Source organism: Cetorhinus maximus, chromosome 17 (assembly GCF_964194155.1).
Source record: "Cetorhinus maximus chromosome 17, sCetMax3.hap1.1, whole genome shotgun sequence".
Taxonomy (NCBI): domain Eukaryota; kingdom Metazoa; phylum Chordata; class Chondrichthyes; order Lamniformes; family Cetorhinidae; genus Cetorhinus; species Cetorhinus maximus.
Window position 1 is genome coordinate 7,166,634 of NC_135895.1, and position 60,605 is coordinate 7,227,238.

The 60,605-nt window shown below is 47.6% G+C and overlaps 1 protein-coding gene across 1 annotated transcript; it reads right to left on the reverse strand.

The window, feature by feature from the left end:
- Window positions 1–3,186: 3,186 nt before the first annotated feature.
- On the reverse strand, window positions 3,187–59,971 carry samd13 (sterile alpha motif domain containing 13). The gene is made up of 8 exons (XM_078561807.1): window positions 59,285–59,971; window positions 43,305–43,440; window positions 34,515–34,618; window positions 33,502–33,583; window positions 21,562–21,699; window positions 15,659–15,746; window positions 9,474–9,585; window positions 3,187–3,403 (listed from the first exon to the last, which is right to left on the reverse strand). The coding sequence occupies exons 1-8, from the start codon at window positions 59,960–59,962 to the stop codon at window positions 3,260–3,262; spliced, it is 1,482 nt and encodes a 493-aa protein (XP_078417933.1). The 5' UTR covers window positions 59,963–59,971; the 3' UTR covers window positions 3,187–3,259.
- Between the last annotated feature and the right edge of the window lie 634 nt (window positions 59,972–60,605).

Below are 60,605 nucleotides of genomic sequence, written 5' to 3' on the forward strand. Positions count from 1 at the left end.
CAGCGTTAGTGGTCTACGCTTCTCGTTACCATCTCTTAGCCTATCTGACTTCCTTATCTGCCATCGTTCATGACTTACATTCACGAATCAGTACGTTTGTGCTGATCAGCCAAGGAAAGAAAACAGGCGAAATAATAAATGACCTAAACCAACTCTGATCATCTCAAATCGAGGAGTGTAAACCATATGTAGTGTGTAAATAATGAACCCAAGACAGTGCCCCCGACTCCCATCTCTCTAACAGGTCAGAAATAAACAGTCAGCCAATGCAATATTGAATGAGGATGTGATAAATAAGGATTCAGTTTATAAAACAGTGAGAATTAATATGGGAGCCATATAACCTCACCAAAATTCAGAACCACAGATACTCTGTCTCTGCAAAAGCTGCCAACACCTTTGTTTGCAAATAGCAAAGTCAACAACTGCTTTAGCAAAACATTAATTGGTGCTATTGTCAACTAAACAGGAGGATTATCAACTCTTTGAATTAAATAGGCAAGACTCCATCTAGGGCAAAGTATGTGTGAGGTGCCAGTAATGAGGCATTAACTTCTTAGAAGGCAGAGGTTCCATTAAAATTGCCGTTTACTTCAAATTAAAATGAAACGAGGTCCAAGGCATAAATGATAGTTTTGGCTTCTGGATGTTATTTCTGGTCAGGACATTCAAAGTCTTTGGGCAAAATGGCTTCACTTACTGATCAAGATATACTGTTTACTGGGAAGCATATGGGGGGGGTCTCACCACAATCACCATCCATCCCTATAAAAGGCACAAAACATTATTTGAGAGTCTACCTAGGAGGCTAGTTTTCAAAGAAATTCCTGTTGCTACAAATCCTCCTTCCTCGAGAGAGAATAATTATCCCCCTGTAATTGTGAGGATTTCTTATTTTTATACATATATATATATATATATATATATAAATAATAAAAAAAAAAAAATTTAAATCATGGGGTTTTAGTGCCTTGCCGACACTTTTGGTTTTTGTGTATTACTAAACTGTAAATAAATCTGACCATTTAGAATTAGCCTGCTCTAGGTTTGATGGCATGTTGCTTTGCGCCTTTTAAAAAGGTTGGGAGAACGTGGCAGATAGGTGACATTTTGCAGCGAATATAATCAAGATCATGGGGTTGATGCTGGGCATGTGATCCCACGCACCGTCTCGCCTCATGGTGACACAGGTTTCACTTGATTGGACATTCCAGCTGTTTATGCAAATTGCCCTTTGGTTTGTGAACCTGGACAGGGTGGGGGAAATCCCTGAACTGTTAACATCTTGTTTTCTTGATATGCCTCATCACATGATGAGTTTCCAATCTCAGCTAGTTGTCAAAGAGAGAGTGGTATTTAGTGGAGACAAGCTGCTTTCCTGGAGGGAGCACTGAATAAACCAGATTTTACTTTTGTTTGCATAAGCATCTGCTTGAAAAGGAGTGTTGATAGAAGCCCTGGAGCCTGGTCTCCATGCCTACCCTCAACCCCCCACCACCCCACCCACCCTGGGAAAGAGGCGCTGGGGGGGAAAAAAAAATGGACCTAATAAAGTAAAGATTGATCCATTCAAAATCTACTATTTTGTATGATGAGTGAGAGTCCAGGCCAGTGTGAATCACTGGTAACAGAATAAGAATAACAATCGAGGAGATGACTATCACGTCAGCTTCTGTGCAAATACATATTAACAGAAGGAAACGCTAGCCTAGAATACCGCCATGTCTCAGCACTTACATTTTGCAAAACTTATCACAGCGTCATTGCTTTTCTCAATCTGGGTACATCAAATAGGGGCACCGCCATCTCAGCGCTTAGCTTAGCTTCTGGTATTGGGATGATGAGAGGCCAAGTTAGCTCAGTTGACTAGATGGCTAGTGTATGGTTCAGAATTATGGCAACAGTGCAGGTTCCATTCCCATTCCCACCGAGGCAGACTTGGGACCTGCCTCCTCACCCTGCCCCCAAGAGCAGAAGGCAATGGCAAACCACCATTGACAAAAGCTGCCAGGAAAAATGGCTCAGGATGAAACATCAGCTCGCAGACGATGAGCCAAGGACCTGCGTTTGGGCAGAGCAGACATGGGATGGAATTGGGGTGATAAATGAAACCGTTCACTGGTGATGCTCATTGTACACACAGTTTAGGCTACGTGCTCAAATCCTGGAGTAAGATTGAATCCACATCTACCTGACTCTGAAGTCAGAGTGCTAGTGATTCTACCAAGCTGATTCTATAGATAGTCCCTACTCAAATTATACAGAACTCACTTCACAAATGACACAGCTCAATGCTTTGAGCTGCAAGTGGGTTGTGAATGGAGTAAATTCTTTCTTTCTTTCCCCAACCATCTCTACCCCTTCCCACAAAGCCTACCTGAGTTTGATGTTTAAATCTCTCTTGTGCAGTGCAGATTTTGTGTGGACATATCTTCCAATTATTAACACAGAGGAAAGAGTGTGATTTTGACTACATCTGGGAGGTTCATGTGGAGTTCCCCAGCGTGTGGGGAAAGGCTGCTCAAAGCGGCAGAGCGCGATCCAAAAATCTTAAAGCGTGCGCAAATACCTTAGAATAGATGACCCCACCCCCTTTACTTAAAAAAGATGCACAGAAGCAAGTGGACCCCTCGCTGCACAACCAAAGCCACATTCCAACACACACCTTCCAATGCTACCACTGAGAACACAAGCATCAGACACATGGGGAAACAGCTAAGCACAAAACAGTGACGCCAGAAAAACTCTTCGAAAGACTCGGTTGCACCAGCTACAACATAATATAAAATGGGGTATTTTACAAACCCGGCATAGCGTCTCTTGGAAAAGCACCCAGGGCAAAATCCACAGGTCAGCAACATGTTATTGCTGGAGTTCCATTATCGTGTACAGTCACGGGTTCACATGACCTGAATGACCATCGGATCACTGACATGTACCTAAAGTAAACACGTATCGGCAACAGTTAATGGAAAAACACAACTGCTCACAAAATTGAGTAGCGGTTCCAAGTCACTGTAAATGGCCACTTTATCTCAAGGGAGGTCAAGCTCCCTCTGAGTTTCGAAAAGCACCCAACTTTCTACAACACAAAATTTCTGCAACCCACACTAATGAACAGGCAATATCGTACATGCAATCGTCAGGAGGTGGGGTGGGGGGGGGTGGGGGAGGAGAAGCGGGGTGGGGTGGCAGTGGGAAAACAGTAGGCGGATTTCAACAGTGTCCCCTGCAGAGAGTTCACAGGCGACCGTTAACACTATGAGGAGCTGCCTTTTAGATGACGCATCTGTAATGCTTTCACGTGGTATTCGTAAATCTTGAGCGCTGGGCCCAGCTTGATTGACAGTCCCGTCAGCACATCACTCCTCTTCATCAGAAGCAAAGACTTGCCATCAATTTCCTGCCGCAGAATCAAAAGCAAACAGTGCCAATCATGGTCATGTTTTGACAGTCATATTTATAGAAAAGCACACGGAGAAACAACTTACATTTATAACGATGAGAAGCTATTTACAGCACCAAAAGAGCCCATTCGCCCATTTCAGATCTTTAAAAAAATGTATTCTTTCACGGGGACGCGGGCAAGTCCAGCATTTGTTGCCCATCCCAATGGCCCGTGAACTGAGTGTCTTGCTAGCCCATTGCAGAGGGTAGTTAAGAGCCAACCACACTGCTGTGGGTCTGGAGTCACATGTTGGCAAGGACGGCAGATTTCCTTCCCTAAAGGGCATTAGTGAACCAGATGGGTTTTTACAACCATTGAAGATAGCTATTGTGGTCACTGCAGTATAAGGTGTTAATGTTAAATATGTAAATATATAATCTACATCATCCATGATGTAAGAATGTTATGATCCCAGCTGAGGTTACTACTGGGCAAGCCAGGTCCAAGGGTGGAACCCGGCTTGATAGATCTTAACTTTTATTTTTTGTTTAGAAATGTGGAGGGCGGCCACTGAACGGAGTCACAGGAGTCAGCTAATGAACTTTTAACAAAAGAATAAAACATTTATTAAACAAGAAAAAATGAACTATATTACAATTCTCCTTCCCCCACAACTATACCTTTACAGATATATACAGATTCATAAGCATAACACAAGTTACAAAAACTATCTTATACTCTAATGCTCACAGTAAGTATACAGTCCATGCAAACCTGTGGTCAGACACCCTACACTCTGAAACCAAGTGACAGATGTCACCTCAAACAGACACTATGGATCTCTCCTCAACTTCCCCAGACACTTGTCACACTGTGAGCCAACCGGTCTCGCTGAACTCCGTTGTTCACATGAGGGTTTCCAATCTCCACTCTCGAAGAACTTGCTTTGGAATCTTCTCCCAAACAATGCTTTCTCTCAGATGCCTTTCACTTCCAGGGTTTCGAACTCTTCTTCCAATGTTCCTCTCCCCTGGATCATCACGTGCATGCAAGCTTCCTTCCACACACTCTCGCTCTCGATACTTAGCTGTGCCAACGCAACACCACGGCTTCACATGCCCACAGTAGAATTACAGACCTTCAGCTGTCTCCTTGGATCTTCTGGTTTCTCGCAAGCCTATTTTGCTTTAAGTCTGCGTCCTGCAGTTTTTTGCCCTTTAAGCTTGGAGCCTTTCTCTGCTCCTCACTGTTAACTTCATTCAACAGGACCTTCCCAGATTCCTGTTCTTTCCCTTTGACTAGAAGGCCTTCTTCTGTTCTTCGGGAAAACCTGCTTCGTACAGCTCCCTCTCCTAGTAGGCTGCTGACAACTTGGTATCTCCCTTGAAATCCAGGGCTCACCTGACATTCACTGTTATTTTAAATTTGGAGCAACTCATCTAAGATTTTTAGACTTATCTTCCTCAGCCGTCTGCTAGTTTGTCAGCTAGAGAGAGACTTAAACCGCTCCCTTCACCTTACAGCAGGATGACCAGCTGAACTCAAACTGCTTTTGGTTTCTCTGCGTCTGTGTGGGGCCCCTCTGTCTGGCCCCCTGTTGCTAGGTAACAGCAGTTTTTTTTTCAACTTTGTTTGTTTTAACCCCCCTCCAAGAGTTATAAAATCTCATTAGAATGTAGGCATCTTTTAAAGGGAAACTAAAATGCAAGTCTCCCCTTTTTCCTATCACGCCAATACAGAAACACTTTTAAACTTAATTCCTAACACCCAAAAATACAAATAAAGCTGACTTAAGCTCTCTAGTTCCTAACAGGATCACATGTAGATTTCCATGTAGAGCAGTGTGCTGAGCCTACCTCATTAATAGTTAGCATAATGCTCAATAAAAGATAGAGTTTGCTAACAGTACTGCCTCCAGCCTTATCTACAAGTCCAGGACCACGACTACCACATACCAGGTCAAAAATAAATTACCTTTACTAATTCTCAATTCCAGATTTATTAGCTGAATTTAAATTCCAAAGCTGCTGTGGTGGGACCTGAACCCATGTTTTCAGAGGATTAGCCCAGGCCTCTGGATTACTGGTGCAGTGACATTGCCACTACACCGCCATCTCTCCCTTATGCCAGCGTGCAATACTCCACACAAGCCGCTTCCAACCTACTCCGTCTCACTCAATAAACACATCCTTCTATTCCTTTCTCCTTTAGGTATTTATCGGGTTTCCCCTTAAATGTATTCATAGTGTCATGAAGCTACTAATGTATATATTTTGAAGAATATTTTTCTTTTAAAAGAGGTTTAATCTGCGGGTGTGTCTTAATTGGATTAAAGTCAGCTAGCCTGGGTGTCTTAATATGTACTAGTTTGGATATGGAAGAAAGATCGAGGCATTTGCGTTTTTTGAATAGAGCATTCAAGAAGTGAGGTGAAAATTGACCCCTTTCTAGCAGGTACCAAGCAATATGTTTATATTACTAATAAAATTGGTATTATGAAAGGGATTTCATTGTTAAAAGGTGAAGTTCAAAGGGGTTGTTGATACAATGAGAATTAAAATTCATTGGGGCTGGTAGGTATAACTTCAGTAGTTTTCGGGTGTGCAGAGCAGAGTCAATGTGAGATCAAAAGGCAGCTACAAGCCTCCAACTGGCTCCAGTGAAAACAACCGCATTTTGAATTTGTAAGGTTAAAATGCTTTGCCTGGTGTGTGGTTAAGTCTATGGGTTGCTGTTGCCTTAATGGAGATTAGTTGGGGAATTCATTAAAAGTTATGGTAGTCGTAATTTGTAACCATGTTTACATATATTTTAACCAGTGTAAATTAATAAAATGCTTAATTTTAACCTCGAGAACTAGTGGTCTGATCCCTGAGTTTAGAGTTGCATCGCAAACATAACACTTAAAATTACAGGTTAGGACAGTTGTTTGAAGTTTCCCTCTGGGATTTTTAAATAACTCAACTTTACCAACTGCATCGGTCATAACAATAGAAAGAAGGAAACAGAGAGTCTCCATGTGAACACAAGGGGCAGAATTTTACATTCGGCGTGCAGGGGCGGGCCCGAAACGCCGGAAGGTAAAACGATGCAGGGTGACGTCAGGCATGCGTCCCGACATCATCACAAATTCATGCGATATTTCGTTCGGCGGGCGCACGCTGGCCAATAATTGAAAGGCCTATTAAAGGCCATTAACCTGGCGGGCAGGCTAAAAGGGCCAAGCGGCCTTTACGTTTTTTTAGAAACCTCATCCACGAGCGGGATGAGGTTTCCTAAAGCGATTACAAATTAAATAAAAACTTTCCTTTGAAATTAAAAACATGTCCCAACTCATGTGACACAGTCACACGAGGGGACATGTTTCATTGACTTTTTAAAAATTGTATTTAATAATTTTTTCAAAAAGCGCCGTGCCTCAAGGAGATTGAAGTGCTCTTTTGTGCGCGTGCGCAAACTGCGCGCTAGGCCCGACTCTCCCTCCTGCCCCCTGCCCACACAGGTAGCGCTTAGCGCTACCGCTCGCGATCCACGTAGGGTGGGCCTTAATTGGCCCTCCCGTGTGAAATCGCGGTGCGGGGCCGATCGGATCTACGATCACCCCGGGCCACTCCCACCGATGGAAAATCCTGGCCAAGGAGTAAAGTAGGGATGAACTCTGTGTCAAAACGCATGTTGATGTTAACTGTAGTCCCAAAATCAGCTCCTTGGTGGTTCTATTTCTGTTGTGTCTGCGCCCTCTTTACCTGGGTTTTTCACATGCCTCTCATCGCAGCATTCCTTCATTTGCTGTGTGTGTCCTTCAGATTCCCTGCCCAATTCCCTAACATTACCGGATTTTGTCCCTTTTCTTGCCCAATATTTCTGGCTGTTGTCTTTTCCTCCTTTCATCAGTCAGTGTTTTTCCTTATTTACCATTACTTCCCACACTTGCTTTCTTCTGTTCATGTATTTGCTCCACACACCTACTCTCTCCCTCACCCAGCCCTCACCTCCCCCAGTTTGTTAGTATTTTCTGTCTGAATCGTTGCTGTGGAGGCTGACAGATTATACACTGGGCGCCATCTACTGTACAAACAGAGAGCAGAAGAAGAGATGGGTTTTCACAAGGGCAACTCAAACTGCTAATAAATTGGCTGTACTTCTGCATGAAGCACAATTTCCAAACCCAAACAAAGGGATCTATTAACCTTTGCTGTGCTGAATCCCCACTTGAATACAATAAAACCAATGGCAGCCATATCAAATGCAAAAATAGACAGCACACAAAATTATATTTTAAATAAATGGAACAGGTTAGTCCAATTAGCACCTTTAAAGCAGTAAAATATCCCCAAGGTACTTTACAGTCGCGTTAACAAACAAAATTTGACACCAAACCATATAAGGAGATATTAGGACAGAGGATGGGTCAAAGGGAGAATTCTTAAAAGGGTGAGAAATTTAGGGAGGGAATTCCAGAGATTAGGGCCCAGGCAGCTGAAGGCACGGCCACCAATAGTGGAGCGATGGAAATTAGGGGGTTCCTTGTGGGGCCAGGACTTTGAGAGCGCAAAGATCTGAAGGTTGAGCAGGTTACAGAAATGAGGAGGAAGGCGGACACGGAGGGATTTAAAGCAAGGGAGAGAATTTTACAATTGAGGCATCGCCAGCCTGGAAGTCAAGGTTGGTCAGCGAGCAGAGTGAGGGTGATGAGTGAATGGGACGCAGGCTCAAGTTAAAATACAGGCCGCTGAGGTTTGGATGAGCTCATGTTTTCAGAGAGAGTGCAAGATGGAAGGAAAATCAGGACAGCACTGGAGTAGTCGAGTCTTGAAGTAGATGCCTTGAAGAATCAAAAAAAGCAGCATTTTATTTAAACCGGGAGAGCTTGCAGAACTGAGGTACAGAGGGATCAGGGTGTCCTGGTACATGAATCACAAAATGTTAGTATTCAGATACAGTAAGTGATTAGGAAGCCAAATGTAATGTCATTTATTGCAAGGGGAATGGAATATATAAGTAGGGAAGTGTTGCTACAGTTGTGTAGGGTATTGGTGAGACCACATCTCGAGTACTGTGTACAGTTTTCGTCTCCTTATTTAAGAAAGGACATCACTGCATTAGAAGCAGTTCAGAGTTTCTGGAAATGAGGGAGGTTATCCTATGAGGGAAGGTTGGGCCTTTATGCATTGGAGTTTAGAAGAATGAGAGGTGATCTTATTGAAACATGATGTTTCCACTTGTGGGAGAGACTAGAACTAGGGAACACAGCTTAAAGGTAAGGGGTCTCCCATTTAAGACGGAGATGAGGGGAATTCTTTTTCTCTCAGAGGGTCATGAGTCTGTGGAACTCTCCCAGAGAGCGGTGGAGACACGGTCATTGAATAACCTTAGGGCTGAGTTAGACAGGTTCTTGAATGGCAAGGGAGTCAAAGATCATCAAAGGCAGGCAGAACGTGGAGTTGAGGCCACAATCAGATCAGCCATGACTTTATCAAATGGCAGAGCAGACTTGAGGGGCTGAATGGCCAACTCCTGCTCCTAATGTCCATCTGAGGCAGAGGTGAAGACAAGCAATGTTACGGAGGTGGAAACAATGAAAAATGTTGTTGCTGGTCAATGTGTGCGAATAGATCACAATGACCAATGTTGCTCAATATCCGATTTAATTCCTTTGGAATCTGACTACTGACACACACCTCCCAGTGTCTATCTATCTCTGAAACCATCTGTTTCAATCTGTTTAATTAAATAGATCCAATAACAGGATTGGAGCTAACTGCTGACACACACCTTTATAGTGTAAACCAAGTCTATGCTGCAGGAACCTAGAGTCTATAACTATGCTGCATTTTGGGATATGATCACTAGTTTCAATTGTGTAAATGGGGGCGGAGAGGAAGTCCTGCTCATTTACTCTCAGCGGAAGAGTGGAAAGCCATTGCGTATGGAGACGTAATTCCCGAGGAGGCACAGGAATGCATGGAGGTCACCTTCTGGATGTAGGATGAACGGCTGAATGCAAAGTAAGAAACTCCAGAGAACACGGACTGAGAATTCGCCCACTGTGATTCGTGAAAAGTGGACAACACCATCAACCCACCTGTTCCTGAAAAGCCACAGCCTGATCTTCAAAGCCAGCTTTCTTAAAATAATTGAAGACATCTAAAATCGTCCACTCGGCAGGATCCAACAGCTTGCTGTTTTCTGTCGGGCTATGGAGATAGAAACATTAGACTAAATAATTAGCAATGAACTGCGGACAGACCGTAACAGGTTATAAAACCAACATTCAGGTGAATTGGAATCAGAGGATGAAGAAGAACTAGGGCAAACGGCTGTTATCACTCAGATAAGTGTTTCCAGTGACGAGAGGGTCAGGAACCAGAGGACAACGCTTTAGTGTCGCTGATTAAGAATCAGAGGGGAAATGAGGAGGGGTTTGTGCAATCTAGAATGGACTGTCTGAAAGGATGGTGGAAGCAGGTTCAATAGGAACTTTTTAAGGGGAATTGTGAGATATATTTGAAAGGGGATATTTTCAGGGCTATGAGGAGAGAGGAGAGAGAAATTGGATTGCTCTTTCAAAGACGCAGCAGAGGCACAACGACCTCCTTTGGTGCTGTAAAATCCCACGATTCTAAGATAAAAACAAATTTACTGCCTCGCTGAACGCTTATACAAAACTGTAGTTCTTGGACAGTAAACACATACAAAATAGGAGCAGAAGTAGGCCATTCGGCCCCTTGAGCCTGCTCTTTCCCTTCATCAAGATCATGGCTGATCTGTTTGCGTTTTGAATTCTAAATTCCCATCTACCCCGATAACCTTTGATTCACTTGCCCAGCAAGAATCTATCTACCTCTGCTTCTAGCTTCTGCTCGGGTGACATTCGCCAAGAACTTCCATGACAAATCATTTGTCCCACAGATAAGAAGAGTTCTATTAGTTAACCCCCACCACCCAATGATGCAATAGCACAGTTATTATAACACGAGAAATAGGAGAAGGAGGATCCGTAAGGATCCTCGAGACTGCTTCACCATTTCATAAGATCAAGACTGATCTTTGGTCTCAACCTCCCTTTCCTGCCCTATCCCCATACCCTTGATTTTCCTAGAGTCAAAAGGGAATCTATCGATCTCTATCTTTAACATATTCAACCACTGAGCATCCACAGCTCTCTGGGATACAGAGTTCCAAAGATTCACAATCCGGTGAGTGAAGAAATTTCTCATATAGACATATGCATTAGGAGCAGAGTAGGCCACTCGGCCCCTCGAGCCTGCTCTGTCATTCGATAAGATCATGGCTGATCTGATTGTGGCCCAAACTCCACATTTAGCCTACCCCCAATAACCTTTGATCCCCATGTTAGTCAAAAATCTACCTCTGCCCTTAAAAATATACAATGAGCCTCCACCACTCTCTGGGGGAGTTCCAAAGCCTCATGACACTCAGAGGAAAAAATTTATCCCCATCTCCGTCTTAAATGGGAGCCCCCCCTATTTTTAAACTTTGTCCCCTAGTTCTAGTCTCCCCAACAAGGGGAAACACCCACTTAGCATCTACCCTGTTAAGTCCCCTCAGGATCTTATATCTTTCAATAAGGTCACCTCTCAATCTTCTAAACTCCATTGGATGCAGGTCCAGCCTGTCCAACCTTTCCTCATAAGATTTTCCCCTCATCCCAGGTATCAGTCAAGTGAACTTCTCTGAACTGCTACTAACACATTATATCTTTCTCAAATAAGGAGGCCAAAACTGTACACAGTACTGCAGATGTGGTCTCACCAAAGCCCTGTACAACAGTAGCAAAACATCCCTACATTTATATTCCATTCCCTTTGCGATAAACAACAACATTCCATTTGCCTTCCTAATCACTTGCTGCACCTGCATACCAACATTTTGTGATCCATGGACCAGGACACCCAGATCCCGCTGTAGCTTAGAGTTCTGCAATCTCTCTCTATTTAAATAAATTGCTGCTTTTTTATCCTTCCTGCCAAAGTAGACAAGTTCACATTTTCCCACATTATACTCCATCTGCCAATTTCTTGCCCACTCATTTCATTGATCTATTTCCCTTTGCAGACTCCTTACATCCTCTTCCCAGCTTACGTTCCTAGCTAACTCTGTGTCATCTGCAAATTTAGCAACCATACATTCGGTCCCTTCATCCAAGTCATCGCTTTAGATTGTAAATAGTCGAGGCCACATCTCAGTTCTGAATGGTTGACCGCTTATGCTGGTCTCTAATTCCTGACTCATTAACTGGGGAAGGGCCTCTCAGCCCACACAGAATCTTATAGATTTCAAATGAGATCACCTCCCATTCTTCTAAACCCCAGAGCGTTTAGGCCCAGTATACTCAAGCTACGCCACAGGACTAGCAACACACAGGTCAGGAGTTTAAATTCCACTATGACATGGTGTGTGATTTGTGGTTCAGCATCAGGATAAACAATAAAGGGTCATTAAAAACATTGTGGTCTCTGTTCGTACCTGTCATCCTGACCCCGTGCGGCCCACCAGGACTCCTGTCCAACATGTGGTTCAAAGTAGCTTACAGTAGAATAGGACATTTGATTCTACCTGAGGCCACACCAAGAAATAAAAACATACAAAGCGAGTTGTTGTGATCTGGAACGCGTTGACTGAAAAGGGCAGTGGAAGCAGATTCGCTAATAACCTCCAAAAAGAAAATCGATACTTGAAGGTGAAAAACATGCAGGGGTTTTGAGGAAAGAGCAGGGGGAGTGGGACTAATTGGATAGCTGTTACAGCATGTTACATCATGCCAGCGCAGACATGATGGGCCGAATGGCCTCCTTCTGTGCTGTCTCATTCTAAGATTCTACTCTTCGCTTTTTGACTGTTTATCTGTTTCAAAATGAAGATGGGAAGGCCGGGTAATGGTAGATTCATTATTACACACGTGTTCCTTCGCTTTACTGAGGGAAAGTCAACTTCCATATTCAGGTCCCCCTTACACCCTGAAGACGTTCACTAGGCAATCTGTACATACTGTTCTCACCAAATTCTGGGAACTTCTCAAAGTATTCCACAAAGCAAGGCACTTTGTTTTTTAAATGCAGTAACTGTTGAATAGGGGAATGAAGCAGCCACTGAAGTTTGAAGAATGAGAGGCGATCTTATTGCAACATACAAGATCCTGCGGGGACTCAATAGGTTGGACGCTGAGAGGATGTTTCCCTACTGTGGGGGAATCTAGGACCAGAGGACACGGTTTAAAAATGATGGGGTCCCCCACTTAAGACGGAGATGCGGAGAATTCTTTTCCCCTCGGAGTTAGTTTTCAGAACTCTCTTCCCCAATGAGCAGTGGAGGCCGGGTCATTGAACATATTCAAGGCTGAGTTAGACAGATTTTAGATCGACAAGGGAGTCAAGGGTTATGGGGGGGGGGGTGGACAGGGAAGTGGAGTTGAGGCCAGAATCAGATCAGCCATGATCTTATCGAATGGCAGAGCAGGCTTGAAGGGCCGATTGGCCTACTCCTGCTTCTAATTTGTGTGTACACTCCAGACAAATTCCACTAATGGCAACAAGAAATATGATTGGCTAATCTGATATACTTCACCGAGATTATTGATTGGAGGAGCAGTGTTGGCCAGGAAACGAGGAGATCCTCTGTTCCTCATCAAATAGTGCTGTGAAATGTTCAAATCGGATTAGCAAAGGGTGACACCTCTAACAATCCAGTTCTCCCCAAATGCTCCAATGTAGCACCAGATTAGACCATGTGTTGAAGTCCTAATGTTGGACTCAAATCCATAACCCAAATACTGGGGGCGTGAGAATGCTGCCGACCATGTCAAGTTCAGGCCCAATGCAACCCCTTCATTTGACAGCAAAGGCTCAGAGTGCACTCCGAGTGCCCCTCCCTGATTAAGAAAAGGAAAGACAATATGAATGCAAACTAGCGAGGAACATAAATATGGACTGTAAAAGCTTCTTTAGGTACCTGAAAAGGAAAAGATTAGCTAGGACAAATGGGGGTCAGGCGGGGGACAGGAGAATTTATAATGAAGAACAGGGAAATGGCAGAGAAACTAAACAGTTACTTAGCGTCTGTCTTCACGGAGGGAGATACAGAATATTTCCCAGAAATATGAGGTGACTAAGGGACCTGTGAATCTGACAAACTATAAGAAATTAGTATTAGTAAAGAGGTAGTACTTGAAAGGTTAACTGGATTGAAGGTTGATAAATCCCCCGGACCGGATGAGCTCCATCTCAGAGTGTTGAAGGAGGTGGCTGGGGAGATAGTGGATGCATTGGTGGTTATCTTTCAAAATGATATAGATTCTGGCAAGGTTCCTGCGGACTGGAAAGCAGCGAATGTAACCCCGCTATTTAAGAAACGAGGAGGAGGGAGGATGGAGAACTAGATCTGTTAGTCTGGTGTCAGTAGTACAGAAATGTTAGAATCTATTATAAAGGATTTGATAACTGGACATGTGGAAAAGAATGTTAAAATTGGGCAGAGTCAACATGGATTTATGAAAGGGAAATCATGTTTGAAGAACTTGGGAGTTTTCTGAGAATATTACTTGTAGCATAGATAAAGGGGAACCAGTGGATGTGGTGTATTTGGATTTGATGAGGTCCCACACAGGAAGTTAGTTAGCAAAATTAGAGCACATGGAACTGGGGGGAGTACACTAGTACGGATTGACAATCAGTTAACAGACGGAAAGCAGAGAGTAGGAATAAACAGATCATTCTCAGGATGGCAGCCTGTTACTAGTGGCGGTACACAAGGGTCAGTGCTTGGTCCACAACTGTTCACAATCGATATAAATGATTTGGATGTGGGGACCAATTGTAATATTTCCAAATTTGCTGTTGACACCAAACTGGAGCATAAAAATAGGGAAGTCTTGCTAAAACTATACAAGGCACTAGTTAGACCACACCTAGAATACTGTGAACAGTTTTGGTCCCCTTAACTAAGGAAGGATATACTGACATTGGAGGCAGTCCAGAGGAGGTTCACTAGGTTGACCCCGGGTATGGAGGGATTTTCTTATGAGGAAATGTTGAGTAGGTTGGGCCTGTACTCATTGGAATTTAGAAAAATGAGACGCCTTATTGAAACATATAAGATTATTAGGGGGCTTGACAGGGTAGATGCTGAGAGGTTGAATCCTCTTGTGGGAGAGTCTAGGACCAGAGCGCATAATCTCAGAGTAAAGGGGTGCCCATTTAAAACAGAGATGAGGAGGAATTTCTTCTGTCAGAGGGTAGTGATTCTGTGGAATTCTTTACTGCAGAGGACTGTAGAGGCTGGGTTGTTAAGTATATTCAAGGCTGAGATAGACAGGTTTTTAATCATTGAGGGAATCAAGGGTTATGGGGAAAAGGCAGGAAAGTGGAGTTAAGGATTATCAGATCAACCATGGTCTCACTGAATAGCAGAGCAGACTTGATGGGCCGAATGGCCTATTTCTGCTCCTACGTCTTATGGCCGTGATAGACAGATTTTTGGTGTCTCAGAGGGATATGTGGAGCGGGTGCGAAAGCGAAGTTGAAACCCACGATCATTTCAAATGGTGAAGCTGGCTCAGCTGGTCATATGGTCTACCCCTAATCCTGGTTTTGTGTTCTTGTGTTAGGGTTAAGGATAAGGTGGAGGGTATTAATTGATTAGGTACCTTGAGCACATATAAAAAGGGACTGCTGGGACATTGGGGTGTTGGTAAGTAGGCGGCAGAGATATTTAATGCTGCATTCTGTGAATAAACCTACTCTCAAGAAAAGGATCTGTATCTAGTTTCATAATTCCCCTTCTGGCTTGCACCTCGACAGGTGAAATGCATTGCCCACCTGTGCACTAGCTAGTCTTAGGCAGGGTAATACCTGGCCTCAGTGCCTGGGAATTAGGAAATGGTGGGAGGGGGAGGGATTAAGACATTTCCTGGGAGGTACTGAGGTATGCTGGCACCGATGAAGTCAGTGGCTTCACGGGAGGTGGGAGGAGAGAACTTGACAAGAAGAAAGAAAAATTAAAGTTAATTGCCACTGCTAAACGCACGTACCTAATATCACTGCATAAGGTGGGCAGCGTCAAAATAAACCACTTCTGGGTCAGTGGTGCTGCTGCTCTCCGTGTGCTTTTTCAGCAGTTGTCATGTTTAACGAAATGAAACACACCCATAACACCAGAGGGTAGACGCTCATGCTTGCTTAAGGGAGAGCACGTACTTATGAAATTAAAAAGCGATTGGCAGAGAAACGCCTCTATGGAACTCTCACGTACCTCTTATTCGAGCCACTTTCGATACTCTCCATCTCGACAGGGGATGCAGAGGGTGTGGGGAGGCAAGAGGCACCTCGCAATTCGGGAACTAGGAAAGGAGGAACAAGTTCCATTATTTAGGTTTGTGTTAGGATGTTTAAGAATTATTTCCACATGACTGGTATTCCTCAGGAGAGGCTAACATCAGCAAGCAAAGGCACTCAGTACAGAAGCGTAAATCACCGCTTCAGTTTCTCCTTTTCAACAAAGAATAAATCTGATGCAGAAAATCAATTGCACAGAGGGAATGCATTAAGACTCCTGTCCAGAAATTAATATTCCCCTTCTCTTGAAGCTCCACTAGATTTATAACGCACTATCAATCAAGCTGGATTCGCTCATAGCCGCTCGCCTCAATCCCTGATGAAACTGCAGAGAGTCAGTAAATCCATTTATGGACTAAATATTCTTCATTATGCCTCCTCCCCCTTCCCGAGGGCTGGACACTTACCCTCTCAAAAACAAACCACAATGCTGCTCAGAATTTGGAGCTGCTTGTTTTTTTTTTATTAAATAAAAGGGGTTCGTGCAGTGAGATTTTCACAAAACAATATTGCCTTCCCACCTACATTTTAACTGACTTATGTTGTTTTCAGCCAACCAAATTATATTGAGCATAGCCTCATCACTGAGCTCACCGCTGTAATGTACTGTAAAGATCCATTACAATCAACTTCCAAAAGCAATTAATACACTTGTGTTAATTAGCATCCATAATGAGATCCAAATAGAGCTAATGAGCTCCAATTTCCCTTCAAATTAACACCAATCTTAACAGTTACAAAGCGATTTTCTCCCTTCCCCATCCACCCCCCAACTTTCACCACCAATTTTCTTACCCCCTTCACTCCTGAAAGTGTTAATGGTTGGGCAGGAATCAGACAGCACCTCAGTCCAGCAGCTCACCCAGGGAGCTCCTGACAAACACCATGTTACTCCAGTCATTGAGGGCATTGCTGCTAAGTCCAGCTGTTCGAGAACGATTGAGGAGCGTTCTTGGCCAATTTGCCCTTCCCCGACTCACGGGCAGAGGCCACAGGGGTGGAAAGTGGTTGTCGGAGCCCTTTCCAGATCCCGCACCCATCCTCAGGGAAGAGAGTCACCGGCCTGGGTTGGGATGGGGGGCTCTCCGTTAAACGGTGGGTAGGAAGGTTTGGCAGTCAATTAATGGCCATGGGGGCAGGAACGGAGGCGGGGCCAAATGAGAGAGAGGGCCCAATTTAAACCCAAAAAAAGCCATTAATAGGGCTGCTGTTTTACCCAGCGCCTTGATTGTTGTAGTAACGATAGAACAGGAGAGGCAGAGACCTGGAAACCCAGGGCAGGCCTGCCCCTCATTTCACAGAGGGAGACTTGAAGGACTTTGTCGAGGCTGGGGGAGCGGTGAAGAGGAGGGAGGAGTGGGCAGGAGGAGGAGGTGGTGGAGGAGGAGGAGGCGGCCACCCTTCCAGACCGAGCAGGGCTGGATCGAGATTGCTGACACGGTGACAGAAGCAATGGACGGGCCACTAGGTCACTGTGTCTGCACCGCCCGAAAAATGAACAACTAGCCACCCATCCTAATCCCGCTTTCCAGCACCTGGTCCCGTAGCCTTGCAGGTTACAGCACTTCAGGTGCAGGTCCAGATACCTTTTAGAGGGTTTCTGCCTCAACCACCAATTTAGGCAGCAAATTCCAGACCCCCACCACCCGCTGGGTGAAAAAGGAGTTGAGGGCAGATAAGAAACCCTGGATGGACTACTCGAAAACAGAGAGCAGCCTCCACCGTCCCAAAGCGTTTTAGAGCCAATGAAGCACTTTTTGAAGCAGAGTCAAATGGAAGTCAATTTGCGCACAGCAAGCTCCCACAAACAGCAATGTAATAAACGACCATGCTGTCTGTATTAGGTGCTGGCTGAAGGATAAACGTTGAGCAGGAAACGAGGAGAATACCACTGCTCTTCTTCAAACAGTGTTGTTGGAACATTAACTTCCACCTGAGGGTGCAGACGGGGCCTCAGTTTAAACATTAGCGCCTCTGACAATGTGGCACTCCCCCAGTTCTGCACTGTCGTACCAGCCTAGATTTTGTGCACAAGTCTCAGGAGTGGGACCAGAACCCACCATCTCCTGATTCAGAGGGGAGAGTCCTAACCACAAACACAACTGATAAACAATGGGTAAAATTACACATACTATAATGCCCTTAAAAATCCACGGCCATATGCAGCCTGCACCCCCAGGTAATCAATCCAAAAATACCCCCATTCCACTCTCATGGAAATCAATCCACCCGTTATTTGTCAAACTGTACCACACAAAATGCAAAGTGTGTAAACAAGGGGAGCTGGTGGCATTGTGCTAATGTTGCAGGACTAATAATCCAAAGGCCCAGGCTAATGCCCTGGAAACATCAGTTCAAATCGCACACTGCAGCTGGTGGAATTTAAATTTAATTAACAACATCTGGAATTAAAAAAGATGGCTGAGCAATCTCTGGACATTGTTGTTAAAAGCCATCGGGTCCACTAATGTCCTTTAAGGAAGGAAATCTGCTGCCCTTCCCTGGTCTGGCCTACACATGACTCCAGACCCACAGCAATGTGGGGTTGACGCTGAACTTGCCCTCTGGAATGGCTGAGCAAGTCACTCAGTTCAAGGGCAATTGGGGATGGGCAACAAATGCTGGGCCTTGCCAGCGATGCCCACATATCTACATTTAATTCTTACATGGGATATGTGCTGCAGCCTCAGCAGAACAAAGTCACACACTTGCAAAGAAGAACGGAATTTAAGCAACGAAATGAAATGATTGTAATGCCGACATTAACCTTCAACGTAAAGGAAGGTCCTCATCTCTGCAGAATCGGGGAGGGAGTGCAGTATGTAGCACACCATGTGGTTCGCTGTACATTATTTCTACCTTCAACTGTCATTGGCCAATTTTATCTCCTCAGGCGCTCTCCTGAAAACACTTGCGTCTAAACTCGGTTACGATTTCGTTCATTCCACAGCCCCTGGAGTTAACAACCCCAACTGGGGAGGCTTCAAGCAAAGAGCCTGGGCCTCTGGATTGTCCTGAGCAGGCAGGATACCCAACTGTCGGGCTAACAAATCCTTCAAAACTCCCCATGCACACATTTCACAGAAATCACTCAAAGATGATCTTTCGCCTCCATTGGTCAGAAAGCAGGGGAGAGAAAGTGAAATGAGGACTTGCGTTGACATATTCTTACAATCTCTGGACATCGCAAAGTGCTTTTCAGCCAATGAAGCACTCTCAAAGTATCGTCACCGCTGTAATATCGGGAACACGGCAGCCAATTTTCACAGCAAGCTCCCACAAACGGTGATGTGATAGTGAGCTGATAATCTGTTTTTTGTGATCTGAGGGATAAACATTGTCCAGGACTCCCCTGTTCTTCTTCAAAATTGTAATCTTTTACATTCACCCCAAAGAGGGCAGGCAGGGCCTCAGGTAAACATCTCATCCAAAGGACAATGCAGCACTCCCTCAGTACTGCACTGGGAGTGTCAGCTGGAATTAAGCAAACAAACCCTCAAAGTGTTCTTTTTATAACAAGAAACCAAGCATGATTTTTAAATCAAGTCCTGGTATGCTATGATTTTTCTTGGGTACAATGTCAAATCAAACTCAACGAATTATTACACAGAGTTACCAGACTGATGCCAACAGCCAGAATTGGGGATTTTTAGCAGCAACAGAATGTCAATTGTGTACTGGACACATGAGATTACAGGGCGAGGGCTCACCTCCTGACTCCCCAAAGCCTGTCCACCATCTACAAGGCACCAGTCAGGAGTGGGATGGAATACTCCCCACTTGCCTGGATAAATACAGCTCCAACAACACTCAAGAAGCTCCACACCATCCAGGACAAAGCAGCCCGCTTATCAACACCCCATCCACCTTCAACATCCACCCCCTCCACCGCTAATGCACAGTGGCAGCAGTGTGTATCATTTACAAGATGCACTGCAGCAACTCACCAAGGGTCCTTCAACATCACCTTCCAAACCCGTGACCTCTACCACCTAGAAGGGCAAGGGTAGCAGGTAGATGGGAACACCTCCACCTGGAAGTTCCCCTCCAAACCGCACAACATTCTGACTTGGAAATATATCGGCCGTTCCTTCACTGTCGCTGGGTCAAAATCCTGGAGCACCCTCCCTAACAGCACTGCGGGTGTACCTACACCACATGGACTGCAGCGGTTCAAGAAGGCAACTAGGGATGGGCAATGGCCTAGCCAGCGATACCTGACTTGTGAATGAACCTAAAATAAACCACACGCACATTGTGCTCTGTTCTGACCTAGTGATTTGAGGGTCTAAGAACAAGTATCCCAGTTTCTCAAAACATTTATAAAATCTACCTTAAATTTATAACAGGCTTGAGTGCTCTGAGCGTTACCAGGGGGAACTTCACTGCTCTACTACAAATCCTGCCATTGGATCTTTTGCCGTGCACCTCAGAGGTCAGATGGGGCCTCAGTTTAATGCCTCGCCTGAAACAGCTCTCAGGCACTGGAAATATCCTCTGTACCAACCATCCTTTCCAGGAGGTCTGACTACAGAGCCAGATGTGAACCTGACTACTGTTATCCTAACCGCACTTTCGTTACTGAATTGTTTTTACAAGACCCCAAAGATTACTGCACTCTTAGGGATGACAGCACAGACTTTCGCACATCAGATATCACAGAAGGCAGCTCACCACCACCTTCTCAAGGAGGATTAGGGATGGGCAATAAATGCTGGCACAGCCAGCGAAGCCCACAACCCGTGAATGAGCCAACTAATCAATTTTTTAAAATAACAGCAGAAGCAATGTTGGGTAAAGCCAGCATACATAATATTACACAAAAATTCAAAAAATCTTTTTAAGGCTTTGTTGAGGTCAGATGAAATCCTAAATTTCACCAAGCAGCATTTGCTGACACTTGGTTAGGCCCCAGCCAGAGGATTGGGTCCAATTCTCGGTACCACACTTTAGCCCGGCAAAGATTCGAAAGCGGTGCAAAGATTTCTCAGAACGGCTTCAGGGTTTCAGTTTTGTGGAAGAGGCTGGAGAAAACTGGGTTTTTCCCAATTTACAGTGAGGAAGGTTAAGGTGAGATTGGATTGAGGTGTTCAAAATCACGAAGGGTTTCGGTGGAGTAAATCAGGAGGGACTATTTTCAGTCAGTAGCCAGGAGGACACAAATTTAAAGTAAGAGGCAACATGAGGAACTTTTTAAAAAAAAAATACATTTGCAGACTATGAGAGAGGGTGGCGTAGTGGTAATGTAAGTGGACAATCCAGGGACCCAGGCTCATGCTCTGGTGACCCGAGTTCAAATCCGGATTGGGATTGAAATTCAATTAATAATTCTAGAATTGAAAGCTAGTGTCAGGAATGGTGACCACGAAACTCATCGATTGATTGTAAAAACCCATCTGGTTCACTAATGTCCCTTGAGGGAAGGAAATCTGTCATCCTGACCTGGTCTGGCCTACACGTAACTCTAGGCCCACAGCCACGTGGTTGACTCTTAACTCTCCTCAGAGAGGGCCGAGCGTTCACGGGCAATTAGGGATGGGCGACAAATGCTGGGCTTGTCCACATCCCATGAAAAAAAAATATTTGGATGGCTCTTTCAGCAGCCCAGACACAACGTACCAAATGGCTGCCTTCTGTACCGTGTCATCTACGCCCTGCCTACTTTACAACGGATAGAGTGAATTGAAGAAGTTGACTAATCAAGGAGCCAGCTCAGGGTCACGAAGACAAGAACTCGGATAACCAGCAACAAAGTGTAAGAGGGCGGCTGCTCCTCCCTGGACACTCATTGCAGTGTGAAACCTATAGACTGACCGTTACCTGCTGCTCTCTGCTCAGCTTCCTCCTTGGCTGTGTCATTTTTCAGGGCAGGATCAGGAGAGGGAAGTCGAACGAGTAAGGTCCTTTTTGCAGCTTCTTCCCTGGAGCTTGTCACACATTCCCCATACAGCCACTGACCTGAGGGAGATCCCAACCAGTTAGCAGTTACAGTGCTGTGACCTGCCAAACCTGCAGCCATGTACATTGACACAGGACACAATGTCATCATGTGCTCTTATACAAAAGTACATTTTTAATAACCAGCTACCAGTGATGTTTAACTCTCCTTTCACGCCGTTCATACATGCATTAGATCTCAATCCTCCAAACACCATGGGTCTGTCAAATTAAACAAAGTCAAGCATCACCTTTTAATCGGAAATCAATAACAGCAGTAGAGACAACAAAGAGAGAAGTGAATTTTAAAAATAAATCTAATTTGAAGCATCCAGGTTTTCTGAAGCAGATCAAATTTCTAAATTGGATCATATGATTCAGTAATCAAAAAGAATCCAACAGCTAACTTGTCCTTCAGGCTGCACTGAAACAGATCAGAAAAACTCAAGTAAAAGAGGAGAATTAAACCTGACACTGTCACCTCAGTAACAGCGAGAGAGCCAGAGAGAGAGAGAGAGAGAGAGAGATGCAGAGAGGGGCAGGGAGCGGGAGAGAGGGGCAGGGAGCGGGAGAGAGGGGCAGGGAGCGGGAGAGAGGGGGCAGGGAGCGGGAGAGAGGGGCAGGGAGAGAGGGGCAGGGAGCGGGAGAGAGGGGCAGGGAGCGGGAGAGAGGGGCAGGGAGCGGGAGAGAGGGGCAGGGAGCGGGAGAGAGGGGGGCAGGGAGCGGGAGAGAGGGGCAGGGAGCGGGAGAGAGGGGCAGGGAGCGGGAGAGAGGGGCAGGGAGCGGGAGAGAGGGGCAGGGAGCGGGAGAGAGGGGCAGGGAGCGGGAGAGAGGGGCAGGGAGCGGGAGAGAGGGGGCAGGGAGCGGGAGAGAGGGGCAGGGAGGGAGAGAGGGGCAGGGAGCGGGAGAGAGGGGCAGGGAGCGGGAGAGAGGGGCAGGGAGCGGGAGAGAGGGGCAGGGAGCGGGAGAGAGGGGCAGGGAGCGGGAGAGGGGCAGGGAGCGGGAGAGAGGGGCAGGGAGCGGGGGAGAGAGGGGCAGGGAGCGGGAGAGAGGGGCAGGGAGCGGGAGAGAGGGGCAGGGACGCGGGAGAGAGGGGCAGGGAGCGGGAGAGAGGGGCAGGGAGCGGGAGAGAGGGGCAGGGGAGCGGGAGAGAGGGGCAGGGAGCGGGAGAGAGGGCAGGGAGCGGGAGAGAGGGGCAGGGAGCGGGAGAGAGGGGCAGGGAGCGGGAGAGAGGGGCAGGGAGCGGGAGAGAGGGGCAGGGAGCGGGAGAGAGGGGCAGGGAGCGGGAGAGAGGGGCAGGGAGCGCGAGAGAGGGGCAGGGAGCGCGAGAGAGGGGCAGGGAGCGCGAGAGAGGGGCAGGGAGCGCGAGAGAGGGGGCAGGGGAGCGCGAGAGAGGGGCAGGGAGCGCGAGAGAGGGGCAGGGAGCGCGAGAGAGGGGCAGGGAGCGCGAGAGAGGGGCAGGGAGCGCGAGAGAGGGGCAGGGAGCGCGAGAGAGGGGCAGGGACGCGAGAGAGGGGCAGGGAGCGCGAGAGAGGGGCAGGGAGCGCGAGAGAGGGGCAGGGAGCGCGAGAGAGGGGCAGGGAGCGCGAGAGAGGGGCAGGGAGCGCGAGAGAGGGGCAGGGAGCGCGAGAGAGGGGCAGGGAGCGCGAGAGAGGGGCAGGGAGCGCGAGAGAGGGGCAGGGAGCGCGAGAGAGGGGCAGGGAGCGCGAGAGAGGGGCAGGGAGCGCGAGAGAGGGGCAGGGAGCGCGAGAGAGGGGCAGGGAGCGCGAGAGAGGGGCAGGGGAGCGCGAGAGAGGGGCAGGGAGCGCGAGAGAGGGGCAGGGAGCGCGAGAGAGGGGCAGGGAGCGCGAGAGAGGGGCAGGGAGCGCGAGAGAGGGGCAGGGAGCGCGAGAGAGGGGCAGGGAGCGCGAGAGAGGGGCAGGGAGCGCGGAGAGGGGCAGGGAGCGCGAGAGAGGGGCAGGGGAGCGCGAGAGAGGGGCAGGGAGCGCGAGAGAGGGGCAGGGAGCGCGAGAGAGGGGCAGGGAGCGCGAGAGAGGGGCAGGGAGCGCGAGAGAGGGGCAGGGAGCGGGAGAGAGGGGCAGGGAGCGGGAGAGAGGGGCAGGGAGCGGGAGAGAGGGGCAGGGAGCGGGAGAGAGGGGCAGGGAGCGCGAGAGAGGGGCAGGGAGCGGGAGAGAGGGGCAGGGAGCGGGAGAGGAGGGGCAGGGAGCGGGAGAGAGGGGCAGGGAGCGGGAGAGAGGGGCAGGGAGCGGGAGAGAGGGGCAGGGAGCGGGAGAGAGGGGCAGGGAGCGGGAGAGAGGGGCAGGGAGCGGGAGAGAGGGGCAGGGAGCGGGAGAGAGGGGCAGGGAGCGGGAGAGAGGGGCAGGGAGCGGGAGAGAGGGCAGGGAGCGGGAGAGAGGGGCAGGGAGCGGGAGAGAGGGGCAGGGAGCGGGAGAGAGGGCAGGGAGCGGGAGAGAGGGGCAGGGAGCGGGAGAGAGGGGCAGGGAGCGGGAGAGAGGGGCAGGGAGCGGGAGAGAGGGGCAGGGAGCGGGAGAGAGGGGCAGGGAGCGGGAGAGAGGGGCAGGGTGCGGGAGAGAGGGGCAGGGAGCGGGAGAGAGGGGCAGGGAGCGGGAGAGAGGGGCAGGGAGCGGGAGAGAGGGGCAGGGAGCGGGAGAGAGGGGCAGGGAGCGGGAGAGAGGGGCAGGGAGCGGGGAGAGGGGCAGGGAGCGGGAGAGAGGGGCAGGGAGCGGGAGAGAGGGGCAGGGAGCGGGGAGAGGGGCAGGGAGCGGGAGAGAGGGGCAGGGAGCGGGAGAGAGGGGCAGGGAGCGGGAGAGAGGGGCAGGGAGCGGGAGAGAGGGGCAGGGAGCGCGAGAGAGGGGCAGGGAGCGCGAGAGAGGGGCAGGGAGCGCGAGAGAGGGGCAGGGAGCGCGAGAGAGGGGCAGGGAGCGCGAGAGAGGGGCAGGGAACGGGAGAGAGGGGCAGGGAGCGCGAGAGAGGGGCAGGGAGCGCGAGAGAGGGGCAGGGAGCGGGAGAGAGAGGCAGGGAGCGGGAGAAAGAGGCAGGGAGCGGGAGAAGAGGCAGGGAGCGGGAGAGAGAGGCAGGGAGGGAGGGAGGGAGACCATGGGAGGGAGGGAGGGAGAAATACCGAGACAGGGAGGGAGAGAGAGGTTGGGAGGGAAGGAGAGGGAAGGAGAGAGGGAGGGAGAGAGAGGGAGGGAGAGAGAGAGACAGAGGGAGAGAGAGAGAGAGACCGAGGGAGAGAGAGAGAGAGACCGAGGGAGAGAGAGAGAGAGACCGAGGGAGAGAGAGAGAGAGACCGAGGGAGAGAGAGAGAGAGACCGAGGGAGAGAGAGAGAGAGACCGAGGGAGAGAGAGAGAGAGACCGAGGGAGAGAGAGAGAGAGACCGAGGGAGGAAGGGGGACAGAGGGAGCGAGAGAGACCGAGGGAGGGAGGGGGACAGAGGGACACAGAGGGAGGGAGAGAGGTAGAGACACAGAGGGAGGGAGAGACAACTAGACAGACTGGGGGAGTGAGAGAGAGAGACAGACAGACAGAGAGGAAGAAAGGATGAGGGAGAAGGTTTAAAGAGAATTAAATTATTATCCCTCAGCGACTGGGAAGTGAGCTTGGGCGGATTGTTATATCGGAGTAAAGGCCGGACACTTGCTGCTCTGAATTCCAACTCCGTTACAAGCAGCTTTTTAATCAGAGACTCTGAAAAGGAGCTTGACTGGCTGCCTGCATGAGCAACATGACAGCAGTCTGCTGGCTCAGTGATGAGCCTGTAGTCGTGTTCCTCTGGTTGCCGTAGAAATCCTCACATTAAAATAACTGCTCACATCCAGACTGTGAAAATGAATCAACTGTGCCGGCCATACACGGCATCACACTCTCGCCGTACTTACAGCCCAGGAATAAACTTCCCACTCAGAGTGATGCCTGTGCAGGAAGCCAGTGCTGCAGCTCATATGACAACCAGCATCACTGGTACTGTGTTTAGAAGCTGCAAACCAACAGAAAACGTGCAGAGCTACACAGAAAGCAAAAACATCAACCTCTGCACTATCAAAACAGGAACAGGAAGAGGCCATTCAGCCCCTCGAGTCTGTTCTGCCATTCCATGAGATCATGGCTGATCTGCTACCTAACTCTACGTCCCTGTCTTCATCCCACATCCCCTTGGTGCCTCAACAAAAACCTAACAATCTCATTTAAAATGAACAATTGATCGAGCATCGGTTGCTATTTGTGGGAGAGGATTTCAAACTTCTACCACCCTGTGTGTGTCAAAGTGTTTCCTAATTTCATTGCTGAAACGTCTGGCTCTCGTTTTTACACTATGTTCCCCTCATCCTCGATTCCCCAAACCAGTGGAAATAGTTTCTCCCCATCCACCCAACTGTTCCCCTTCATGTATCTTAAAAACTCTGAACAAATCACCCCTTAATCTTCCAAATTCTAGGGAATACAGCCCTAGTTTGTTTTAATCTCTCCTCGTGGCCTTAGGTGTCCAGGTGTCACTCTGGTAAATCCACACTGCAGTGCCTCCAAGGCCAATAGACCCTGCTTAATGCGAGCTCAGGGAAACCTGCCTGTCCTCTCCCGGGAATCACTAATTCACATCAGGGAATGGCTCCCTAGGCACTGGGAATCTTTTCGTGCGTCGCGCACCAAGGAACATGATTCATGCACAAGCCTGGGCAGTAACAGTCGCTGGCTGTACGAAGGCGGCATTGACAGCTAAGTTGCTCCTGCTGCCTCCTGATTTCCACACGGTCCCGCAGGGGGTACCTCAGGAGCTGGGGTGCTGGTTACTTATCCATTTTCCCGCTGTTCCACGGGGCCAACAGGTGGCAGTACCAGTGAGGTCTCTCCTCAACCCCTTTCTCCTGTCCATTGTGGAAGGTTTCCACCCCCTCCCAATGCACCCACACAGCTTTGAAAGGCTTTGATCCTCTCGACCCATCGTCCATTCCAGGTAGCAGCGGGGACAGTAGCAGTGTGGCTATGTGACTGGACTAGCAATCCAGAGGCCCAGAGTAATGCTCAGGACACATGGGTTCAAATCATCCCATAGCAGCTGGGGAAATTTAAATTTTAGTGAATAAATCGGAAATAAAATGCTAGTCTCAGTAATAATAATCATGAAACTATCAGTAAAAACCCATCTGGTTCACTAATGTGCTTTAGGGATGGAAATCTGCCGTCCTTACCCGGTCTGGCCTACACTTGGCTCCAGACCCACAGCAATATGGTTGACTCATAACTGCCCTCTGATTATCACTCCATCACTCTACTCTCAATCAACAGCAAAGTGATAGGAGATGATGGTGACGGCACTAACAAACGGCACTAACCTGCTCACTAATTTTACTCTAAGTTCCATCAGGAACTAGCTCCTGACCTCGTTACAGCCTAGGTCCAAACTTGGACAAAATAGCAGAATTACAGAGATGACAGTGACTGCCCTTAACATCAAGGCAGTACATGACCAAGTGTGGCATCAAGGAGCCCTAGTAAAAATGAAATGTGCTTTTTTATTCATTCATGGGGTGTGGGCTTCGCTGGCTGGGCCAGCATTTATTGCCCATTCCTTACTGCCCTTGAGAAGGTGGCGGTGAGCTGCCTTCTTGAACCGCTGCAGTCCATGTGGTGTAGGTACACCCACAATGCTGTTAGGGAGGGAGTTCCAGGATTTTGACCCAGCGATAGTGAAGGAACGGTGATATATCCCCAAGTCGGGATGGTGAGTGACTTGGCGGGGAACTTCCAGGTGGTGGTGTTCCCATCTATCTGCTGCCCTCGTCCTTCTAGATGGTAGCGGTCATGGGTTTGGAAGGTGCTGTCTAAGGAGCCTTGGTGAATTCCTGTAGTGCAAGATGCACATGGTACACACTGCTGTTACTGTGCATCGGTGGTGGAGGGAGTGAATGCTTGTGGATGTGGTGCCTATCAAGCGGGCTGCTTTGTCCTGGACGGTGTCAAGTTTCTTGAGTGTTGTGGGAGCTGCACTCACCCAGGCAAATGGAGAATCCTCCATCACACTCCTGACTTGTGCCTTGTAGATGGTGGACAGGCTTTTGGGGGAGGGGGGTCAAAAGGTGAATTCCTCGTTGCAGGATTCCTAGCCTCTGACCTCCTCCTGTAGCCACAGTATTTATATGGCTAGCCAATGGGAACATATGGACATAGATACGAATTAGAAGCAGGAGTAGGCCACTTGGCCCTCACTCCTGCTCTGCTGTTCAATAAGATCATGGCTGATCTGATTGTAATCTCAACCCCACATTTCTGCCTACGCCCGATAACCTTTCACCCCCTTGTTAATCAAGGACCTATCTGCCTCTGCCTTAAAATATTCAAAGACTCTGCTCCCATGGCCTTTTGAGAAGAGTTCCAAAGGTTCAAATCCTCAGAGAAAAAATTTCTCATCTCTGTCATATTTTTAAACAGTGACCCCCTAGCTCTAGACTCTCCCAGAAGAGGAAACATCCTCTCCACATCCACCCTGTCAAGAGACCTCTCAGGATCTTATATGTTTCAATCAAGTCGCCTCTTACTCTTCTAAACTCCAGTGGATACAAGCTTAGCCTGTCCAACCTTTCCTCATAAGACAACCCGCCCATTCCTGGTATTAGTCTAGTAAACCTTCACTGAACCGCTTCCAACACATTTACATCCTTCCTTAAATAAGGAGACCAATGTAGTACACAGTACTCCCGATGTGGTCTCGCCAGTGCCCTGTATAATTGAAGCAGAAGCTCCCTTCTGTATTCAATTCCCCTCACAATAAATGATAACATTCTATTAGCTTTCCTAATTACTTGCTGTACCTGCAAACTAACCTTTTAAGATTCATGTACTAGGACACCCAGATCCCTCTGCACCTCAGAGCTCTGCAATCTCTCAGCATTTAGACAAGATGCTTCTTTTTTATTATTCCTGCCAAAATGGGCAATTTCACATTTGCCCACATTATACTCCATTTGTCAGATCTTGCCCACTATCTATGTTCTTTTATAGCCTTATGTCCTCCTGCAACTTACTTTCCCACCTATCTTTGTGTCATCAGCAAATTTAGCAACCAATCCTTCAGTCCCTTCATCCAAGTCATTTTCATGAATTGTAAAAAGCTGAGGCCTCAGCACTGATCCTTGTGGCACACCACTCTTTCTATCCTGCCAATCGAAAATTACCCATTTATGCCTACTCACTGTTTCCCGTAAGCTAGCCAATTTTCTATCCATGTCAATATGTTACCCCCTTTTATTTTCCACAACAACCTTTGATGTGGCACCTTATCAAATGCCTTCTGGAAATCTAAGTAGAATATATCCACTGGTTCCCCTTTATCCACAGCACATGTTACTTCTTCAATGAACTCCAATAAATTGGTTAAACATGATTTTCCTTTGACAAAACCATGTTGAATAATAGCTTCTAACATTTTCCCTTGATAGACGTTAAGCTAACTAGCCTGTAGTTTCCCACTTTCTGTCTCCCTCGCTTTTTGAATAAAGGAATTACATTCACTTTTTTCCAATCTAATGCAATCTTCCCAGAATCTAGTGAATTTTGGAAAATTAAAACCAACTTATCAACTATCTCAGTAGCCACTTCTTTTAAGACCCTAGGATGAAGTCCATCAGGACCCAGAAACTTGTCAGCCCACAGCTCCAACAATTTGCTTAGTACCACTTCCCTGGTGATTGTAATTTTCTTGAGTTCTTCAAGAAAATCCTCAAGATTCTTCTCAAGAATTGAGAGGGCGGGGGGGTGGGGAAACTCTCCACCAGTTGGAGTCATATCCAGCACAAAGGAAGATGGCTGCGGTTGCTGGAGGCCAATCAACTCAGTCCCGGGGCATCATTGCAGGAGTTCCTCAGGGTAGTGTCCTGAGCCCAACCATCAATGACCTATGGCAATGTTTGCTGACGACTGCAGTGTTCAGCACCACTGCAACTCCTCAGGTAATGAAGCAGTCCATGCCTGCACATAGCTAAGGTCTTGCTATTTGCAGACAGGACCACACTCAGCCTGAAACTAATAAGTGGCAAGGAACATTCACAAGTGCAGGCAATGACTAAGAGAGGATCTAACCACCTCGCCCTCGACACGCAATGATATTACCATTGTTAAATTCCCCACCATCATTATCTTGGGGTCAATGTTGGTCAGAAGCTGAACTGGACCAGCCACATAAATGTTGTGGCTACAAGGGCAAGTCAGAGGCTGTGAATTCTGCGGCGAGTAACTCACCTCCTGAATCTCAAAAACCACAAGGCACAAGACAGGAGTTTGATGGTATACTCTCTACTTGCCTGGATGAAGCAAAAAGCTTGACACCATCGAGGACAAAACAGCTCCATTAGGTACCCATTCACCACCGTAAAACATTCACTCCCACCACCACCAGCACACAGTGGCAGCAGTGTATGTATCATTTACAAGATGCACTGCAGCAACTCACCAAAACTTCTTCGACAGCACCTTCTAAACCCGCAACCTCAACCACCTAGAAGGACAAGGGCAGCAGACACATGGGAACACCACCACCTGCAAGTTCCCCTCCAAGTCACTCACCATCCTGACTTGGAAATATATCGCCGTTCCTTCACTGTCGCTGGGTCAAAATCCTGGAACTCCCTCCCTAACGGCACTGTGGGTGTACCTACACCACATGGACTGCAGCGGCTCAAGAAGGCAGCTCACCATCAACTTCTCAAACACAATAGGTAAAGATAATAAATGTGGGCATTGCCAGTGATGCCCACATTCCATGTACAAATTTCTTTTAAAAAGTGCTCCTTATTTTTTTGGGGGGGAAATTGAAAAAGCACTGTTGAGAGACAAGGCCCTTGGAACCTACTTTACTTTACACGATGTACATGAATGAACGGGGTGCAGAGGGGACTTTGCCCCCAGACTAGTACCTCTGAGTCACTGCCAATGACGCCAGTTCTGAATGGGGGTGAGGCTCACTAGGGGGGGTGGTGGGTTCCACTGCACCTCAGCTCTTACTTATACCTCCAGCAGCTGGTAGTGCACACCAGAGGACATGCCCTGACACCTCGTCTAATCTGCTAAATTAAGTGAGGGTATCGGCAGCTTCCCCTGTTGTAGTCGTGGGTGACATCACCCCTCTAGACGAAGAAGCCTGGAACGATGGACGGGGCAGATAATCCTAGCAAGAGGACAATGGCTCTGGAGGCGGACACCAGCAAGGTGTGTGACACATCCAGCGCACTCTCCTGATGAAGCGGACTCATAGCCTGTGACCTGAGAAAAGGATGGGGCCTTACGGAGTATCATCCCATAGTTAGCAATGGGACATGGTCACAAAAATGCGGTTGCTTATAGTAGAAGTGACTGTCATAACATTACATCCAACCTCAAAAGAGGAAGGGACCTGAAGATGATGATATGAATGAACAAGTAATAAAAACAGAAAAAACACTCAGCAGGTCAGACAATATCTGTGGAGAGAAACAGAATTAATGTTCCAGGATCTAAAAGGTCACAGCCCTGAAACATTAACTCTGTTTCTCTCTCCACTCTTGCTGTCTGACCTGAGTATTTCCAGTATTTTCTATTTTGATTTCAGGTTTCCAGTAGCTGCAGTATTGCGCTTTTGGATGAACCAGGTGACAGTTTTAACTGCAATTCAGTTTCTGATCACTCCTTTGCCATATCAAAATCTACACATTATGCGGCGCTGCCCATCTAGGAGATAGTCCTGGGCCACTTTGAGTTAGTTATCTGGGGATTATCGAGCGGTAATCTTCGAAGTAGGACCTCCATCTGACAGCGTGTGACTGTTCCAGACTCACCTCCATGCAGCCTCTTCCAAAGCAAGACAAACCAATCCTGAACATTGACCCAGCTGCTGCAACTCTGAGAATTAACCATTTCTAACAAGTGCCTGAAGGTCGCATGGCGCAGTGGGTAGCGTCCCGGCCTCTGGGCCAGAAGCTCTGGGTTCAAGTCCCGCTCCAGGACTTGATGGCCAAGGAAGGTGCATTCACAATGTGGCCAAACAGGTTGATTATCAGCCTGTAAATCTTTCCAACATGCCTGATGTGAGTCGGTAAGAACAGGAGAGCTTCCTGGTCAGCCATACTGCAGGAGGCCACGGTAAACCACTGCAATACTTCCCTCCCTGCTGTCCCTACCCTCTCTGTCCCTCCATGATCCATAACCATGGGTGTTCATGGTCGCCAAAGCCCTCCTAAGGCATGGTACCTGAAGGAGGCAGAACAAGTGTTTGACTTCATATCAGAGGCAAAGCACAAGTCAAATTAAAAATCTCTCCCAGGCCAAAGAGGTAAAAATCTCAAAATTGTTGCAGTCGCTCAGAGCTGACGGCATTGGCGATGTGAATTTCCAGACAGGTGGACAATGTCAGTCTTGTCCCCGACAGACATGACTTTCGATCCAGTTAGGTTTCAATTAAGCAACAGGACGAAAATCATAACATGAGGATGGGCCGATCAGGTCTAGTCACTGCCTGAGACAATGCAATACAAAGTCTGCAATCCTTTTCTCGTTTCTCCACCTCGGATTCATTCAGCATTACAATCAGATCGAGGTAGGAACAGGGTTGGGAGAATTGCTACCATGTTCAGCATCTAGCGACAGCACCACGTACACCCTCCCCAGTCAGGTATTGCATGAATTAGGAGCAGAGTAAAGCTCTCTTTAGTGTGCTGCATCAATCTGCAAACAGCACTCAAATACGGTTAAGTTGCTTGAAGTCTTCAGCACAGAAACCAAGTCATTCAGCTCAACAGGTCTATGCTGGTATTGAGACTTCACATGAACCTGCTCCCACCCCCTCTTCTTCACCCCTCACCCGACCCTCCAATCAACAAGTCCTTCTTGTGTAAATTTTGCTGGAATTCTGTGGTAAGCTATAAACTCATTTAAAAGATTACCAAATTTCAGTTTTTCTTTAAATTTATTTTTTCCCTCTTACCCATAGTTTAAAAAAAACCCCCGGTATATACAAAACAATCCATTCACTTCCAAGTCACCATCGCTTTGAAGAGTATTTCAGCTATTTGAGGGTGCAGTGATGTAAGGGCATCTCTTTTCTCTAATCGCACTCTTCTCCCTCTATTGAGTGCAGTGCCCAACAACCCAAAACAGGAACAGTCCAGCACAGGAACAAACATCAGCCAAGGCTTCACTCCCAACAGTCCTGACTTACGGCACAGAGCAGGAATCTGCTGTAACACCTCCTCACTCCATCCGCAATATTCCATACCTGTGCAAGGAAGTCAGGTGCAAGACTGACTCGGCTGAGGTGCAGGTCAAAGCTACAGAATATACAGCAGTGAAATGGGCCACTCAGCCTCACTGGTTTGTATTTCACATGTACCTTCACCCAATCTTATCAGTATAACCTTCTACTTCTTTCTTCCTTCCTTCCTTATCTAGCTTCCCCTTAAATGCGTCCATGCTATTCACTTCGACCGCTCCACATTGTAGAGAGTAGGACATTCTCATCACTCTCTGGGTAAAAAGATTTTGCCTGAATTCCATTCTGGATTTCTCAGTGACCGGCTTATATTTATGGCCCCTAATTTTGGTCTCTTTCACAAGAGGAAACCTCTTTGCCGCATGTGCCCGATCGAGAATCCCTTCACAATTTTAAAAACCTCTGCCCTAACCCTTCTCTCAGATTGGAGGCCCAGTCTGTTCAGTCCTGGTCATGAATACTGGAGCTCCACCAAATCCAGTGACATGCTGCTACCTGGAGACAGACAAGGCATTCACACCAAACAAAGTTAATTCCACATGCTCGTTCCCCATCTGACAAATTTATCCGGGGAGACAGTTCCTACCTGTTGGGTGTCCCGACACATCTTGGGTGTGACCATTCATGCCACGAGACTTCTTATACGTGTCACAATTCAAGAATACTGACTGTAAGCACAAAGAGGAAAGGCAATGGGAAAATTAGAGAAGATTCCTGCCTGAGAGAGAAAATGGTTAAGTGAGAGTTTGTGGTGGTATTCAATTTAGGGGAGACGGTGGCATAGTGGTGATGTTGCTGGACTAGTAATCCAGGCTAATGCTCTGGGGGCATGAGTTCAAATCCCACCATAGCAGCTGGTGAAATCTGAGTTTCATTAAAAAAACAGAAATATAAAGCTAGTCTCAGTAATGGTGACCATGTTTGCCGTAAAAACCCATCTGGTTCACTTTAGGGAAGGAAATCTGCCATCCTTACCTGGTCTGGCCTACATGTGACTCCAGACCCACAGCAACATGATTGACTCTTAAAATGGCCGAACAAGGTCAGTTCAGGGGCAATTAGGGATGGGCAGCAAATGCTGGCCTTGCCAGCGATGTCCACATCCCATGAAAGAATTTTTAAAAATTAAACGGTTCAAACATGGCAAGATAGAAAATCGCTTCAAAGTACAACAGGCTAGTGGGGCAAAATGCAAGTTCAGTAAACTTTAGTACTCTATCAAAGGAAAAACTATTCCCATTGGTTGAAGAGTCACAGTCAGTGGGCAGAGGTAAAGTCTTTTACATAACAAGTTGCTGTGAACTGGACGGCACCGCTTGATAAAATAAAGGAAGCAGATTCAACAGTAACTTTCAAAAAGGGAATTGAATAAATACTGGAAGAGGAATGATTTACAGGGCTATGGAGAAAAAGAATAGGAGAGTGGGACTAATTGGACAGATAGTTTGAAGAGCCAGCATTGGGCTGATAGGCCAAATGACCTCCTCCTATGCTTCATTGTTCTGTGATTCCATGAACTGGTGTCTTCTGACCCACACAGTTCCAAGAACGCTAACAAGCCATCATTCCACAATTCCCCAGGCTGCATATAGTACTTACTGACTCAGTAGGATGTGTATAATCAGAGGCTTTATTATTCTTGCAGTTGTTCTGTTTGGAAGCGAGCACCACCGACTCAGTCTCACGGGCATCCTGCTCCAAATCTGTGTAAATTTTACAAAGTTAATAACACTTTGCAGCCTACATAATCTTCAGTTCACCCAAAACTCTGCTGCCTGTATCCTCATTTGTCCAAAGTCCCATTCACCCACCACCCATGCGCTCGCTGACAGACATTGGCAACATACTGAGTGGTGGCCTGGCTGCCTATGTGCAATGCTCTGGAATTCACTCCGGGACCTCCTGTGCCTCTCTCTAAGCTTCTTTAAGGCGTTTCTGAAAACCTTCCTCTTTAGCCAGGTCACCTGTCCAAACATCTCTTGATGCGACTATCAAATTTTGCTCTCTGAGCCACCTTTGGGACATTTTATTATGTTAAATGCGCTGTGTAGAATACAACTGGAGCTTGTCATCAGGTACGCTCAAGTATTGCATTAAATTTACAACCCTCAAAGCGGACATTCAACCCAACAGCTCACCCGAGCCCCCTCCCACACTTCATCGTCTAACCCTGTCAACGCACCTTCTAATCCTTTCTCCCTCGTCTGTCTATTGAGCTTTCCCTTAATTGTATCTGCAGAAAAATAATGCGAAAAAGAGAGAGAGAGAGAGGGAGGAAGAATGAGAAGGAACGAATGCAGAGCCTAGATGTAAACACAAGGAGTGGGAAAGATGGGGAAGGAAAGACCATGTGGGATGAAGTCTGTGTCAAAACACATGTTGATGCTAACTGCAGTCCCAAATCAGCCCCTTGTTGGTTTTATTTCTGTTGTGTCTGCACCCTCTTTACCTCGGTTTTTCACACGCCTCTCACAACAGCATTCCGCCATTTACTGCATGTATCCTTCAGATTCCCTTCCCAATTCCCAATTTCGCTGCAACCTGATTTTGTCCTTTTCTTGCCCAATTTTTCTGGCTGTTGTCCCTTTTCTCTTTTCATTAATGTTTTCCCCTGTTCAGTGTTACTTCCACACTGTCTTTCTTTTGTTCATGTACTTGCTCCACACACCATATTTTGTGCCTGAGTTGTTGCTGCCAAGGCTCTCAGCTTATACACTGGGCGCCATCTACTGTACCGAGAGCAGAAGAGGAGATGGGTTTTCACAAGACCGTCTCAAACTGTTAATAAAATTTGCTGCGTTTATTTATTTTATTCATTCTTGGGGTGTGGGTGTCACTGGCTATTTCACCATTTATTGCCCATCCCTGATTGCCTTTGAGAAGGTGGTGGTGAGCTGTCTTCTTGAACCGCTGCAGTCCCTGTGGTGTAGGTACACCCACAGTACTGTTAGGGAGGGAGTTCCTGGATTTTGATTCAGCGACAGTGAAGGAACGGCCGATATATTTCCAAGTCGGGATGGTAAGTGGCTTGGAGGGGGACTTGCAGGTTGTGACCTTCCCATGCACATTCCCCACCCTGAACTAATTGATCAATTAACCTTTACCATGCTGAAACCTCATATGAACATGCAAGAAATCCATTTGCAGCCATATAAAACATAAAAAAGGACAGACTGCAAGATTTCTAAACAGAGCAAATTAAGCCGAAATATAATCACAGAATCTTTACAGTGCAGAAGGAGCCCATTTCAGTCCATCCAGACTCTGCTGGCTCTCTGAAAGAGCATTTCCACCTAGTCCCACTCCCCTGCCTTATCCCCGTAACCTTGCACATTCTCTTTTCAGATAGCAATCCTTTTGAATACCTCGATCGATCCTGCCTCCACCACCCTCTCAGGAATCCAACCATCCTCTGACATCACACTTACTCCTTTTTGCCAATGATTTTGAATCTGGGCCCTCTACTTCCTGATGTTCTGAGTGGGGACAGTTTCTCACTATTTACCCTGTCCGTACCCCTCAGGATCTTGAATACCGTTATCAAGTCTCCTCTCAGCTTTCTTTTTTCCATAGAAAACAGTCCCAACCTCTCCAATCTATCCTCGTAGCTACAGTTCTTCATCCCTGGAATCATTCTTGTGAATCTCCCCTGCACTCTCTCCAATGCCTTCACATCTTTCCTCAAGTATGGTGCCCAGAACTGGACGCAGTACTCTAGGTGAGGCCTAACTAGCGTCTTATAAGTGTGTCTGAGAGTTTTCACAGAAATACAGAGCAAGTATCTTTCCTGCAGCTGACAGTATAATGTTCAGTTCCGACCATTAATAGTCCAGAACTCAAAGGTAGTAACGAAATGATATAGTTTCGCCTGAATCAGTAAATCGACAATCCTTGCTTTTAAGACTTTCCTGACTGGAAAAATGTCAATATTTCCACACAAAGAGTGCTATCTTTCCTATCTCTCCGTTATACAGGCAGCAGCAGAGATAAGGCTAAACTAGCGAGTCAGTCCCAGAAGCCCACTCGACGTTATGTGTGCTTATTATTCACTGGTTTGCCCGTTGAATTGTTACTGGCCTGGGGACTTGGAAAGGCTTGGATAATCAGAAAACCCAGGATCTACTGGCATTGTAGCTCGAGATATAATTAAGGGAGCACTAAGAGGAGATGAGAAAAAAAAAAGAAATTCACCCAGAGGACGGATGGGGGCCTAGAACTCACTGCCTGAAAGGGTGGGATAGGCAGCAAATCTCATCTCTTGAAAAAGGTACCTGGATGTGCACCTGAAGCGCTGTAACCTGCAGGGCTACGGACCAAATGCCGGAAAGTGGGATTAGCCTGGGTGGCTCGTTTTGTCGGCCAGGAAAGACATGATGGGCCAAGTGGCCTCCTACTGCGCAGTGAACTCTCTATGATTCTATTCAAACCTTGTGCAGTGTGGCATGCACTGACACAGCACACAAAGACACGATGCATGAATACCCCTGCACTAATGGATCTCCAGAAATATTATCCTTGGCAAACAATTATATGCTGTTTAATAAGGAGATATAGTAAACCATGTTTTTAAAATTTATTCTTTCATGAGATGCGGGCATCACTGGCAAGGCCAGCATTTGTTGCCTAATTACCCTTGAACTGAGTGGCTTGCTAAGCCATTTCAGAGGGCAGTTAAGAGTCAACCACATTGTTATGGGTCTGGAGTCACATGTAGGCCAGAGTGGGTAAGGACGGCAGATTTCCTTCCCTAAAGGACATTAGTGAACCAGATGAGGTTTTTTACGATCATTGATAAAGACTAGCTTTCAATTCTAGATTTAGTAATTGAATTCAAATTCAACCAGATTCTGTGGTGCGAATTGGACCCACATTTCTTTTATGGCACGTGGGCGTCACTGGCTAGGCCAGCATTTATTGCCCCTCCCCAATCGCCTTTGAAGTGGTGATGGACAGACACCTTTGTGAACCACTGCAGTCCATGTGGTGCAGGTACACCCACGGCGCTGGTCCCCAGAGGATTAGCTAGGGCGTCTGGATTACTAGCCCAATGACATCACCACGATGCCACCATCTCCCATTTCACCTGCGATGTCTCACTTCGCTGCTGCTCCCCTTTAGGTTCAAGTCTAATTGTTAAGGAAACTGAACCTCCGGTCGATCAACCTTTAATTGGTAAAAGATTTACAAGAGGTTGACGAGAACGGTTCCAAGGATGAAAGACTTCAGTTGCATGGGTAGAGTGAAGAAACTGGGGTTGTTCACCCTGGAGAAGAGAAGGTCGAGAGGAAATTTGAGAGAGGTGGTCAAAAATGAGAGAGGTCTAGACAGAGTGGAGAGGGAGAAACCGATCCCATTGGCGGAAGAACCGGGAATTAGAGGCCGCCCATGTAAGGTGAATGGAAAAGGAACCAACAGCAACACAAGTAGAAACTTTTGTTTTACGCAGCAATTCAGGATGGTGTGTGAGGATAAGGCGAGGCACGATGTAAACTCCGGTACGTTCTTTCTTTCTTTCTTTCTTTCTTTCCTAAGGCTTCCCAAGGAATACACTGCCTCAGCGCGGGGTGGAGGCAGATTCAATCGAGGCTGTCAAAAAGGAATTGGTTACTTGAAGAAAAAAAAATTTGCAAGGCTACGGGGAAGAGGCGGGGGAGTAGTATTAGCGGAGTTGCTTTTGCACAACGGGCCAAATGGCCTCCTTCTGTGCTGCAATCTTTCTAGGATATGATTCTCATTCTCCTGTCACTTGTAATGTTCATAAAGGTAAGCCATCGTCAGTATTGGCGAATAGATCACTTGCCCTCCCTTACAAAGTGCATATCAAGTATTCCGAGATTAAACATAGCATGAGCCAGATGTAAAGCAAAGCTTTCCCCTTCCACCCCAGCCCATCACCCCAAAGAGCTATTCCCTCCCGGTCCCCCTACATTTACCATACCAGCCACCCATTGGGAATTGGGATAAATTGACCAATTTGGCTAAGTTCTGGGCTATTCTGTGCTTGAAAGACTCACCCACTAGGGATCCATCAGAACTCATTTCACACAGGACTCTGGGCAGCCAGCAAGAGACAAGAGCTTTGATCCTTTCAGCCCAGGTTTGAATTGGAACTTGGGGTGAAAGGGCTGTGATAACAGATACTGCTCAGGCTGCTTCTAGAGTCCGGGCAAAAAATCAATCACAGATCAATGGATTCTCCACATTCCAGCCACTGAATTGAACGGCCGCGTTTCTGACAGCACGCTTTTTTAAAATTCACTTCCCTAAATAACCCTGGCAGGAAAGAGGTAAATCAAAAGCGACGAGAATCATCTGTTTACTTGGTAATGAAAGGTTTGCTTCGAATTCCCCTCGGTGAGTTTGGAGCACCCCCTCTGTGGGCCACCCCCCCTCCATCTCCTGGCTTCAAAGGAATGACCTTTCCATGTGTCGCTGTCCTGAGCAGTCGTCCGACAGGCAAAACTTGGGCTCCAACCGATTAGAGTGAAGTGGGTGGATGTAATCAGATCCAGAGTGTGAAAGCAAACACTCCCTCTCTCTGAAGGGATCCAAATGCTGGCAAAAGGAACTTTCCATTCCAATTCTCATATTGGTACAGCGCAGAGATACGCCTACTGTGCCAGTGCAATACATTTGATGTCCCACACAAACTGAGCTCATGGGCCTCTCTGATCAATTGATCATCAATCAGTATAAAGCTCAGACCCCTGGGGCAAAAGCTATTTCAAGTCGGACTGTTGCAGACAACATTAAGCCACATTGTCAGGCCGGGCTACATTCAATTAAAGGGCTGAATGGGCAGCCCTTAGCCCACTGCATCCCACAGTCACCAGTATTAAGCACAATCACTCACTGGCCTGTTGTGCCACATGTTGAAAAGATCTCTCCTCAAGAAGCATTAGGAAAGAAGGAATGAACTGGAGTTTACATCATGTCTTGTTTTATCCTCACTCACCATCCTGATTTGGAAATATATCGCCGTCCCTTCACTGTCGCTGGATCAAAATCCTGGAACCCCCTGCCTAACAGCACTGTGGGTGCTACCCACACCACATGGACTGCAGCGGTTCAAGAAGGCAGCTCACCACCATCTTCTCAAGAGTAATTAAGGTTGGGCAATAAATACTGGCCCAGCCAGTGATGTCCACATCCCATGAATGAATTTTTAAAATCCCAACGCTCTTTACAACTGACTGGTGTTCTGGGACATGTTAGGTCATTATTAAAACAATAACTTATATATATCTGGCGCCTTTAAGAGAATAAAATTCCCCAAGGCACTTCACAGGAGTGTTATACGATGAGGTATGACACCAAGCCACATGAAGAGATATTAAGTCAGATGACCAAAATCTTGGGCTAGGTTTTAAGGAGCAGCTTAAAGAAGGAAAGTGAGGAAGCGAGGTGTAGGAAGGGAGTTTCAGAGCTTGGCACATAGGCAACTAAAGACAAGGCCTCCAATGGTGGAGGACTTAAAATCAGAAATGCTCATGAGGCCAGAATTGGATGAGTGCAGATATCTCGGAGGGTTGTGGGGTCAGAGGCGACTACAGGGGTAGGGAGGGGTGAGGTCATGGAGGGATTTGAAAAGGATGAGAATTTTAAAATTAAGACGTTGCTTGACTTGGAGTCTACATAGGTCAGCGAGCATCAGTGTGATAGGGGAACAGGACTAATTAAGACAAATTTAAGACAAATTAAGACACGGGAAGCAGAGTTTTGGATGACCTTGAGTTTACAGAGGATAAAACGTGGGAGGCCAGCCCAGAGCATTGGAATAGTCGAGTCTAGAGGTAACAAAGGCATGAGTGGGGGTTTCAGCCACAGATGAGATGAGACAGGGAAGGAGTTGAGCGATGTTATGGAGGAAACAGGCGGTCATAGCGATGGCACGAATAGGAGCTGGAAATTCATCTCAGGGTCAAACGTGACAGCAAGTTTGTGAACAGACTGGTTTAATCTCAGACTGTTGCCAGGGAGAGGAACGGAGTTTGGAGGAGGGGCCGAAAACAACAGCTTCAGTCTTCCCAACATTGAACTGGGGGTGGGGGGTGGGGGTGTGGAATTTCTGCTCATCCAGAAGTGGATTTTTTTTAAATATTCATTCGTAGAATGTGGGTGTTGTTGGCTAGGCCAGCACTTGTTGCCCAGGCCTAATTGCCCTGGTGGTAGTGAGTTGAGCTGCTGCAGCCAATGGGGTGTGGGAACACCCACAGTGCTGTTAGGAAGCAGCCTGATAACTTAACAGAGGTAGAGCTGGGGGGGTCATCAGGATCCGTGTGAAAACTACAGCTATGCTTTTAGGTGATGTCAACGTGGATGAGAAATTGCAGGGGGCCAAGGATAGATCCTGGGGGACACCAGAGGTAACGGTACAGGGGGCAGGAAGAAAAACCATTACAGGAGATTCCTTGGCTCTGGTTTGATAGGTAAAAACGGAACCAGCCAAGAGGAGGCTGGCCCAGCTGGGTGACAGCGGAGAGGTATTAGCGGAGGGTGATGCAGTCTGTTCATAGTATGTTATTTATATTGTTAAGATACACAGGTTAGTATGGTCAGCCATGTCGAAGGATGCAGGCAGCTTAAGGATGAGGAGGGAAAGTTTACCCTTGTCACACTCACATAGGATGTCATTTGTGACTTTGATAAAAGCTGGGGCCGGGGCAGAAAGCTGACTGGAGGGGTTCAAACATGGAGTTCCGGGAAAGATGGGAACGGATTCGGGAAGTAACAACACTTGGTGGCAGACAGTGGTGTTCCCCAAGGTCCAGTGCTAGGAATGCTGATTTTCTTTGCTATATATAAGTGACTTGGATCTTGGAATGTGGGAGTAAAATTTCAAACTTTGCCCGTGATACTGAGCTTGGAAGGGAGGACGATACCAATCAACTGCAACAGGACCTAGACAGGCCAGCAGAATGGGCAGACAAGGGGCAGCTGGAAATTAATACAGGGAAGTGTGAGCTGATGCATTTTGGCAGAAGGGATAGGGAGAGGCAAAACAGACTTAACGACACCACTCTAAAGAGTCAGCAGGGACTGGCGGTGCATATGCACAGATCTATGAAGGTGGCAGGACATATTGAGAGAATGGTTGGCAAAACATTTGGGATCTTGGGCATCATAAATACAGACATCAAGTCCCGTCCTGGTCACCACACTGTAGGAAGGGTGTGAGGGTCCTTGAGAGAATGCAGAGGAGATTAACAGAATGGTTCCAGGGATGAGGGTTATGTTGGAGAAGCTGGAGTTGTTCTCCTTGAAGCAAGGGAGATTGAGGGGAGATTTGATAGAGGGCTACAAGATTATGACAGGTTTAGATAAGGTAGATAAGGGAAAACTCTTCCCATTCGCTGATGGTACAAGGGCGAGGGGACACAATTTAAGATTTTGGGCAAGGGATGCAGGAGGAATGTGAGGAAGTGAGTGGTAATAACCTGGAATTTGCTGCACATGAGGGTGGTAGAAGCAGAAACAATCAATGATTTTAAAAGGGAATTGGATAGGCACTTGAAGGAAATAAATTTGCAGGGCTGTAGGTGTAGAGCAGGCAAATAGGACTGACTGGATTACTCCGTGGAGAGCTGGCATCGACTCGATGGGCCGAATGTCTCCTCCTGCACTGTAAATGACTCTGTCTGTGCGTTTGGAGAGGAAAGGGAGGTTGAAAGTGGGACTGTAGTTTGCAAAGGCATTTGCATCAAGAGTTCATTTCTTTGAGGTGAGGGGTGATGATGACAGATTTAAAGGAGGGAGGGACAACGCCTGAAAAAGAGAGAACCGTGAACAATATTGGCTAACATGGGGGCCAGGAGGGGGGTGATCAGCAGTTTAGTGGGAATAGGGCTGCAGGAGCAGGAGGTGGTTCTCATGGATAAGATAAGCTTGGGCAGGGCACGAGAAGTGAAACTAGAGAAAGATGCAAGTCCAACGTTTGGCCAGGAGGAAGGTGGGAGTAAGGAAGTGTGGCAGCTAACTTGGCAGCGGCAACATTGACAAACAGCAAAGCAATGAACCATCAGTCCATCTGCTTTTGGTGGTGTTAACCGAGTGAAGAAGTTTAGCCAGGACGTTGGAAGGACCCACTGCCCTTTTTAAATTGGAGCTGTGGGATCTTTTATGTCTGGTTAAACAAGCAGCATGGACCACGGTTTATTATCTCATCTGAAAGACTGCACCCCCAACAATGGAGCACTCTCTCAGTACTGCACTGAGGTGTCAGCCTAGATTAAATGCTGAGGTTTTTATTGGGGGGAAGCAGGGTTTGAATACACGATAGAAGCGAGAGTACTATCAGCTGAGCGATTTGTAATTCCAGCCAATCTCCATTCAAATCCTTACTTAAAAAAAACACACACACACACACACACACAGACTAAAGACTCAAACCTGGATTTCTCCATTCTTCAATTTCTTTCAGTTCTGGTTCCATACACTCGCTGTCTGGAGAGGTTGCAGCTGCCGGAGGGTTAATTAACGAAGCATTTGCTTCAATTGTTTTCTCCTTCCGAGTCCTCGCATATCCCTGCAAACAAAGCACGGGATCCACAAAGGTAAGGAAGCAGTGAAAATCCCTGAAGACAGTTTCCCCCTAATTCTATACAGTCTCAGCTCATTTCACCTGCGGGAGCTCGCGATTTCCAAACCAACTCGCACAGACTGAGCATTGCTTTAAGCAAAAGGAACAAAAGCCAAGCAGTTGTTTCATGCCTTTCATGAAAACAGAGCTAGAGCACTGTCCCAAAGCACTCTGAAGCCAATTTTTGAAGCAGTCACTATTATGTAAGGAGCACAGCCAGATAATGTCTATTTTTTTTTTAAAAAGTGACATTGGTTGAGAGATAAGTGTCGACCAGGGCACTGGGGATAACTCAAATAAAAACAGAAAGTGCTGGAAAAACTCAGCAGGTCTGGCAGCATCTGTGGAGAGAGAAATGGAGTTTTTCTTTTTAGCTCTGAAGAAGAGTCATACGGACTCGAAACGTTAACTCGGTTTCTATCTCCACAGAGGCCGTCAGGCCTGCTGAGTTCTTCCAGCATTTTCTGTTCATGTTTCAGATTTCCAGCATCCGCAGTATTTTGCTTTTACCAGGGATAACTCCCCTGCTCTTTTTGTTTGAAATAATGCTCTGGGATCTTATGCGTCCACTTGAAAGGGAAGACAGGGTCTCAGTTTAACAATTCATCTGTAAGACAGCACTTCTGACATTGCAGCACTCCCTCAGCACTTTAATGTTACGCCAGCCTGAACTGTGTGTTCAGGTCTCTGGAGTGGGAACTTAAACCTACAATCTTCCAACTCAGAGGCAAGAGTCCTACCTAGAGACACTACCTTATAATGAGATTTAATTGTAAATCGCTAGCTTTACGATCTCTAGCTCATAGAGTTATATGACCTATTTCTGTGCCCTAATGACTCGATGACCCTATGACTTGTGAAACCGCTGGGTTTGGTTACTTACCACTGCACCTCGGAAAGAGAGAACTTTCTTTAAAGAAAAGTTGTTTCCTTAAGGCTGATATATTGGAAAAGAAGTCACTTGAGTTTTGTTCATAAAGCCAATGGAAAGCAAAAGCTCACAATCCAAAAGCAAAATACTGCATATGCTGGAAATTGAAAGTAAAAACAGAAAGTGCTGGAAAAGCTCAGCAGGTCAGACAGCATCTGTGGAGAGAGAAACAGAGTTAACGTTTCAGGTCAATGAGCCTTCCTCTGAGAGGTCACAATGCACTTACGTATATTCATATAGAAAGGTCAAATATTCACAATGTACATACTTAAATACAAGGTGACCTATAAATAAAACAAGGCACATCACCCAACTGCAAAAATTCACTAACGTTCATAAAAGGTGAGGGCCAAATGATTAATAAAATCCTTTGTACTAGCTTAGTGTCTCCTCCTGTGTGCAAATGTATTCCCCCCATTGGGAGACGGTGGTGTAGTGGTAATGTCACTGGACTAGTAATCCTAAAGGCCCAGGGTTCAAATCCCATCACAGCAACAGGTAGAATTTAAATTCAATCCATAAATCTGGAATTGAAAGCTATGGTGACCATGGAACTTTTAATTTACTTAACAGGTTCCCCAACGCTTCCGAGGCCAGTCCTCGCTCAATCCGACCTCCAGGACAACAGCCAGGAGCCAGCACCAAGTGATCACTAACCAACATGCTAGCTGGTGTCAGAAAATTTCATGCCTGCTCTCTTCCATTCCCACACCCGTATCTGGGTCAATATCCTGCCCCGTACATCAGACTTGAGTAGTGGTAATCATTACATAACCACAGAAACTTTAACCCACAAGGCGGCCATTCAGCCCACCTGTAATGATGCCAGCCCCACATTGGGGATATGAGCTCAATCCCAATTTCTCTGCTCTTAATACCCATTAACATTTTTAATTTAAGTAACATAAAAAGTTTTGAAAACACCCTTTACATCGAATTAAATAGGATATTACACAGGAGATACACGTATGGCACAGACACAGGCCATTCGGCCCATCCAGTCCATATCGGTGTTTATGCTCCACTCGAGCCTCTTCTCATCTTTCCTCATCTAAATCTACCATCGTAATCCTCTATTCCCTCTTCTCCCTCACATGCTTGTCTAGTTCCCCATAAATATATCTATACTGTTCACTTCAACCACTCCCTAGGATAGCGAGTTCCACAATTCTAACCTTCGAGAAATAAAGTCTCATGTTTGATTTTTTTTTTTAAATGGCCTGTTTATCCTTTCCTGATTCATCCTCTCCTGTTACATTTTAAAGTGTAAAAGGGTTGAAAAAAAAGCCAATCACTTGAGGCTAGTGTCTTGTGACCTACAGTCAGAAATTAATATTTGCCTAGTAATCTGTTAACTGTCCTCACCGCACCACATAAAACAGATTCCCTTCCTGTCAGACCCTACTTGGACATCTCTTCCAAGTGTGAACTCCCAGACAAGGGCCAGAAAAGGGTAACGTTATAATCAACTATTTATATTTACATATTCAACACAGAATAACAAACCAAACTGCTTCTCAAAGTGCAAGAATTAAAAATCAAATCGACACCAAGCCAAGAGAGCAAGTATTAGGAGGGGAAGCACAAAAACTTGTTCAACAAGGCTGATTTTAAGCAGGGGCCGGGATCTTCCGGTCCCATCCCACCCCGGGAGATCTGGCGGCCCAGCCAATAGGCCGCCGTCCTTCGGCGGGGCCCGGGAATCCCGCTCAGAGTCTTAAAAAGGAGGATAGAGGTGGGGACAAGACTCGAGAGGAAAGCCCAGAATTGTGGGCTCCAGGCTGCTAAAGACATAGCCGTGAATGGCGGGGTAAATAAAAAAAAGGGGGTGGGGGAGGTTGGAGAGGAGGTCCAAGTCAGAGACATCAAGAGCTCAACGGGGGAGTTCTGAGGCTGAAGGAAGGTACCGAGAAGGTGCGAGGCCATGAGGAGGTTATGGACACGATATTGAGAATTGTAGCTTGGTAGTACAAAACTTGAATATCGCTGAAAAAAAGGACAATCTGGTCGAAGCTTTTCGTCTTGCACTCATTAGGACAGATGCAAAAATGCCAAATTTCAAAGGAAGCAACAATTTATACTGCATGAGAAGAGGGTTCCTCTGCAGGCAAAAGGAACATGTCCAAGCATTGCTCCTTTTTTTGAATTAAACAAAAGCAAGAGGGGGGTGGGGGCAATAGTTCCCTGGTACATTCTCCATGGCAATGCCTCATCCAGAGCCAACTTGCCAACCAATCAGCATCCTTTTCTCATGCAGTACAAATGGTTGCTCCCTTTGAAATTTGGCATTCTTGAGTCTGTCCTGATGAGTCTAAGATGAAAAGCTTCTACAGTTTTTTCCCCAATGATACTGAGAATTTTAAATCTCAGGCGCTGAGGGTCTAGGAGTGGAGGTCAGCAAAGACATAAGAAATAGGAGGAGTAGACCATACTGCCCATTGAGCTTGCTCCGCTATTCAATTTGATCACGGCTGATCTTCTGCCTCAACTCCCCTTTCCCACCCAACCTCAAATCCCCGGATTGCCTGAGAGATCCATCCAGCCCTGCCTTAAATGTATTCAGTGACGTAGCATCCACAAACCCTCTGGGGTAGAGAATTGAGTGAAGAAATTTCTCATCATCTCAGTCCTAAATGATCGGTCCCTTACTCTGAGACTGTGACCCCATCTTCCTGATTCCTCAGCCAGGGGGAAACAGCCTCTCTGTGTCGACCTCTCAGAACCATGTAATGTTTCAGTGAGACAGGGTTACTGGATGAGGAAAACATGGGGCAGGGTTTTCCTGTGGGCTTCGACACCCCGACGATGGGACTAAATGGGGGCCGAGCCCAGGCCTGTCTGCAGTTGGACCGGTTGACCGGTTCAGCAATATTCCGGGAGGCAGCCTCCTAATTGGCTACCTCCAAGCTCGCCGACCAATGATGCCGCGGTGTCAGTCAGAGGTCTGGAAGCTCTGAAACCTCTCCAGAGAGAGAGAGAGAGGTGGGCGCTTCTGAGGCAGCTTGGAGAACGTGAGGGCACCTCAAAATGGAGGCACCCACGAGGGCTAAATATAAAATAAAAAGTCGGGGGGGGGGGAGGGCATGCAGGCAGACCCCTCTGAGCGGAGGGAACCTCCTCCAAATGGCTTGTTCTGGCCACAGGGAGGGGAGACTTTCCAGCCTGTGCGCGGCCCCTGTCTTTGGGGTAATGGAGCCTGTGACTCCAATGGTGCCCCCCCGATGACCACATGGGAGGCAGATTCCTTCAAGGTGGCGGCCTCCCCATCCACCCCGACGAACACGCCCCCCGGCTATTTTTCCAGCCCCCGCCTCCTAGCCTGCCTCCCCGGGACTGGGAAAAATTCTGCCGGTGGCCCGGGGTAGGTTTGAAAAGGTGAGAAGTTTATATGACGCCCGGCACCAACGCGGACATGAGAATATAGTTTCTCCATCCCCTTTAGGCTGGGCATTCAAAAAATAGGTTTCAGAAATATTTCAAACTACGATTTAAAACATATGCTTCCAGTTCTAGTTCCAGCAAAAGTTGCTAGTTGGCTTATTCCAGGTCTAGCAGCTTTTTGTAAACTCTTGTGTAGGTGTCCTGCCTGAAAATATCAACAGAGCCTTGTCCTAACTTCCAGAGGAAAACATCAGAAGGCAGGAACACGAGCATGGTGAGCTGCGTTTGCCTTCCTACAAAACAGAAACAAAAATCATACATCAGTAAGTCAGCAAATTATAGAAATATCACTTCCGGACAGTATCTCTGGGCTCCCCTCTCAAACCTGCTAGAGTACCTGGGGACCTCATTTGGAGAAGCGGGAGGTAAACACGCAGTCCAAGGACAAAGTCAAACAGCTTCGCTTTGCATCCCTGGTTACAGAGATTTTTTTTTAAAATACCCACCATGGATTCGGGTGAACTGAAGAAAGAGTGAAAATGCTGGAAATACACGGATTAGTCAACATTGGAAAGGGGGAAAGAACGTCTCAGGTACGGTGCCTTAAACATTCAGGCGCTGACTGAACCGGCCGGGCGTCTGTAGTGTTTTGTTTCAGTGCCTGACGTGGCCGGGTTGGTCACACGTTCTTGCCTCTCTTCGAGGCAGTGACTCCTGAAGGGGTACCCCCCACCCCCCCGCTCTGCAAGTGCCAGGTCTCCTCCACCTGTAAACCAGCCCTCTACAGTGCCCATGTTTTGGATGATACCCTGGACAATAAGCATCGGAGGAGGCATCACAGCCAAACCCATCCTGTCTACGGGGTGTCTACAGACACGGGGCTGTCAGCAGCATTCCCTGGAGCACAACCAGGGACAGGAGCCTTGACCGACTTTCACCTGATCTCACACAACAACTCTGACACTGGCGGGAGACCACCACCGCCAAGACTGAATTTTTTAAAAACTTGCATTTATATAGCGCAAATCCAAGCATTCCATGGCACTTTACAACCAATTAAGTTGTCACGTAGGAAATGCAGCCAATTTGCACACAGCAGAGTGGCGTTGACCGAGAGACTGACATTAGGCAGGCAGTAGCTCCACGGCATCTTTTACGTTGTTTTTTTATTCATTCATGGGATGCTTGGCCATCCCTAATTGTCCTGTAGTGGCCATTTCAGAGGGTACTTAAGAGTCAGCCACATTGCTGTGGGTCTGGAGTCACATGTAGGCCAGACCAGGTAAGGACGGCAGATTTCCTTCCCTAAAGGGGCATTAGTGAACCAGATGGGTTTTTTATGACAATCGACAATGGTGTAATTCCAGATTTTTTTTTTTATTGAATTCAATTGTCGCCATCTGCTGTGGGGGCATTCGAACCCAGGCCCTCATAGCGTTACCCTGGGGCCTCTGGGTTACTAGTCCGGTGATGATATCACAAGGCCACCGAATCCCCAACGTCCACCCTAAGGGAGGTTGACAGGGCCTCGGTTTAACGCCTCATCCAAAAGACAATACCTCTGACACTGCAGCATTGCCTGGGGACTGTAGCGGAGCACAAAAATCCCAAGCTGGTCCCCGAGCCCTGGATTGGGCCTTGAACACGGGACCCTTGTGACTCACCGGTGAGAGCGCCACCAAATGAGCCACCTTCATTAATTCACCACAGATTCCCAGTCGCGCCTGGAACCCTGTAGTCTGCGCAGCTAAGTTGCAGGTGACCCCCCGCCCCGACAACTGAACCATCGGTCCAAATACGGTCCAGGTCACTGGAACGAATTTTCTCCCGGCTGGTTAAGTAACTTCACCTAGGAACAGGGGTAGACCACTCGGCCCCCAACGACACTGTTCAATCAATGGATCAGATAAGGGCTGATCTGCATCTCGATTCCATTTACCCAGGTTGGTTTTAATTCCATAAAACCCTGGCCTAACCTAAACAGCAAGCAAACCCAGTTTTCTGGGGATTTTCAAGGGAGCACAATCACACAGCCCAGCACAGCACAGCAAACAGCATTTTGCAACCGAGCACCAGCGATATTTGGATGTGAAAACTGCTCTGTGCCTTTCTCTGCCGCTTTCCCTCAATCGGCTATTGTAAGCATGGCTCTGATTTCTGAAACTTCCTACGCGTGTGTAGCAGCAATTAGCCAAGCGCAGCTTAATTACAGGAATAGTGCAAGAGCACACTGTCTGCGGCACTCCTGCGACTGCAGGACCAGAGGCAGCTAAAATGCAGCATAGGCTGCAGAGCAGGTACAGGGACAAAAAAACAAACATGTTAACATTCATGGGCCCATTGTGGGGATTAAGAGGAACTGTTCTGTTAGTTTGAACACTGACTACTTTTCCGGATAATTTATGCATAGGATTCCTGCCTTATCAATTCACCGTGGCACGGTAACTTGCATTGATTTGAACCCAATCAGGCAACAGAAATAAGTGCCTCTTTTGTCAGATTAGGAAAGGGTGTTGGGGGGGAGAGAGAGAGAGGAGGTGGGGGAGAGAGGGAGGGAGGGGGGAGAGAGAGAGAGGGGGGGTGAGAGAGATGGGGGGGGAGGAGGAAGAGAGAGGGGGGAGAGAGAGTGTGGGGAGGGGGGGGAGAGAGAGAGGGAGGGAGGAGGAAGAGGGGGAGAAGGAAGAGAGAGAGGGGGGAGAGAGTGGGGGGAGGGGTGAGGGGGGAGGGGTGAGGTGGGAGAGAGAGAGGAGGGGGGAGAGAGAGAGGGAGGGAGGGAGGAGGAAGAGAGAGAGGGGGGAGGGGGAGGGGGAGAGACAGAAGGGAAGGGGAAGAGAGAGGGGCAGGGGGAAGAGAGAGGCGGGAGGGGGGAGAGAGAGGCGGGAGGGGGGAGAGAGAGGCGGGAGGGGGAGAGGGGGAGTGGGGGAGAGAGGGGGAGGGGGGGAGAGAGAGTGGGGAGAGAGAGGGGGGAGAGAGAGGGGGGAGAGAGAGGGGGGAGAGAGAGGGGGAGGGGAGAGAGAGGGGGAGGGGAGAGAGAGGGGGAGGGGAGAGAGAGGGGGAGGGGAGAGAGAGGGGGAGGGGAGAGAGAGGGGGAGGGGAGGAGAGAGAGGGGGTGGGTGGGAGAGAGAGGGGGAGGGGAGAGAGAGGGGGAGGGGAGAGAGAGGGGGAGGGTGGGAGAGAGAGGGGGAGGGTGGGAGAGAGAGGGGGAGGGTGGGAGAGAGAGGGGGAGAGTGGGTGAGAGAGGGAGGATCCTCCTATGCATGAAATGGCTACTGCAAACGCCTACACAACTGTGGTTGCTGCAGTTTAGTGTCTGTGGAGCACCTTGGGGTGATTGCGAGAAGCGTGATAAATTGCTGGATCAATGGTAAGGATTTTACAAGCACAGTGCTAAAAGTGAGGTTACACCCATCAGGAAAGGATGAACAGACTGGATCTTTACTGTCAGTACTTACGCAGCAACTGGAGCGTTAATCTGGCTCTGCTTTACAAAGCCCTGGTTACCACCCCAGCTGGAGGATCGCTTCATTCTGACAGCACACTTCAGGAAGAATGTCAAAGCCTCAGGAGAGGTCCCTGTCCCCCCGTCCACCATCTACAAGGCACAGACCGGGAGTGTGATGGAATACTCTCCACCTGCCTGCATGAGTGCAGTTCCCACAACACTCAGGAAACTGGCAGTAGCCTAGTGGTATGGTCACCAGGCTAGTAATCCGGACACCCAGGGTAATGTTCTGGGGACGCAGGTTCCAATCCCACTATGGCAGATGGTGGAATTTTATTTCAATAAAAAATATGGAATTAAAAGTCTAATGATGATCGTCGTAAGAACCCATCTGGTTTACTAATGTGACTCAGTGGGGTTGACTCTCAAATGCCACCCAGTTCTCCGGGGCAATTAGGGGCAGGCAATAAGTGCTGGCCTTGCCAGTGACGTCCCCACCCCGTGAACAAACAATAAAAAAAGACAAAGGCACCCTATCCACCACCTTCAACATTCCCTCCTCCTCCTGCCACCAACAGAATGCGCATTGGCACAAGATGCACTGGAGCAACCCACCATGATACGAAATGTCTGTGTTTCCCAATCATGGGGCAGTTTCAGAATAAGGGGCTTCCCATCTAAGACTGAGATGAGGAGGAATTACTTCTCTCGAAGGATCATTAGTCTGTGGAATCCATCCTCTTCCCTAGAGAGCAGTAGAGGCAGTGATCATTGAATATATTCAAGGCCAAACTAGACAGCTTTTTAATTTACAAGGGAGTCAAAGGTTACAGAGGTGGGGGGGAGGGTGCAGGCAGACAGGAACGTGGTGTTGAGTGGTGGAGCAGCAGGCTCGAGGGGCCAAATGGTCTACTCCTGCTCCAATTTCTTATCTTATGTTCTGACGATATTTCCAATTTTCATTCCGGCTTTCCTCCTTTAAAATAGGAAAGCTCACTACGAACACACCGATTAGGAGCAGGAGTAGGCCACTAGGAGGTTTACTCAGGCCGGTTATTCTTCACGCGAAAGCTACATCTTAATGACACCTCAGGGACAGGTTGAGGCAGCGTTAAAGCCCTGGTTGAGGACAACTATTAAACACAAAGCAAGAATGCACTTTTGAGATGCCGCTGAAACTGGAGACGAGGCCTAAAGGCTGTAGCTTGGGTTTCGAGTTGTGAAGGAAAGAGAGGGGACCTGAGACCCCCTCGATTATAAAATGTGTTTGATGTTAAATGGTTCAGGGTTATCGGGTAGAGAGAGATGAGTAATGACTGTACCATTTCTCCAGTGTCTCATCCATATGGTTCTCAAATTCAGCAAAATTTAGGCAGCTAGGGAAAAAGGTGAGATTATTAAATTTCTCAGCATGGACCAGTTCAGGTACGGAGAAAAAAGTCTGCCTATGCACAAAAGCAAAATAATACTGCAGATGTTGGTGTCCGGAGGCAGAGAACACAAAATCAAGGCAGTCACAATGCACGTGTACAAGGCCTGAATTAGGCCAGAACTCGCAGCATTGTGCACACTTTTATAGGTGGAGCTAAAACCAATCGACAGCACGTTCTCTGGGATTGTTACCAAAGAAAATTGTTTTACCCGAGGCTGGTTGGGTAACAAGCAGGTAACTGGAATTGGATGCCCAAGATGGTTTAGGTAGAGAGTAAAAAAAAATGCCACTTCAGAATCAATAACCTCTTCTGTGTTGTAACGTTCTGCACTGCGATGTTGGCAAGGGAAGGTGGAGTTGTTTCCCGGCTCTTTTGTCCAACAAGCACTGCCTGCCCAACACTTGAGGAACCACCATGATCAGTTTAAATACAATTACAATTACTAGTCTTACGCTAGTCAGTTAATGGATTTCTACAGTTCTCTAGACAGTGCGAGGAGGGATGAGAGAAAAACATTAAGATACAGACATGAATAACTTGAGTTATGACATGCAACACATACGTCTACTCTGGTGGGAGAGGGGTGTCATCTGAGGATGATTGTTGCTCAATTCTCTCCAACACTGGGGGTTACCTCACGTCATGTCTGGGTCTGCTGTAGACTAATTGCTAAGGATTGATTGCTATGGATTAATCAACAGCTTCTTTATCGTTGCATCAAGCAATGGTACAGATGAAGCTTTGGTATTTTCAAGTCTAAAAATCCCTCTGCTTCTCCTTGTCACTAAGGTCGAGACCAGCCATTCCGTTGCCTCTGCTGCTTCTCTCTCTTCTACTAACCCACTGGGCCAAATTCCTCTAAAGCTGGGCCCATGCCCTAGCCCTGAACTCGCATCTTTCTCCAGTTTCTCTCCTGTCTCCACTCAGAGGTCATCTCGTGCAAGAGACCCGCCTCCTGTTCCCTCGACCTTATTCCCACTAAACTGATCACCCGACTTCACCTTCTGGCGCCCCCCCCTCCCCCCCCCACCCCCACCCCCACATTGTTAGCCAACATTGTTAACGGTTTTCTCTATTCAGGCGCTGTCTCTCTGATCTTTAAATCTGCCGTCATCGCCATTCTTCTCAAAAGCATCAATCCTTGACCTGACCGTCCATTCAAACGACCATTCTGTCTCCAACTTCCCTTTCCTCTCCAAACTCTTTGAACGTGTTGTCACCTCCCAAACCCGTGCCCATTTTTCCCAAGTTTCCGCCCTGCTCGAGCACCGAAACCACTTATCAAATACACAAATGACATCCGACGTGACTGGAAAGAGTAAACTTTCCCTTCTCATCCTTCTAGAACTGTCTGCAGCCTTTGACATGGTTTCCCCACACCATCCTCCTCCAGCGCTTCCCTCCACTGTCATCCAGCCGGGTGGTATCGCACTCGGCCGGTGTTATTCTTACCTATCCAGTTGTAGCCAGAGAATCACCTGCAATGATTTGGTTTCCCACTCCAATGCCACTGTCTATGGTGTGCCCCAAATATCCTCAATCCTCAGCACCCTCCTGTCTCTCATCCACAAGCTGCCCCTCGGAGACACCATCCGAAAGCACGACGTTAGTTTTCACACGCACGCTGACAACACCCAGCTCCACCTCACCACCACCTCTCTCGGCTCCCCCACTGTTGCTAAATCATCAGGTCGTTTATCCAACACCCAGCATTGGATTAGCAAAAACGTTCGCCAATTAAATATTGGGAAGACTGAAGTTGTTGTTTTTGATCCCGCACTCCAAACTCCATTCCCGAGATACCCACTCCACCCCCTCTCCGTGGCAACTATTCGAGGCTGAACCAGGTCGTTCACAACCTTGTTGTCACACTTGATCCCGAGTTCAGCTTCTGACTTCACTAATCGCGAAGACTGCTTAATTCCATCACCGTAACATCACCCGACTTCTGAAACCTCATCCAAACCTTTGTTACTTCTAAACTTGACAAGACCAATGATGCCCTGCCTGGTCTCCCACATGCTATCCTCTGGGAACTTGAGGTCATCCAGCAGGGCGCTGCCGATATCTTCACTTATAGCAAGTCCCTTTTCCCTATCACCCGCTGATCTACACTGGCTCCTGGGCAAGCAATGCATCAACTTTAAAATTCTCATCCCTGTTTTCAAGTCCCTCCATGAATTTCTCCCCCAGCCCCCCAACCCCACCCCCTATCCCTATCTCCTCCAGTCTCACAACTTTCCGAGATCTCTGTGCTCCTCTAATTCTGGCTTCTTGAGCATCCCTGATTTTAATCACCCCCCCGCCCCCCATTGTTGGCTGTGCCTTCAGTGGCCTAGGCCCCAAGTTCCGGAATTCCCTCCTTAAACCTCTCCACCTCACTTTCCTCCTTTAAGACACTCTTTAAAATCTACCTTTTTGACCAAGCTTTTAGTCATCTGATCTAATATCTCCTCATGTGACTTATGTCAAAATGATTTAATAATGCTCCCATGAACTCACTTGGGGCGTTTTACTATTTTCAAAGTGCTAAATGAATACAAGTTGCTGTTGTTGTTCGAGAATTTCAGCCAGCGCTTCCTCTTCAAACTGATAGCCAGTGACCTTAGTTTAAAAGTTTTTTTTTAATATATTCGTTCATGGGATGTAGACATTGCTGCCAAGGCCAGCATTTATTGTCCCTCCCAAACTGCCCTCAAGAAAGGCTATGGCTGGATACCTGGCAAAGATGGAACTTGGGCTCTGATTATATCTCTCACAATCAAATCACATGCTAACACTCGCTACCTGGTCGACATCAGGAAAAGGAGGAGGCCATTCAGCCCCTCAAGTCTGCCCTGCCATTCCGTTCAATCATAGCAGATCTGTACTTGAACTCCATCTACCCGTCTTGGTTCCGCAATCCTTAACTAACCCTGCCTAACAAAAAAATCTATCAATCTCAGTTTGGAAATGTTTTGATTGATTCCTGGCTTCAATAGCTTTGCAGGGGATAGACTTCCAGATTTCTGCTATACCTTTTGTGTGAAGAAGTGCTTCCAATCATCACCCTTGAATGGTCTGGCTCCAATTAAAGGTTATGCATTAAGGTTTTACGGTTTAAGATTAATGATTTGACACAAAACAAAGGGCTATGCAACCATAAACCAGCAGGACAAAGCTCTTTAATAAAGAGCAAAAACAAGTTTGGGGCAAAAACAACACTTTAAAACATAAATCAGGTGCAGACAACTCCTACAGTCTGGAAATGTTAAACTATATCTATTTCCTATCTCAACTCTGCCTATTTTCAGCAGACATAGTCATGGACATGTTGGTTTTCCACGTCCATAGCAACAAGTCTGTCTACGTTTTATCCCCAGCACATATTAAACTATTCACAAGAGGGATACAAACCATTTTAGAAAAATACAAAGGCCATACACACCTCAGCACAAGAAAGCTTCAGTCTATGGGGCACAGATTAATAACACAATCAGCAGCACACTAGAGGACTGAGACTTAATTTAATCAGTGCACCCTATTATTCCTGGCAGTTTATAGCAATAACAAATCGTGCATTCAAAACGTGACTCTCACAGCAGCTTCAGCACAATCTTAAGCAAAAAAAAAACCACACAGGCATAAATAAAAGGTAACTCAGAATAGTCACAACTGCCACAATATAGCAGGAAAGGAAAGCAGAGAGAGAGAGAGACAGAGAGAGAGAGAGAAACGAGAAAGACTGCAGTAAATGCTGCAAACACAGGCCAGGAGTGTCCATAACACAAAAATGCAGCAAAAAAAATGAAAACAAGAAGGATCCCCGTTCCTAGATCTTATTTTAGATTGAGACATCTCTCACACTATGCAAAATACAAGAATATCACTGTTGCATGCAATGCTGGTATGTTTAGTCAATTATTTTTTTTTTAAAAAAAGGATATAAACAACTTTGGCCTATAACTGCAACCCATCATCAGCGACTGTGTTTAAAGAAATAGATGTAATTGCAATAAAAACAATGCCTCCTTAGCCTGTCAGATGCCCTGACACCTACCTTGTCTCAGTCCCATAGCTTCTCTCTCCCTCCTCTCTCAGCAAGCTGTCAATCAAGGGCACCTGGGCGGCGCGCTGCACTCTGGGAGTTGTAGTCCTGCTCTCCCTTTGACCCAATGTTAAAGGCCGGTGAAAAGACTACAACTCCCAGCCTGCCCCGCTTCGAAGTGAGCCCCCGGCAATTACAAAGGCTGCAAACGTCTTTTTATTGTGTGTTTGCGTGACGTTTGGCTGCAAATAACCACAAGAACTTAAAGCATTCCCATAAGGTTTTTTTTAAAAACTCAATAAAATGCACACTTTATTAGGCAAAAAGGGGAAAAATCTAACATCCAATTTAATGCAATTTGGACCTCAATATTCCCTCAATATCTGCACCAAGGGAGAATTCTGGAACTTGTAGTCCAAAGTCATGCAGGCAGCAAATTGTGAGTGCGAGGTTTAAAACCTCATTTACAGGGTTAAGGGTGGCACCTTCTGACTTTGAACACGATTTGCAAAGTGCTGCTGTCCTTGTCTTTAAGCTGCCGACCTTGAATTGCAAAACCAGCTTTGCCCTCTTTATTGTTTCTCCAAAAAGAAAGTTTTGCTTGTTTATCACGGAGTTTGTCTTGGATGCTAAGGCTGACCCTGGATCTTGGCTGATCACTGCAGCGCTGACACAAGGTGAACAAAGCCCCCACCCAGCACCCAAACACCCTGGGCACAGGCGGCCACCACAACATTACCTGCATCTCCCCTTCGCATACAGTACAAGCATATAAATACACATTTAAAAACAGCCATTCTTCCGAATGAATATTTACATATATGGAGCATCTGAAGTGAATTGGTTGTGTGCAGAATGTGAACATTTCCAGCCTCTCATTCGCACCAGCCTCTGAACAAGGGTCATGATGCAAAGGCAAGGAACGAGAAGGCATTAACCCCAGCCCCTCCCCACACACACACCTTCCCACTCAGATCCCCACTCCCACACACACATTCCCACTCAGATACCCACTCCCACACACACACATTCCCAATCAGATCCCCACTCCCACACACACACATTCCCACTCAGATCCCCACTCCCACACACACACATTCCCACTCAGATCCCCACTCCCACACACACACATTCCCACTCAGATACCCACTCCCACACACAGACACACACATTCCCACTCAGATCCCCACTTCCACACTCAGATGCACACATTCCCACTCAGATCCCCACTCCCACACTACATTCCCACTCAGATCCCCACTCCCACACTACATTCCCACTCAGATCCCCAATTCCACACTCAGATACACACATTCCCATTCAGATACCCACTCCCACACACACACATTCCCATTCATTTACCCACTCCCACACACACACATTCCCACTCAGATACCCACTCCCACACACACACATTCCCACTCAGATCCCCACTTCCACACTCAGATACACACATTCCCACTCAGATCCCCACTCCCACACACACATTCCCATTCAGATCCCCACTCCCACACACACATTCCCACTCAGATACCCACTCCCCCACACACATTCCCACTCAGATACCCACTCCCACACACACACACATTCAGATCCCCACTCCCACACACACATTCCCACTCAGATCCCCACTCCCCCACATACATTCCCACTCAGATACCCACTCCCACACACACATTCCCACTCAGATACCCACTCCCACACACAGACACACACACTCAGATCCCCACTCCCGCACACACACATTCCCACTCAGATCCCCACTCCCACACACACATTCCTACTCAGATACCCACTCCCACACACACATTCCCACTCAGATCCCCACTCCCACACACACATTCCCACTCAGATCCCCACTCCCACACACACATTCCCACTCAGATCCCCACTCCCACACACAGACACACACATTCCCACTCAGATCCCCACTCCCACACACAGACACACACATTCCCACTCAGATGCCCACTCCCACACACATTCCCACTCAGATCCCCACTCCCACACACAGACACACACACTCCCACTCAGATGCCCACTCCCACACATTCCCACTCAGATACCCACTCCCACACACACACATTCCCACTCAGATGCCCACTCCCACACATTCCCACTCAGATCCCCACTCCCACACACACACATTCCCACTCAGATCCCCACTCCCACACACACACACTCCCACTCAGATCCCCACTCCCACACAGACACATTCCCACTCAGATCCCCACTCCCACACACACACATTCCCACTCAGATCCCCACTCCCCCACACACACATTCCCAATCAGACACACACACTCAGATCCCCACTCCCACACTCTTAAATACACAAACTCCAACTCTCCCACAAACACACACAGATTCCCCACTCCCACCCACACAGGTCTCCACTCCCACAGATCCCCCACACCCACCCCATACACACACACACACACACGGACAGATCCCCCACACCCACCCCATACACACACACACACACACACTGAGGGGAGGGGGGGGGCGGTGTGGGAAGAAAAAGCAAATGCAATCACAGGGCACGGACGGTCACATAAGCCTGGGCGGCTACACACCTTGTGGCTGGGGAGAGCCCTGGCGGGCGCCGCTCCCGCTGCGAGCAGTTTGGCGTCGTCCCTCCTCTCGGGCGGCAGCAGCGAGTAGTTACCGGCCGCGGTCTGCACCAGCCTCCCCCGGTGCACCTCCCGTTTGAGGGCCAGCTGGAGCCTGGCTTTGCCCAGCTTCCTGCTCAGATGCTGGGAGGCGCTGATGTACTTTTCGATCTCCCGGAGGCTCACTGCCCTGCGGTCACTCCTGTCTTGCTGGGCATTATTTCTGGTGGTGGCGGTGGCGCTGCTGCCGCCGCCGCTGCTGCTGCTGCTGCTATTGCTGAGCAGCAAGTGCCTGGCTTCTCCTTCTTGGCTCTGGCTCTGCCTCTGCAACAAGAGAGTCTCCACCGCCTGGAGGATCCCGTTCCCACCTCCCTCCAGGTCCGGGCCAGCGCCGGCAGCTTTCTTCCGCTGTTTGTTCTTGTACCACTTGGCCGCGTTGCGGTAGCTGTTGGAGCCTTTGTAAGCCACCTTGACCACCAGCTCAGCCCTGACCAGCTTGTCCAGCTGCTGCTGAGTCTCCGCCGGCGACAGCCCGTGTCTGCGCTCAATCATCCGGCAGATCCGCTCCACATCGGGTCGGGCTTTGCGGGAACGCAGAGAGTCGATGGTTTCCAAAATCCACTCTTTGTATTTCATCTCCATTCCTAATGCAGCGACCCCCACCCCCGCCACCACCCCCCCAAAAAAAAAACAAAAGACACACAAAAAAAAATAATGAACAAGACAACTTCTGCTTCAAAAAAGAAAGAGAGAGAGGGAGAGAGAGAGAAAGAGAAAGGGAGAGAAAGAGAGAGAGAAAACGTGCACCCCCAAACCCAAACCCACCCCCCCCACACCCCAAAAAAAAAGTGTTGCTTTTCAAATATTAAAAAATAAATGAAAACTGATTTTTTTTTTTTAATCGCCTTTTCTTTTCTCTCTCTCTCTCTCTCTTCCCTCTTCCAAAATAACTCAAAAAAAGAAAGGCGGAAGACGGGTTGTACGCCTGCGTGTATCCGACCCCCCCCTCTTTTTCCCAGCACACACACAAAAACCCCAAACAGGGTTTTTAAAATGGGGAGAGAGAAAAAAAGATTCTTGTTTCAATTAAAACTGCGCCCTTTTCCCAAGCCTGGAAACAATGGACGCAGCAACACTGACATTGCCTTTTTTTATTTTGGGGTGGGAGGGTGGGAAAGGGGTTGGTTGGTGGTGGTGAGAATTTTGGAGGGGGGGGTTGGTTGGAAATGTGGTTTAATTTTATTTATTTTTAACCCATGCAAACTTGCAAAGCATTTATTATTAT

What these genes read in the sequence shown, in the direction of transcription:
- samd13 (XM_078561807.1), bottom strand. Translation starts at nt 59,962, where the DNA reads ATGGAGATGAAATACAAAGAGTGGATTTTGGAAACCATCGACTCTCTG. An exon ending in GAAAGTGGCTCGAATAAGAG is followed by an intron (nt 9,586 to 15,658) that starts GTACGTGAGAGT and finishes CTATCTCCATAG; the next exon opens with CCCGACAGAAAACAGCAAGC. An exon ending in CTGTGGCTTTTCAGGAACAG is followed by an intron (nt 3,404 to 9,473) that starts GTGGGTTGATGG and finishes ATTCTGCGGCAG; the next exon opens with GAAATTGATGGCAAGTCTTT.